This window comes from Sminthopsis crassicaudata, chromosome 5 (assembly GCF_048593235.1).
Source record: "Sminthopsis crassicaudata isolate SCR6 chromosome 5, ASM4859323v1, whole genome shotgun sequence".
NCBI lineage: Eukaryota > Metazoa > Chordata > Mammalia > Dasyuromorphia > Dasyuridae > Sminthopsis > Sminthopsis crassicaudata.
This window is the reverse complement of record NC_133621.1, coordinates 280645202-280717290: the sequence shown is the minus strand read 5'-3', so window position 1 is coordinate 280717290 and position 72089 is coordinate 280645202. Positions and strand designations below refer to the sequence as shown.

The 72089-nt window shown below is 36.2% G+C and overlaps 1 protein-coding gene across 1 annotated transcript; it reads left to right on the top strand.

Annotated features, from left to right (window-relative positions):
- Positions 1-32466: 32466 nt before the first annotated feature.
- On the top strand, positions 32467-51775 carry NDUFA12 (NADH:ubiquinone oxidoreductase subunit A12). Its single transcript, XM_074271237.1, has 4 exons — positions 32467-32625; positions 39281-39363; positions 40161-40248; positions 51483-51775. Exons 1-4 carry the CDS (start codon positions 32540-32542, stop codon positions 51661-51663), a joined length of 438 nt encoding a protein of 145 aa, XP_074127338.1. The 5' UTR covers positions 32467-32539; the 3' UTR covers positions 51664-51775.
- The last annotated feature ends 20314 nt before the right edge of the window (positions 51776-72089 follow it).

Sequence of the window (72089 nt, the reverse complement as noted above, 5' to 3'; positions counted from 1 at the left end):
CACACATATACATACACATAGAGCAATCCACTGTGATTTTCAGTCTGTAGGTAATTTTTTTTTTTTTTTACTGTAAGAGGACTTTTCTCATAAAATGAATATTGTACATTTTTTGCCACCTCGGGTTGATATTTCACTTGGATGACAGAAATTTGCACAGGAAAGGAATATGATGGCCATTTTCCGGTCAGATCATAACATCATAAGTTAAATCTGGAAAGGATCTCAGAGATTTGTTAGTCCATCTCCTTATTTTATAGACCAGAAAATGGAGCTCCAGAATGGTTAAACATTTCGTCCAAGACAAGTTTCACAGAATCAGTATTAAAACCCAGGACATCAGACTCCAATCTCATCACCCTTTTCATTCCCCAGAAGCTAGTATGTAGAAGTGAGATAAGCCCATGTAGAAGTGAGATAAGCCCTGTTTTTTGCCTTGGTCTCAGAAAGCAGAGCTAAGACAATAGAATCCTATTTCTGTTTGGTGTAGAAAAACCTTTACAATCTAAAAGTTAAATGGACCTCCTGAGAAGGGAGTAGGCTTCTCTCACTCTGCTTAAAGGTCTTCAAAAAAAAAAGTCCAGATTACTTTTTTATCAGCTGTGTGAATTCTTGCACAGATATAAATGGACTGGATAGCTCCTGGCATCTTAAGTCCGCCTTGGGACTTGGAACCTCATCTCTAACATAAAGAGTGATAGGACTTTTAAGAAGACGCTTAACCTCATCTGTAAAATGGATATTAAAATACTAATACTTAACTACCTCACAAGTTATTGTTGAAGAAACACTTTTTAAAATGTCAGCTATATTACAACTTAAGATTCTGTGATGATTTCTGTGTTTCTGGTCCATTGAGATGACTTATGTGCAAGAACTTCTAAAACTTTGGGACTGTTATTTTTCATTTAGAATTTGCTTTCCTTAACTTACTTATGTTTCTCTACATTTCAGAAGCTACATTTGTATATTTCAGAGCATGAAATTCATGAATGCTAGAAAGAGGAGATTACTAATACATATTTTTCCTTTTGATTTTTTTGAAGGCTTAATCATGTCAGGGAGATTGAAGTACCTTGGCCTGGGGGGGGGAGTAACATCATTAGCAAATCTTGGCAAAACAAAGGACATTTCACAAACTAGTCCTGAGCTCTCAATGACTGAAAACTTAAGTAATGGAGACACATCATTATCAGATATTCAGTATGAGATGCAGAGCAGCAACAATATGACAAGGTAATGCTTCTTATGGACTGTTTAGGGAGAAATATCACTGTTTCATGTATTTTCAGCAAGAATCATATTAATAAGTATCATTTTATAAATTGTACAAAACAAACATGTAACAATATAGTCTTCAGAAAGGTCTGACACATCTGATATGTGAGGAACATCGAGTATTTAAAGAAAAATTTCATGTTGTACAGTATTGTCAAATATAACAAATTTTTTCACTAGATTATGACAGTAAAGTATATATGTGGGAAACATTGGAAAAACCTTGAGTTGTTTTGCTTTTCCCAGGGTGATAATCAAGTTCTAGACTTTTAGAACATTTGATTAACAATATTATTTTGCCTATATGTATATGTCAAAAGGAAAGTAATCTTAATATTTAGACCTGGAAGGGACCTCAGAGGCCATCAAGTCTAACCCTCTTATTTTACGGAAGAGAAAATTGAGATTCAGTTGTGAAGGACTAACCTAAGGTGACAGACTCAGAATTTAAACCAAAGTCTCAGTTCCTAAGGCTGGTTTTCTTTTCTGTCGTGTCTAGAAATGTTTAATGGCTCTTGACATTGTAAAGTGTTTTTCCATGAAGTTTTCATTAATTATCTTTTTTTGGAAGAAAAGACTACTTTAAAAACCAATGTTTTTCCAGATTGTGGATAACACTATAAAATCCTTGAAATTTCTTTTCCATCTATTTTTGAAAATTAATTTTTAAAAAATCTGCCACTAAAATCCAATTTTTTACTTAAAAGTTCAATGTTGGTAAATAAGGTTTTAGAGAGCTAATTGGACTTTTAATATCTCTCTTTGTATCATTCAAAAAATTGAGAAAACCATGCCTTAAGGTGCTTAATACAAATGTGGCTGAATGAATTTCCTATTCCTAAAATGTCTGAAAGATCCCGTATCCTAAAAAAACAATCTGGGCAATTGCATGTCTGAAGAAAGGAAGACTTAGAAAAAGATGATAGCTTTCTTCAAAGGCAATAGTTTAGTTCTTTGAAGTCAGTTGTGTGAAATAGTGATGAGCTGTATTTCATAGGGCATCATGGGCTAAAAATATGACCATTAAATCAATTTAGTAAGACAAATTGAAGCTCAATGAAAAGGAAAGTGAACTTTCTTAAAAATTAGAGATGTTAAAATAGTAGTAGTAGTAGTAGTAGTAGTAGTAGTAGTAGTAGTAGTAGTAGTAGTAGTAGTAGTATAGGGATAGAAAATATTTCATCTAGTGTGAATTTTCTTTTTTTGATATTTTTGTGCTAATAGTTTTTTTATTTTTCAAAATGCATGCAAAAGTAGCTTTTAACATTCACCCTTGCAATACCTTGTGTTTCAATTTTTTTCCCTTTCTTCCTTTCCCCTAGACAGCAAGTAATCCAATGTAGGTTAAATATGTACAGTTCTTTTAAACATATTTCCATATTAATCATTAATCGCTGCATAAGAAAAATCAGGTGATCAGCTTTCTTAATTGATGTTTTTGAAATTAAAGTTTAAGTTTCTTTTAAAATCATTCAGTACTAGTTCTAGCTGCCAACTGTCTCACTGCTTCTGTCTAATATGTCTAGTTTAGATTAACCCTAACTCTACTCTGGTCAGAAGGAATTAATACTTCCTCACTTAATTTGTTTTTTAATTATTTAATTATGGGATTTTCTAAAGGGGTCTTTAGAGTTTTTGGTCTCACAATTTAAAAAAAAAAAAAAAAAAAAAAAAAAAAAGCATTGGCCTCCAAACTCAACAGCTCTTGCAAATGGTCAAGTGTAGGATTGTTCTACTTGGAGGCTAATGTTGTCACAATCAGAATAGATACTTGGCTTGGATATGTGTGTCTCCCTTAAATATTAGTTTAAAGCAATTCTAATCCAGAATTTCTTAGATAAAACAATTGCTAATCCAGGAGACATGATAGGCTATGGTCTTCCTGTCTTTATCTCAGTTGAAATATATGTAATATCCTTGTTCTACCATTTAGATAAAAGATTTACTATTCGGAAACTTTTATTAATTTTGCTTTTCATTCTAAAATCTTGTTGAAACAGACAAATTCTCTATCTTTGTCAAAACAGTTTTAAGGCTTGATTGACCTGGTCTGACCTAATTTCTTTTCTGCCTAAAACTCTAAACTGAAGAACCTTCAGCTTTAGGAAACCTACCATCTTCTCTTTGCTTTTCTCCTTTCTCCATCACTGACACAGGAGCCACTTCCATGTTCTCTACTTATCTTTCTTTTTTTTTTTTTTTTTTTTGCAAAAAAATTTAATTTATGGAGTAAAACAACCCTAATACAAGAAAGAAGATGTGTACATGAAACTGCAAATTTGTTACACAGAACTTACTCTACTTCCAAATATGCAATAAAATTATTGTGTAATTTTTTTTTTCTTTTCTTCCCTTCCACATCTCCCCCACCCCAGATGATTCCCATTAGGCATAAATTTATTCTGTACATTTTTCTGTTTATCAACTGTTTGTCTGAATGCAGATAGTCTTTCTTCATTTGTGCTCTGTAAATTAGTTTGGGTATGTATAATAGATAAAATTATTATTAATATTAATTACACTAATTAATATTAATTATAAAATTATTATTATTAACTCAAAGTTGCTCTTAAAAAATATTGCTGTTACCATGTATAGCATTCTCTTGGTTCTGTTCATTTCCCTCTTAATTTTTTTCATGCAAGTCTCTCCATATTTTTCTAAAATCATAGAGTTTACCATTTCTAATATAGTAGTATTCCATCATTATCATAATATTCCAGAACTTGTTCAACTGTTCCCCAGTTGATGGACATTGCTGCAATTTCCACTTCTTTGCCACCACAAAAAGAGTTGCTGCAAATATTTTTAGAACAAAGAAGTTCTTTTCCTTTTACTTTAATTATCTTTGGAAACAAACCAAAGAGTAATATTGCTGGGGCAGAAGATATAGATAGTTTAAGGCAACCTATTTATCTTTCTTGTACTTTAAATGTATGTTTCTGTTTCTAAGATTCACATATGTTCTTAGGCATATAATAAACAAGATGCTTATTTCTTGTAGTTCCCTATTGAATTCTTCTAACTCCACACTTAAGAGTAATACTTTGTAGTTTTAGATCCCATCAGGTTTCCTTGTCTTCATTAACTACATCCTGATATTAGATATTCCACGCCATTTGAAAATCTACCTTTATTTTTCCACCTAGTCCTCCAAGTGATTGAAGATATTTATTAAGAATATTTGTTGTGTGGGTTTTTTTTTTTAATTAGTAATGAAACATTTTATCTCCATAGGAGAAAGAGGCAACATAGTAGAGTGAAGAGGGCACTGAACTTGGAGTCAGAAAAAAATGGTGGAAAACCCCACCTCAGACACTAGCTATGTGACACTGGGTGAGTCTTTTATAGTTTCTGTGTTTCTCTTCCTTGTCTGTAAAATCAGGGGGTTGGACTTGACCTCCTCCAAAAAGTCCCTTACAGTTAGAGACTGTTACCCCATCCCATGGTGTCATGATCTTTAGGGCCTACAGAGAGCAGATGATTAAAATCTAAGGCCTGCAATTCTAAAATTGTAGCTTCAGGCAAAAGTTGGAGAGCAGAATGTTCAGAAAAGAAACATTTTTTTTTCGCTATCAATTTTCTTTAATATAGCCTTCCATACTTTTCCATTCCTTTTTCAAACATTCTCATTTGGTCCTTACTGCAACTTTGTGAGGTTGGATAGTTTGTTGTTCACAATTTCAGAGAAGTAATTGGAGACACAGGATGATCATATTATACAAGGCTGGCTTTCAGTAGCATTTTTATCCTTGTTCTTGTCTTTAAAGAGATTTGGAAGGTTGTAGAAACAAATGGGAACATCTGTAAATTAGAAATAAAACTTTATGGTTTGGGGTAAAAAAAAAAATCTCCTGTTAAAAGGATTAATGCAAACAGATGGACTTTGATTGCCTAGTTTTTGTCATTCATTTATGAAAAATTTAAACCAAGATTATTTTTTTCCTTTTTCAATTTGGAAAACTTTCATTTAAACATTAATTTAGGGCCGTAAACCTGAAGATAGGAAAACAGATTTGAACATCTGAAGGACTTGGCATCTTTTCTCCATGAAAGACATGTCCCATGGCTTATTTCATCTCCAGCCAAAACCATTTTGCTCACTTGAAAGATACAGATGTCACACTTTAAGCAAACCTAGCTTATAAAACTGGTTAGTTAGTGGGTAAGTATTTATGTAAGAAAAATGGAGTCCTTTTAAATTTCTGGAATGCATCTGACATAAAAAGTTTTACAAAACTAGGTTATAGTCTGTATAAAACAAGAAAGATGTCATAACTGCATTGTTGCACTTGGTCATCTCTCATGGCTTAGCTCCTCAACTTCCAAGACTTGACAAAATTTTCATTGTGATTCCTGCTGGCTAGATATAGGTGTGTTATGCAAAATAGTTGTTTCCTATCTTCACTTTGAGGAGATAAAATATCTCATAGACAAGGAGGGAATTATTGCTTAAACTCACATAAGCAAATGGTGGCATTATTACACGTGAGGTATTTGCTTTCACATATGTTATATACAAGCTCTAGTCAAATAATTTTGACATGTTGCAAATGCTTTGGATTTGTTAAAAAATAAATTGACCTAGATACCAATCACAGGATTTTCTGGTTAAAACTAGTGATCTTTGGTAATTCCCCTATTTTTTCCCACTCACCTGTGGCAAGTTCTGAAAAGGTATGATGGTTCCCAATTTGTTATTCATATGTTTGCTGCTATTCTTTTTAAAACTTGTCTCAAATAAATGAATTTCAGTATTTTTCCCCAATATTTCTCTAGTGTTAACATTGGAGAAGTTTTGGATATATGTATTGTTGAGCTCATTTGACCTTTTGGGTCATTGTTTTGTTTTGATGGGTAAAAAAGCCATGGCTAATATTGAACAAAGGCAGTTGGATTTCAACTTTCATACTCATTTTTAGCTTCATAATATCTGTTGAATCTCTTAACTAAGAGCTCTTGTACAGAGTAGCAAAGATAAGAATAATACACTAAAGACACTCCACTGTAAATTGAAAAGTGGATAAGTAAAAGTTTAATGGGATGTGAAATTTTCTATATTGTATCTAAACTTCATTTTAGTTGAAATACAGAAAGGGCTTATTGTATTATGACCTGCATAAAGCAAATAAGTATTCATTATGTAATGATTTCAAAAATGAAAACAAAAATGAGAGAAGAGATATGGGATGATAGAAGGAATGGATTGAACAAGTGAAGATTCTTTAGGGGTTTTTAAAAATTTGAATTGGAAGGTCAGATATAATTTTTTTTCTTTTTCTTTTTTTTATTGTAGCTTTTTATTTACAAGATATATGCATGGGTAATTTTTCAGTATTGACAGCTGCAAACCTTTTGTTTCAACTTTTTCCCTCCTTTCCCCACCCCCTCCTCCAGATGACAGGTTGACCAATACATGTTAAATATGTTAAAGTATAAATTAAATACAATATATGTATACATGTCCAAACAGTTGTTTTGCTGTATAAAAAGAATTGGACTTTGAAATAGTGTACAATTAGCCTGTGAAGGAAATCAAAAATGCAAGCAGACAAAAATAGAGGGATTGGGAATTCTATGTAGTGGTTCATAGTCATCTCCCAGAGTTCTTTTGCTGGGTGTAGCTGGTTCAATTCATCACTGCTCTATTGGAACTGATTTGGTTCATCTCATTGTTGAAGATGGCCACATCCATCAGAATTGATCATCATATAGTATAGTTGTTGAAGTGTATAATGATCTCCTGGTTCTGCTCATTTCACTCAGCATCAGTTCATGTAAGTCTCTCCAGGCCTTTCTGAACTCATCCTGTTGGCCATTTCTTACAGAACAATAATATTCCATAATATTCATATGCCACAATTTATTCAGCCATTCTCCAGTTGATGGGCATCCACTCAATTGCCAGTTTCTGGCCACCACAAAGAGGGCTGCCACAAACATTCTTACACATACAGGTCCCTTTCCCTTCTTTAAGATTTCTTTGGGATATAAGCCCAGTAGTAACATTGCTGGATCAAGGGTATATGCACAGTTTGATAACTTTTTGAGTATAGTTCCAAATCAATCTCCAGAATGGTTGGATGTATTCCACAATTCCACCAACAGTGTATCAGTGTTAGGGGAACAATTCTTGACCAGTATAGTCTTAGAAAGCCTTCATCTTGGGGATTCTGGGGGGCCTGAGAGACCATAGTAGCCTGAATGGTTCAAGAGGCAAAACCTGAACTCTGGCTGTTTTGGACCCTTTTCAACTGTTTATAATGCTTAGAAAATGTCTCTAGTTAAGACGACTGCATTCAGAATCGGGAAGAAAGGAGTTAGGAATCTACCCTTGACATTCATTGTCATCTCCATGGACAAGTCATTTCACCTTCATTTTTCTCATCCCTGAGGACAAAAACTGAAGCTCTGGTTTTATCAATACAGGAAATTCTGGATGGGCTCTGCCACTAACAGTCCCGAGAAGAATTGTTCTTGGTCCTCCAGCCAGGATGTGCCCCGAGCTTCCTCTTTGTCCCTCCTTGCCATCTCTGCCCCTCAGAAGTCTTTCTCCCTGGCTTCCCTGCTCTTTGCCAAGGCCAGCCTCAGTGTACAAGGACCTTCTCTGGCTTCTCTGTGCCTCTCTCCCCCAGCTATTGTCTCTGGCAGCAGACTCCCTGAGACCGCTGGGTCACTCCGTGCCCCCTTTCCTCTAGCTCTCTCACTGGCCTTCTGCCCTCCTGGTCTCTCAGTCACAGTGAGGCCGTAGGATGCCCTAACCCTCATCTCATGTTCAGTGCTGCTGCTTTCTCTGGCTCTCTCTCCAATTCCTTCTCCACCTCCCACCAGCCTGCCCTGAGCCCTATTCTTTTCTCCTACCACTTTTGTGAGGGGATTTCATCAGCTCCCGGGACTCAGACATCCCTCTGGTCAGCTTTGTCCAGTCTCTGTTCTCACCTTGCTAATGGCCTTTGGGCCCACTCTGGGTGACCTGTCTATAGTGCCCAAACCTGTTGTTTTCTCTGCAGCCTCTTCTGTGCACAATGCCCTGAGCCAAGTACTCTGGGAATTAGGGGCTCTGGTGGTCTCGACAGATGAGGAAACAGAGGCAGGTCCGGGCTCACACTGCCCAGTCTTAGTCCTGATCATCTTCAAGGCATCCTCCCCTTCCCTCTGCCTAGTGGTTTGGTGAGACTTGATGCTTCAGAGTAGATTCATGGAATGATACTTTTTTAATTAATTTTATAATTATAACATTTTTTGATAGTACATATGCCTAGGAAATTTTTTTACACCATTATCCCTTGTACTCCCTTCTGTTCCGAATTTTTCCCTTCCTTCCCTCCACCCCCTCCCCTAGATGACAGGCATTCCCATATATATTAAATATGTTATAGTATATCCTAGATACAATATATATGTGCAGAACCGAATTTTGTTGTTGTTGTTGCAAAGGAAGAATTGGATTTGGAAGGTAAAAATAACCTGTGGAGAAAAACAAAAAATGCTAACAGTTTACACTCATTTCCCAGTGTTTGTTCTCTGGGTGTAGCTGATTCTGTCCATCATTGATCAATTGGAATTGGATTAGCTCTTCTCTATGTTGAAGATATCCACTCCCATCAGAATACATCCTCGTACAGTATCATTGTTGAAGTGCATAATGATCTCCTAGTTCTGCTCATTTCACTCAGCATCAGTTGATGTAAGTCTCTCCAAGCCTCTCTGTATTCCTCTTGTTGGTCATTTCTTATAGAATAATATTCCATAACATTCATATACCATAATTTACTCAACCATTCTCCAAGTGATGGACATCCATTCATTTTTCAGTTTCTAGCCACTACAAAAAGGGCTGCCACAAACATTTTGGCACACACAGGTCCCTTTCCCTTCTTGGAATATGAGCCCAGTAATAGCACTGCTGGATCAAAGGGTATGCACAGTTTGATAACTTTTTGGGCATAATTCCAGATTGCTCTCCAGAATAGTTGGATTCTTTCACAACTCCACCAACAATGCATCAGTGTCCCAGTTTTCCCACAGCCCTCCAACATTCATCATTATTTGTTCCTGTCATCTTAGCAAATCTGATAGGTGTATAGTGGTATCTCAGAGTTGTCTTAATTTGCATTTCTCGGATCAATAGTGATTTGGAACACTCTTTCATATGAGTGAAAATAGTTTCGATTTCATCATCTGAAAATTGTTTGTTCATATCCTTTGACCATTTGTCAATTGGAGAATGGCTTGATTTCTTATAAATTAGAGTCAATTCTCTGTTTATTTTAGAGAGGAGGCCTTTATCAGAACCTTTAACTGTAAAAAGGTTTTCTCAATTTGTTACTTCCCTTTTAATCTTGTTTGCATTGGTTTTGTTTGTGCAGAAACTTTTTAATTTGGTGTAATAAAAATTTTCTATTTTGTGATCAATAATGATCTCTATTCTCCTTTGGACACATATTCCTTCCTCCTCAAGTCTGAGAGATAAACTATCCTATGTTCCTCCAATTTATTTAGATCTTGTTCTTTATGCCTAAATCTTGGACCCATTTTGATCTTATCTTAGTATGTGGTGTTAAATGTGGGTCCATGCCTAGTTTCTACCATACTAATTTCCAGTTTTCCCAGCAGTTTTTGTCAAATAATGAATTCTTATCCCCAAAGTTGGGATCTTTGGGTTTGTCAAACACTAGATTGCTATTTTTATTCACTATCTTGTCCTGTGAACCTAACCTATGCCACTGATCAACTAGTCTATTTCTTAGCCAATACTTTTTTTTTTTTTTTTTTTTGTGACTGCTGCTTTATAATATATTTCTAGATCAGGTACAGCTAGACCACCTTCATTTGATTTTTTTTTCATTACTTCCCTTGAAATTCTCAACCTTTTGTTGTTCCATATGAATTCTGTTGTTATTTTTTCTAGGTCATTAAAATAGTTTCTTGGGAGTCTGATTGGTATAGCACTAAATAAATAGATTAGTTTAGGGAGTATTGTCATCTTGATTATATTCGCTCGGCCTATCAATGTCTTTCCAATTATTTAAATCTGACTTTATTTTTGTGGCAAGTGTTTTATAATTTTGCTTATATAATTCCTGACTCTCCTTTGGTAGATATATTCCCAAATATTTTATACTATCGACAGTTATTTTGAATGGAATTTCTCTTTGTATGTTCTCTTTGCTGTTGGATTGTGTTGGTCATGTATAAAAATGCTGAGGATTTATGTGGATTTATTTTGTATCCTGCAACTTTGCTAAAATTATGAATTATTTCTAATAGCTTTTTAGCAGAGTCTTTGGGGTTCTCTAAGTATACCATCATATCATCTGCAAAGAGTGATAGTTTGATTTCATGGAATAATACTTACTGAAAGGCAAGTAAACCAAAGCCCAGAGAAGTGGGACTCGGCCGAGGTCAAGCAGGCTATGACAGAGCTGGGCTTTGGTTTCAAGGCCTCTTTGCCCTGAACTGTGCAATTTCCCCTCAGAGTCTTTGAAGTCTGCTCCCTCTCTCTTTCCTTGTGTCCTGTGTGGAGAGGGTTCAGGGCGCTGCAGGGCCGTCTACTCCCTCCATGTTGGCTATGTTGGCTCCCATGGCCTACCAGGCCCTGCAGGAGGCTCTTTGTCTGCTCCTCTGATGCTCGGGCTGCAGTAACTGTGTTCTGTGTTTAAGGTCCTGCCTCTCCTTCTTGGGGAGGGCAGACAGGGCTGTTGGACACAGGAAAAGACTTCCCTCAAACCCAGCTTCTCACATGGCTTCCTGTTCCTGTTCTCCTGACTTTTCTCTCCCACAGGTAGCTAATATTAACTCACAGTGGGTGGATCGGCTTCAGTGTTTTCCAAACTTGCATCAGTCAGACCTGTTTTTTAAGGGGGGGTTTACTTCATTTCTTTTCAAGCTTAAAAGCAAAATGTAAACAGTCATTTTTAAAGTGGTCTCATGCTTTCTTGATGAATCAAATAGAAATGTCTGCTATATGCGAATCACTGGCCTGGATATCTTAGCCAGTCCCTGTCTTCAGGAAGCTTGAAGTCTACTAAGTGTGTCTAGACAAATAATTATGATAACAAAGTAGAAGGGGATAAGTACCACAGAAATACAAAGACCTTTGGAACTTTGGCAAAGAGCATCCTGGGTAGTTCCTCTAAGGCTGCATTTTCTACCTTTTGTAAAGTGCAAGTAAACAGTCCTGCCTTGCCAGCTTCTTCATAGGAGTGAATGTACAAATGCAGACTCAACAAGAGCAAAATGGCTTTACTGGTGGGTAGAGTTCATAGGAACCCAATATATTCTAGGCCCTTTCTTTTCTTTTCTCTCATCATGATGCAACCTTTTCACTGCTTCCTCTGCTAAGGCACACACTCCTCTGTCTTAGCTCCTAGTTAGGAAATAGACTGTTATTTGATTAGTTTCAGACAAAATAAGCTTTCCAGTTTCTTCTGATGAGTAGAGGTGAAGAGGAAACCCCAATCTCTGAAAAATCTCTAAAGGAGAAAACCTCCTTTGACTCTGCCTCAGGAAGGGAACTCCACCTCAAGCACAAACAGTTTCATCTTTGTTATCTGGGTGAGGGCTCAGTCTCAAAACCCATGGAATTCAATTCAAATTCTAATCCTGGCTGAAATCTAGCCAGGAGCTAACATAGGACTCCACCTACAAGCCCCCTTCAGCTTGTAGCCAAAGACCCCTATTATAAAAGAGCCAGACTGGAGCCCTTTCTTTGAAGAGGTCCCAAACATGGCAGCCTTATGCCTAGCACCAAGGATCTCTACCCACTGGAACATTCCAGTGCCTTCTTATCTCTACCTTCAACTTTACTAACTAGACTTTAACTTTACTTCCAAATCCCATAATAAACCTCTTTTATCAATCTAGGTTTTCAGGTCTGCAAATTCCTTTACAGGGGACTCTGCGCCACCACTAGACCTCATTTAACTCTGTATCCTTGCACCGAATCCAAAAAGGTTGCAGGGGAGCTCTATTTGACTCCCTGTACCCCGAACCTGCCTCTAGACCTCAAATGAACCCTAATTTCATTTAGGTACCCCAATTCTAGACCTCATCAGAGGGACTTCTTTATTCCTACTTCTTCTTGTCCATTGTCTTCCAAAGCAATATCTTTAATCTAACTTCCTTCTGATTTGTTCATTCCTGTACTTAAATTTATCTGCAGTTTCTCCATCTCTCAATATTTAGAGACAGAACATTTTATCTAAACTTTTAATGAGGATATAGGTTGGATTATAGATAGGGGCCAATAGCTAAATTGTTGTTTAGAGTGCTGTGACAGAAGTCATTAAACTCCTAACCACAGATCCAGCAGTTCCATTACAAATCATAAACCTCACAGAAATCAAAGGCAGAACATTTTCACATAGAACAAAATATTTGTGGCAGCAAAAAAAACCAAACCAAACAAACAAACAAAAAATCTTTGAAAACAAATGTGCGTCCTTTGATGTGAGAATGGCTGAACAGTTATCCTGTTTAGATATAATGTAATATTTTTGAGCTTTAAAATGCAACAAATAAGAGGACTTCAGGGAAATGATGTAGAGAAGGAAACAAAATCACCACTTATACACCATTTCAGTAAATTAAAATCATATAATAAAAGGCAGTTAGACTGATTGTGGGAAACAGGCTTGGTTGGGAAAAACATTTAATGATATACATTTTCCTCCACTGCATTACAGTTGCAGAATATTACATTTATGGGTCCATATTGCTTAATGGTTTTCTTTCTTAATAGAGAGGTACCTGTGGGAATGGAGAAGATACATAGGGAAATAAGAAGTCATCAGTAAAAGTCATTATTCTTCCCCTCAAATTTATCATTGCTGTTACTTGAATTGGGATGTTATATTTTTCATGGGCCAGTGATTTCATTTTTAGTATCTAACCATGTGCTAATTGTTCTTATTCAGAGTTCCCCACTCTAATTTTCTTTATCTTGTTCTTAGTAAAATGCCCTTAAAATCTTTCTACTCAGGGGGTGGGGGGGGGAAGAAAGGGGGAGGGAGAGGGACTACAGTTGTATAATGTTACAGATGCTATTAGTTTTTCTTAAGCTATTTTATTTGTTATGAGGGAAGGTTCTGAGTTGTGTTTGTTGCAGGACATGATTGTGTCAGACAGGATCCAAAATGAAATAACAATGGTGTTGCTGAAAGGGATCAATAAAACTGAATAAAAAAATAGATAAAAATAATCCTATAATAAAATATAACTCACAACCCATAATTTATAATGTTTAAGAAGATCAAATGATTCCTTTCCCAGGAAATTCCTTTAAAGACTATAAGTAATCTTTTAAGTAATTTTAGTAGGCCTCAAAAAAAATTTACAAACTTTGAAGGTAGAAGACAAATAAGACTTCTTATCTTTAACTGATTTATTTCATGGAAATGTTCACTTTATCAAGTTCATTTATATACTTGGATTTTTAAGAGACTTTTATATTTTTCTTCATTTTCCTTTACATTTGTTACATGGATCACTTACAGTTGTTGTCACTGAGAAATATGAAATGAAACTCCAAATTTGCATAGCTTACATACATTTTTACAAGAATGAATGTCTGAGATGAGTAGACTGAATTTAATTCAAGTTGGTTGAAATAGTTACTCATTTATCTCATTAATTATCAACTCTTTAAATCATAGAATTTGCCACTCTATAGTCTTCTCAGTCATTTTAGCTTAACTACATTTTACTTTTTAAATAAATATGCTTATTACATCCTGTTGATGGATAGTAGTTAAATAAACTGAATTTTGCATTGCATTGCCTTTTTTCTCTTTACAATCAAGAAAACTGCATCTCATTAGTGAAACCTATTGGAATGAACTCTTTACCCTCTATCTTGCCCAGGGCTCCCAAATAATGAATGGGGCCATGAGATTAGCAGCATTTGTTAATAGTCTTCACAGTAGCCTTCAGCAAATTAAAAAATGCAGCCTTTTCTTTTATTCTTTTCTTTTTTTTTTTTAATTAATTATAGTTCTTATTTACCAGATATATGCATGGGTAATTTTACAACATTGATAATTGCCAAACCTTTTGTTCCAATTTTTCCCCTCCTTCCCGCCCCCCCCTCCATTGCAGGTTGACCAATACATGTTAAATATGTTAAAATATAAATTAAATGCAATATATGTATACATGTCCAAACAGTTGTTTTGCTGTACAAAAAGAATCAGACTTTGAAATGGTGCACAATTAGCCTGTGAAGAAAATAAAAAATGCAGGCAGACAAAAATAGAGGGATTGGGAATTCTGTGTAGTGGTCCATCATCAACTCCTAGAGTTCTTTCACTGGGCATAACTGGTTCAGTTCATTATTGCTCTATTTGAATTGATTTGGTTCATCTCATTGTTGAAGAGGGCCACATCCATCAGAACTGATCATCATATAGTATTGTTGTTGAAGTATATAATGATCCTGCTCATTTCACTCAGCATCAGTTCATGTAAGTCTCTCCAGGCCTTTCTGAACTCATCCTGTTGGCCATTTCTTACAGAACGATAATATTCCATAATATTCATATTCCACATATTCATATACCACAAAATAAATTACAAAGAGGACTGCCACAAACATTCTTACACATACAGGTCCCTTTCTCTTCTTTAAGATCTCTTTGGGATATAAGCTCAGTAGTAGTGATGAGAATTAGATAAGGGACACCTAAATGAAATTAGGTTTAATTGAGTCTAGTGGCAAGTTTGGGGTACAGGGAGTCAAATAAAGCTCCCCTGCAACCCCTTTGGATTCGGCGCAAGGATACAGAGTTAAATGAGGTCTAGAAGCGGTGCAAGAGTACCATGTAAAGGAATTTACAGACCCTAAAACCTAAATTGATAAAAGAGGCTTATTATGGGGTTTGGAAGCAAAGTCTAGTTAGTAAAGTTGAGGATAGAGATAAAAGGACACCAGAGCCCTGAGCTGCAGTGGGCAGAAATCCTTGACATGGCCAGCATTAGGATGCCATGTTTGGGACCTCTGCAAAGAGTGGACTCAAGTTTGGCTCTTTTTATAATAGGGGGGCTTTGGACAATCTGAAGGGGCCTGTGGGTGAAGTCCCAGGTTGGCTTCCTGCTTGAGTTTCAGCCAGGGTTAGAATTTGAATAGAATTCAATGGGTTTTTAGATAAGGAGGAAACTGTTTGTGCTTGGGGTGGGGGTCCCTTCCCTGAGGCAGAATCCAAGGAGATTTTAAGAGTTTTGGGGTTTCCTCATCAGTAACACTGCTGGGGTCAAAGGTTATGCACAGTTTGATAACTTTTTGAGCATAATCCCAAGTTAAAAATGCTTCCTTTTCTTTTTCAGGATAGAGGAGAATGTTTTGCAGAATTTTTTTAGGGGAATATTTAAAAACTTGATGTTCAAAAGTTTCTACATATATCTTATGTATCAAGAACCTCTTTTCCTCTTTTACATTCATTAACTGTCAGAAAATTTGTTTTTGTTTTTTTTTTTTTTTTATGAAAGAGTTCAGAAAAAATAACACCCATATGTTGCAGTAACAGGTATTATTATGGGTGTTACAATAATGCCTTCCAAACTCACTCACAGTTGAATTGCCCAAAATGTAAATTTGTTAACTTCTGGGGTATAATGACTAGATACTCACACTATCTGGTTAGCCTACCTGGCATTGAAGTACTAGCAAACTGGATTCATTATCACCAGGTTTTCTGGTAAATGTAGAATCAGGCTAAAGGGAATGGCTGCCCTCAAGGGATATCTTTATTAGATAGTGGTGATTTCAATGCAGATAGCTGTATTAGTTGTTCTTTTTTTAAGGCAGTTATTTAGGTTCAGAAATTTTTGATTTGCATCCACAGTTTATAGTTTAACTGTGTGCCTTAATTTCATCAATAAGAAGGCACATGTTAGTACTGTCATGTATGCAGAGGAATAGCTAGTAAGGTCTGAGCAGCATTTATAATGTCTTTTGTCAGTTTCAAAAGATGGCTGACATAAATATTTCATCCTTTTTAAGTGTCTTTTGCTTCAGTCACTTCTTATCTTTGAACCTGAATAAATTTTACTTTTAGGTCTCTAGGCCTTGGTTCTATCCAGATAATTGTCATGCCAGACTTTATAACTTGAAATGTTATTTGTAACTTTTTTAAAATTCTGGAAGTTTGTATTTCTGCTTTCTTCTCTCCTATCCTCAAAGAAATATAAATATGAGTAAATTCTGTTCCCAGAATTTTAAATCTTTGGAGTGTTTTAATTATTCTTGCTTTTAACAGCTTGTAGCTTTTTTAGTGTGTTCTTTTGGATTCAAACTTCTAAATGTTAGATTTGTGACATTTTATGAAGGAGAAATAATTGCCTTTAGTACTTTTGTGCATGTTTTTGTATGCTGAAGAGATTCCCTTTTTGTTCTGCTTGATTATTTCATTTTCATGCCCTCTTCAGAGGTTCTTAGGTTTAGTAAGATTATAAGATTTGTCAGATTGGTTAAACAACATGTAAAAAGTAAAATGTCACTTTTCCATAATTGCATAATGCCAGGATTTTTTTTCTATGATTCCAGATAAACTGTAAAGAAAGAGAGGAAAAGTCATGATAGAAGCACATCTTTAAACTCTAGGAGTTCTGTAACAGTATGGTCAGACTCTGCCTTGATGGGTATGAACATGCCTATCTAAAAGCCATAGTGCTTCCAGGTGAGTAACCTTGAGCTTATCCTGAAATTATAGACAAGTATACAGTCTGCCCAGAAACTTGTTGCCAGACTACTTGTGGGTCACACCTGTATCATGCCTTGTGGGGCAAGGTATGACTTCCTTGTGACTTTTAACTTTACCTCATGAGGCTAAGCACAGGTCTCTTCTCTACCACAAGAGCAGTTCACATATTGAGATATTGGATTCTGATATTAGCAGTGTTTCACTTCTTAGGTATATCTTTCTTAGGTATTTGATGGCCTAGATCTAGGAAACAAAGGTTTTTGTCTTTACAAAAATAAAATTCCAGAAACCTAATACAATTATTTTTTCTCTCAACATTTTTATTTCATTATCAATATCTGTTACATATAAAATAATTAACATTTGTTTTTAAAAATTGAGTTCCAAATTCTTTTTCTTCATCCTTTTCTTCCCACCCCCCTTGTTGAGATGGCAAGCAAAAGTTGCTATAGATTATACTTGTGAAATCATGCAAAATATATTTCTATATTAGCTATGTTGCAAAAGAAAACACAGCAACCCCCCCAACACATACATACACATAAGAAAAATAAAATTTTAAAAATGTTTTGGTCTTCATTCAGACTCCATTAGTTCTTTCTCTGGAGGTAGAGAGCATTTTTCATCATACTTTCTTAAGAATTGTCTTCAGTGTATCTCTTAGAACATTTAAGTCATTGTTGATCATTGTTTAGTATTTTTGTTGCCAGGTACAATGTTCTCTGGGTTCTGATCACTTCATTCTGAATCATTTCTTATAAATCTTTTCAGATTTTTCTGAAACCCTCCTACTTATCACTTCTTTTAGCACAATGACATTTCATTACATCTTGTTTAGCCATTCTTCAGTTGATAGACATCCCATCAATTTCCAGTTCCACCACAAATATTTGCTATAAATAGTTTTGTATAAATTGATTCTTTCCCTTTTTTTAATCTCTTTGGGATACAGACCTAGTTGTGGTATTGCTGAATCAACAGATAAGCAGGTTCATAGCTCTTCTTTGGAGCTAGTTCCAAATTGTTCTCCATAATGGTTGGGCCAGTTCAAAACTCTACAATGTATTAATAGTGTCCCGGGTTTTCCACATCACCTCTAACATTTGTCATTTTTCTTTTTTGTCATATTAGCCAATCTGATAGGGATGAGATGGTACCTTAGAATAAATGTATTAATTTGCATTTCTCTAGTCAGCAGTGTTTTAGAACATTTTCTCATGTGACTATAAATACCTTTGATTTTTTTTCCCCTGAAAACTACTTATCCATATCCTTTTATTATTTGTCAATTGGGGAATGATTCCTATTCTTATAAATTCAATTCACTTCTATATTAGAGAAAAGAGGTCTTTATCAGAAACATTTGTTATAAATCTCCCCTCAATTTCCTGCTTTCCCCCTCATCACAATTTCTAAAAGAAAATATTCCACTTTGATTTTCAACACTGTTATTTCTCTGCTACTTTTCTAACATTAATTCTAGAAAAACAAATAAAAATTGGATTATCAGCTACTGAATATTGCAAAATTGGCTCAGCTCATATATTTTTCACATTTGTATTTTGGATTGACTTGCAAAGACACCACAGAATAATGTGGACTGTAAGAAAAATCTGCTGGTCTTGAATGACATGGACAAAATTTAAAAAGCTTTTTTAAATTGTTACTGTTTCTAATGTTCCACATTAGCTAATCATGTCTACACATTCTCTGTCTTAACCAGTTTGCCAGCTTTGTTACTCTATTCCCCAGGCTCACAGACACAGCCTAACAGTAACATTTTTTTTTTCAAATTGACATACAATTTAGCTTCATTAAATTAAATAGTTCCAAATCCTTTTAATTCTTATTTTTTATTCTATTTTAGTCACTAGAGAATTCTTACTATTTTTTAACCTTTGTCTTCATTTTAAGTATTAATTGATAATTATTTTTTCATTGGTGTCTTTTTGTGCATGTGCTATTATAGCTATACATACAGTCATGTTAAACATATTTCCATATTAGTCATGTTGTGAAAGAAGAATCAGAACAAAAGGGAAAAACCATGAGGAAGAAAAACATGCTTCAATATGAATTCAGAATATGAATGTAGTTCTTTCTCTGCATGTGGATAGCATTTTCCATCATGGGTCTTTTGGAATTCTCTTTTATCATTGCATTGCTGAGAATAGCTAAGTCTATCATTTGATAAAGTTTAATCACTACTGCATTAGTGAAGTCTTCTCCAGTTCCTTTATGTAACTTTCAAAGTCCATGATTCCATGTAACACATTGTGGTCTCAGATTTTTTTTTTTTTTGATTGCCCAGAGATGCTCCATGTGTGCATTAGTCTTGTTGTTCTCACTCTGTTATTTGTTTTGGATAACTTTGGTCTTCTCCACAGTAATGCCATCAAAAAGAATCCTGGTACTGGAATGAGGGCACAGTAAAGATTTGATTGGTAAGGAGATTGTGGAATAAAGACCACTACTGTTTAGAATTTATTTAAGGCCAGTAGTCAATGTTTTTTTTATCATGAATTTATTATTTAGTCATTTTCAATTGTGTCTGACTGGATTTTTTGAATTTTCTTGGCAGAGAAACTGGAGTGGTTTTCCATTTCCTTCTTTAGCTAATTTGACAGGTGAGGAAACTGAGACAAACAGCCTTGCCCAGGTCACATAGCTAGTAGGTGCCTGAGGCCAGATTTGAATTCAGGTCTTCCTGACTCCAAGACCTAGGGCTCTACCCACTGCACCACCTAGCTACCATCATTCTGAACTTAATAAACCCCAAATAAAATATGCCTTTCAAGGACATTACTTTTAAAAAAAAAAATAGCTATTCCTAGCATTTTTAAATCACTCAAGTGAAATTCTAATAACTTATCTGTTAGCTCTTGCCACATTCCCTACCCTAACTCCTGCTCAAACACTAGGTCACTTCAACACCCTTTTCTGGACCTTTTCCGTGCCAGTACTGAGCTTAACAGGGGATATGTTCTTCAAGTGCCCTCAACTTCCCACTTCCTCAATTTACTCATTTCCATGACCTCCTCTTCCATCCCATGTCTGCTCCAGATGGAGATAGTCACACCCATGATCTTGCCACAAATGTTCTCTTCCATTTCATTAACTTTGAGATCCCTTTATCTGATAATAATCACTCATCATTCCAACTTTCCTTGTCTTATTACTTCTATTCTTATATCTAGACATTTTATTTTTAATATCTGACTGAAATCCAAAGTGGTTTTCTTTTTCACATGACTTTCAATAATTTCTAAGTGACAACTAAGCATGTGCCAGGAATAAGGATTATCTTCTTTACTAGGCTCATATTTAAGTGGATGAGGAGTCTTCAGAATTCAGTCTTGGCAAAGAGCCATCAGGAGCACCACAGACCTGTGTGAATTAATATGTCTGTGCACATTTCATGTTGGAAAAATAATAATAAATTCATTTACCTTTCAGAGTGTTGTTCTAATGACCAGCAGGATGAATACAGAGAGGTTTGGAGAGACTTACATGAACTGATGCTGAGTGAAATGAACAGAACCAGAACACTTTAATAACAATACTCTATGAAGATGTATTCTGATGGAAGTGGATATCTTCAACATAAAGAAGATCCAACTCACTTCATTGATCAACTGATCAATGATGGACAGAAAAAAACTATACCCAGAGAAGGAACTCTGGGAAGTGAATGTAAATTGTTAGCACTCCTGTCTATCTACCCAGGTTACTTACACCTTCGGAATCTAATACTTAACGTGCAACAAGAAAATTGGATTTACACACATATATTGTATCTAGGTTATACTGTAACTCATATAAAATGTATGGGATTGCCTGTCATCTGGGGGAAGGAGTAGAGGGAGGGAGGGGAAAATTTGGAAAAATGAATACAAGGAATAATGTTATTAAAAAAATACTCATGCATATATACTGCCAAAAAATTTATAATTATAAAATTTAAAAAAAATAAATTAAAAAAACAAAACAAAAGAGTGTTATTCTATTTATGTTTAATCTAATAATAAACCAGTATGAAAACTCAGTGGTCTGAAATCCCTAAAGAGCCCAAGAATTGCCTTCAATTTTCACATTTATGTTATAGAACTCACTTTTGTTTCAATTAATATGTGAAAAAGAAATAGGTTTTTTGTTTAATGGTGTGATGATGCCATTAAAACTGCAGGGAAATCAAAGTATAATTAAAAAAAAAACTTTTGTAAATACCATGGCATGTCCTAGTACATCATTCCTATTGCTGACAAATCTGGAAGTTTAGAGTTAATATTTTAGCGTTGTGTACTAGTAGGTAATGCTTATTTTTATTTATTTATTCAGTAGAAAATTGTTTTATGAGTAAAGTATTGACTGAGATACTTTATTCTGTGTTCTCCATTTTTAGTTATCCATTGTATTTTAAGAGAATCACACTGACTGAGCCCAGAGTTGTGTTTTGTTTTTTTGGTTTGGTTTTGGTTTGGTTTACATTGTTTTTTAATACTAGCTGGTATAAATTGCTCTTACTTTCTTTAAAGAGCAATCTGACCACATGATTTTCATTTCCCACATTTTTGAGCACATTGACCCAAGTAGATCCTAATTCTAGCTTTTAAAAAAAGCATATGTGAGGAGAATAAATATGTCAATTTTAAATAACTCTTTTAATAACAAAGTTAAGTTTTCAGAGTAACTGTGCTTGATTTTTTTTAATCTACAATAATTTTCTTTTAGCCACAGATCTCTTAATTGCTGTCAAATGAAGAAATATGCAAGGATCCTTACTATAGTTTGATGATAGTAGGTACTTAAACTTCCATTATTTCTATTTCAAAAACATCTTGAGTTATTGGTTATAGTGTCTTCCATAATACATATTTTTCAGAATTAATTTTATGGTAATTTTAAAACATTTCTTTTCTTTCTTCCCCCTATGAATTGTTTAGCAATTAAATTCACTGATTTGTAAAAAAAACCAACCTGGAAATTTCATTACAGGTAGCAAAAATGAATTTTTGCCAAAATCTTTTGTAACAAAAGAGGAGGTGGATTTTTTTTGTTGTGTTCACTAGTGATTACTATCTAGGAAATCAGAAATTAAAATGTTTTAGCCTATGGTCTTCTGCTTATTAAGGTGGTATTTTTTGCCAGTTAAAAAATGAGATTTTTTTTGTCAATGGGTTTATAATTTTAAACTGAGAGGAACAATACATTTAGTATAAAATCTTCAAGAAAAAAATTTATACTTTATAAAATCTAATGTATCAAGACAAGAGTGCAGGAAAATAATCCTTTAAAGTAATGTACGTGCAGTTAAGAAATATGTGTCTTTTAGGCATTTTCCTGATTAAACTTGTTGGAAGTTGTTTTGGAAGTGTTTTAAAGGACTGTATTAAAGCATCATTTGCATTACAAATTTCTGTTCTTCTGTCTTCAGTCTCATTAGAATTCCTGGCTTTACTTATTCCATTGTGTTCTCTTTAGGCCATATTTGTCTTGTCAGTAGGACCCTTTGCCATTTGGAAAAGGATGAGTTATTATTGCTCATGCAACAAATTGTTTTTAAGTCCAAGATGTGGTGGGGTGAAAAGATTCTCTCCTCCCCACCCCTGACCCCCCCTCCAAGGACCAGGATTCAAATTCTGGCTCTTTTAACCTATCTGTGTGACTTGCCAAACATTATTTTTTTTGTAAAATGGAGATAGTAATTTACAGTCTACTTTACAATGTAACTGTGAGGCCAGTGCTTTGTAAGCCATAAGAATCAAAAAATAAATAAAAAATATGAATATATAAACACAACATTTACATATAAAAATTAGATTAAAAATTATTTTTATAAAGTAACTAGTAGTTTTGCTTTAAGTGTGTACTTGGGGAAGTTTCATGAGCCTCAGTTTGCTTCCTCATTCAGAAAGAGAGAAGATTGAAGTAACAACTAATTTTATATAGCAATTTAAAGTTTACAACTTTTTCTCATAGTAAGTAAACTCTATGAAAAAGATAGTGCAAAAATTGTTCCTATATCACAGATAAAAAAATAAGCACAGAGAGCTGAAGTAGTCTCAGGATCAATCCATGTGTGTCAGATCGGGGATTTGACTTTGGACTTTCTCTCCAAGACCATTGCTTTTCCACTGTATGCCATGCTGTTTAATAATTAGATAATCCCTTTTCATAGGATTCTTTTTTGTTCTAATTTAATTTTGATCTAATTTAAGATCCATTTTCCTTGATTTGGAAGTCAAGGGAGGAAGGAAAGTAGGTCAGAAAATGAAGTCAAACCACAAAATAAATAAGAAAAAAGTTGAAGAGGTAAATAGAATTTTAGAAAAGTTAGGTATGATAGACCTTTGGAGAAAATTGAATGGAGACAGAAAGGAATATACATTTTTCTCAGCAGTACATGGAACTTACACAACAATTGACCATGTATTAGGACATAAAAACCTTAAAATCAAATGCAGAAAGCCAGAAGGAGTAAATGCATCTTTTTCAGATCATGATGCAATAAAAGTTACATGTAATGAAGGTCCAGGGAAAAATAGACCAAAAATTAATTGGAAACTAAATAATCTAATCCTAAAGAATGAGTAGACAAAATGACAAATCATAAACACAATAATTTCATCCAAAAGAATAACAATAATGAGACAACATACCAAAATTTATGGGATTCAGCCAAAGTAGTTCTTAGGAGAAACTTTATATCTCTAGATGCTTAGTTGCATAAAACAGAGAAAGAGAAGATCAATGAATTGGGTGTGCAATTAAGAAAACTAGAAAAGGGACAAATTAAAAAACCCCAATTAAATACCAGATTTGAAATTCTGAAAATAAAAGGGAAGGTTAGTAAAACAGAAAGTAAGAAAACTATTGAACTAATAAGTAAAAATAAAAAATAAAACATGTTTTATGAAAAAACCAACAAAATAGATAAACCTTTAGTTAATTTGATTAAAAAAAGAAAGAAGAAAATCAAATTGTTAGTTTCACAAATGAAAAGGGTGAGCTTTCCACCAATGAAAAGGAAATTAAAGCAATAATTAGAAGATATTTTGTCCAACTATATGCCAATAAATATGATAATTTAAGTGAAATGGATGAATACTCACAAAACTATAGATTGCCCAGATTAACAAAGGAAATAAATTACTTAAATAGTCCCATTTTAGAAAAAGAAATTGAACAAGCTATTAATCAGCTCCTTAAGAAAAACTCTCCAGAGTCAGATGGATTTACATGGAAATTCTACCAAACATTGAAAGAACAATTAATTCCAATGCTTTGCAGACTATTTGGAAAAATAAAGGAGTCCTACCCAATTCCTTTTGTGACACAGATATGATGCTGATAACTTAACCAGGTATGGTCAAAACAGAGAAAAAAATTATATAACAATTTCCCTAATGAATGTTGATGCAAAATCTTAAATAAAATATTACCAAAGAAATTACAGCAAGTTATCCTCAGGATAATATACATGACAAAATAGGATCTATAGCAGGAATACAGGACTGGTTCAATATTAGGAAAACTATTACCATTATTGACTATATCAATAACTAAAACAATAAAAATCATATGAAGAATAAGCTGTATCTTGAGCATGATGAGATCAAAGTATAGATAGATAGAATTTCCCTATAGGCACTGTAATGTTCTGTTTCTCTAAGTTATGATCGTACTCTGGGAGCAGGATTCTTGGGAAGCTTCTGGAGTCAGCCTTCCTTTCAGTTCCATTCAATAATCCCAAAATGCAGCTAGGAGTTAAAATCCTTTACTGTCTCTTTCCAAATCTTATCTCCAGATCCTTTATTTTCTCCTTCAAGTCTTGTCTCTTTCACTTGGGACTCAGCTAGCTTTCTTAGAGGCCTCTCTCTCTCTTTAGTTCCCAAGAGCTCTTGTCTGAGTGTTTCCAGCCAGGATGAACTGGAAGTTGGAATGAAATCTTGACTCCTCCTCCCAGAGAGTGGGCTTTTATGTGCTCTCTTAAGGTGTGAGTCTAATGTGTGGACCAATGAGTGAATTCCTTTAAAGCTGTAAACTCCTTTAAAGGTGTGAACCAAATATATTACCTTGTCTCAAGTTCTGGCCCATAATATCTCCTTGTAGGATCAGATCAACCATGCTAAATCAGATAATTATTGTCTCTTATCCATTCTAGTGACTTAGCACCTTGTAAGAATCCTAACAAGGCACTTAGAAATGTTAGCCTGGAACTCCCCATTTGCCTTCAAACAATATGTTTTACTGAGAGTTGATCTCTTGTTGTTCTGTGTGATCTCTCACACCCAGAATTGAATCTTTCCTCACTTCTGCCTTTGGGAATTCTTGCATCTTTGAAGGCTCACTTCATGGGCTATCTTCCATAAGGAAGCCTTTTCTGATCCCCTAGTTTCTGCTCCAGCCTCAAATAATCATATATACAGTGTGCTCAAATGCTGAGTGTAGATTTAAGTTTTGACATATATATGTGGGGGCAGCTAGGTGGCGCAGTGGATAGAACACCAGCCTTGAATTCAGGAGGACCAGAGTTCAAATCTGGTCTCAGACACTTAACACTTCCTAGCTGTGTGACCCTAGGCAAGTCACTTAACCCCAGCCTCAGGAAAAAACAAAAACAAAAACAAAAACATATATATGTGTGTGTATATATACATATATACAGAGTATAGATGTGTTTGGGAAAATATTGTGTGTGTATGTGTATACATATATGTGTGTGTGTGTATATATATATGTATATACACATATACATATATATATACACACATATATACATCCCACTTATGTGTGTATATATTTATGGATCATAACCATATATCTACACGTGTATATGTTTATGCACACATATGTATATATACAAGATGCATATATTCAAATATATAGTATGCTATATATTCAAAGGTGGGAGTATATATGTATATGTATACATATACATACATATAATTATACTATATGCATCAACACTTTATTATTGTTCAGTCATTTCAGTCATGTTTTGTAAAGGGCTGAAACTCTTAAAAGGTATACTTGAATCAGACAACTGGGAACTTAAGGCTAATTACCTATTCTACAATGACTATTAGTATATGTTTGGGAAAATGGCTCTTTTCACTGTTGGGTGCTGGCTCAATGTGGGGTGAGACAACTGAGACTCACTTTGTGGCAGGATGTGGAGGAAAGAAGTTGGTGGTGAGCCTCATGGCAGTTTGTCTGTCTCCTTCACTTCTCCCCCTAAAGACCAAGGACTTTTACTTATCCTGCCTCTGGCTGATCCCAAGGTGTCCAGGGAACTAGCCCAGAATTTACAATGTTTTATTCTGTAATTCTTTTTAGGGTTTTCTCAGCAGAGACGTGGAAGTAGTGTGCCATGGGAAGTGGAATGCCAGGATTAAGTGACTTGTTCAAGGTCATGCAGCTAATGTCCGAGGCTGAACTGGAACTCAAGAAAATGAATCTTCCTGATTTCAAGCCTAGGATTTTCTTTCTTTTTCCATTTTTCTCTTGTAGCAAAAGGAAGGAAGGAATGAAGGAAGGGAAGAAGGAAGGAAGGAAGGAAAAGAAAAAAGAAGGAAGGAAAGAAAGAAGTAAGGAAGGAAGGAAGAAAAAGAAAGGAGAAAGGGAGAGAGAGGAAGGTAAGGAAATAGGGAAGGAGAGAAGGAAGGAAGGAAAAAGGAAAGGAGGGAGGGAGAAAGAGAAAGAGAGGGAGGAAAGAAAAGAAAATGAAAAGGGAAAGAAAAATATATATGTATATTTCATATATATATATTTTAGATGATATGTATATACATATAATGTGTGCATGTATACTATATATATATACACATATACCTGTATGGGCATATGCGTGTATATATTACATATATACTTAAACTTTATATATTGGATATCACAAGTGGAATGTAAGCTCCCTGAAGGCAAGTGCTATTTTTCTTTTTGTCTTTTTCTACCCCAATCCCTTCATCCTGCCATGCCTTGTACGTATGTGTATTGTAAATGCTTTTTGGATTGGAGGTTAAGAGTTAATTTGAAAATCATCTGCACAGAAGTAAATGATAGTTGAAATTGTGGGAGTCAATGAGACCACGAAGAGAATAACAGGAAAGTCAAAGACAAAAGCCTCTACTCTAAGGTGTTAGGAAGAAGAGATTGTGATAATAGAAGCCAAAAGAGAAGAGAGAATCCCAAAGTAGGAGAATCCAGCAGCACCAAATGCTACCAAAGTCAAAGAGAAGAAGGAATAAAAGCAGGTTATTGCTTCTGGCCTTTAGAAGGTCAATGGTGGCTTTTGAGAAAGAAATTTCAATAGAGTGGCTGAGGAAAGGATGGATAGTACAGAAGTGGAAATGATAGATGGAACTTTTAAAAGAAGTTTGGCTTTTTTAGATTTAGGGAGACCAGAGCATGTTTGTAGGCAAGTAGGATGGAGCTCATAGCAAAGGAAATACTAAAGATACATAAGAGAGATGAGATCCTTTCTGGTTCTAAAATTCTACATTTTAGTTTTAAATCTCTTTTTGTACATAGATCTTAGTACAATGTTGGATCCATAATCAATAAATATTGATTAATTTCCTCTCCTCCTTATACTCATTGCCCAATGCAGTGCTGTGCCTGAGAAAGGGCTAGACTTAAGAATAACATAAGAATAGTAAGAATAGATTGAAAAAAAATTCTACCCCAAAATAACTTAGAAAATTAAGAGGAAAAGTCTGTTGCATTATGGTGAGAATGGAGTACATGTCATGCCAGCAAAGAATGTATCCCAGAAAATCAGGCTTTGGAGGACCACTCAATGAGAGATGGTGGTCTCCAGCCATCTCAGCTCATAGCTTTGAGGCAAGCTTCAGCATCTTCCTGTGTCATTTTGGGATGCTAGTGTAGATAGATAGATAGATAGATAGATAGATAGATAGATAGATAGATAGATAGATAGATAGATAGACAGACAGAAAGACAGACAGACAGATAGACAGATATCTTGAAGCATCCTTCTATGTGATTTATCATTGTATTATTTTACTCGATGTTAGCTCTGAATTAATGGAAACTTGCTGTCTGTGGCTGAGCAAGACTCATTTTATTTCTTTGCTCAGTTCTGTCACTAGAGGGCAGTCTGAGCATAGAAATGTCCATTATCTCTCTCTTTTTTTTTTTTTAGATTAAATATGTGTAATTCTTTTAAACATATTTTCATATTTGGCATGTTGTACAAGAAAGAAATCAAATCAAAAGGGAAAAAAGAAAAAAGAAAAAACAAGCAAACAAACAGCAACATCAGCCAAAAGGTGAAAATACTGTGCTTCATAGTTCTCCATAGTTGTCTTTCTGGATATAGATGACATTTTTCATCCCATGTCTATTGGAATTGCCTTAAAGCAGTTAATTGCCTTAAATTACCACATTGTTGAGAAGTGCCAAGTCCATCACAGTTGATTATCACATAATCTTGTCATTGTGTACATTGTTCTCTTGGTTCTGCTCATTTTACTGAATATCATTTCATGTAAGTCTTTCCAGGCTTTTATGAACTTCCACCATTTTTAAGGGCTACTGGGCACAAGCCAGTAGGGACCAATGCAGAATTTCAGAGTCCGACAGGATCTCCCAGGCCATTTAGCTCAACCCATTCCTGACCAAGAATCCATTTTATAACATAATCAATGCATAATCATCTAGGCTTACTTGAAGACTTCCAGGATCCACAAAATTCAACATATTTATTAAAGTTCAGAAAGGTATTAAGAACAGACAAAAGAAGCCTTTTCAAAAGATATGGAAAGCATCTGCTTTGATAAGAGAGACTAGGATTGAATTTCCTTCCAGATGACATAAGAAAATATCTATGAACAAAAAAATCCCCTAAAATACACACACACACACACACACACACACACACACACACACACACACACACATACACACAAATCCAGTAAAGGCTAGCATTTATTTAACACTGTAAGTTTTGCAAAATGCTTTCTATTTCATCCTCATAACAACTGAGAATAGCTACTTTTATAATCCCCATTTTACAGATGAGTAAACTGAGAAAGTGGGTGATTGATACAGAATCATACAAGTGTTTGAAGCAGGATTCAGACTAGGATTTTCTTGACTTCAGGTCCAGTACTCTATCTATTGGGGAGCCTAGTTGCTTAATTATTGTAGAAAGAGCTCTCACCTCAGCATTGAGGGTTTGAACTCTGATCTCATTTCTGATGCTTTTAATGAGGGTAAGGAAAGGGGAACCCCATTTCTTGGTGCATAGATAATCCCATGAGGCGCAGTGTCCCCTGTAAAATGAATTTACAGGCCCAAAAACCTAGATTGATAAATAAAAAGTTTATTGTAGAAATTTGGAAGTAAAGCTCAGTTAGAAAGACGCCAGGGCCAAAGGTGGCCGTTGGCAGGCAGGGACCATTACATGGCTGGAAGGATACCATGTGTTGCCTGGGAGGGCTCTTGCAAAGAGGGCGTTCCAGCTTATTTCTTTTATACCTAAAAGATGATGGGTGGTACCCAGTTCTGGCGGGCTTTTCAGTTAACCCAGATCAGGTAAGGGTTGGGGGAAGCTGAGCTGAGAGTGGGGGGCTGGGCCCAGATATTCAAAGGGTGCCTTTGACCAGGATTTGTGAATCAAGGTCAGTCATGGGTTGGGTAATTAGGAATCTTAAAGGGACCCCAACCCTCATCACTTTTACCTATATAATTTTGGGCAAAGTTCTTATCCTGGGAGGCTTTTCCTCACTTGCAAAATGATAGAACTCTATCATATGATCCCAATGTCTGTGACTCATGAATCCATGAAGCTTGTTAGGTTGCCTCTTCTTAGGAAAACATAATAGTTAAGAAAATAGAGGTAGTGGGTCCTTTAAAAACAAAAAAAAAAGTCTTCAGCTTTAACTGAAATTTAGCATTTTTCCCAATTCTTTAAAAATATGATTCTGAGAAATAGGTCTATAGGTTTCACCAAACATTTTTTCCCCAAGTCTTTAGAAACATGATTCTTGGTGAACACAGCTCAGCTTCCTGAGCTTGCCATTGACAATGAAAAACATAAAAGTGATCTCTATGATTGTATATGTCATAGATTCATCACATACATAGGAAGTGTCTCATTAGAGCAAAATTTTTTTTATATTGAGCCAAATTTTTATTTCTAAACAGCAAACAATAAACACAGTTGGATTTTGCATTCTTAATACCTCTCAGTCAACTATATGACAGCGAAGACATCTGTTATAGAAAATAATCTACAAATGTCATCCCATTCCATTCTTAAAGATGTGCATATATATCATTCTCGTAACGATTTCAAAAAAGTAAAAAATGTGCATTGGTAGATGTGTAGTATATGTCAGTGGCTGTAATCTTACTGGTTGAGTACTCTGTTCACTGAAATGAATCAGAACACAGCAAGGCCTTATACAAATGCTCCCTAGATAAACGAACATGTTTCTAATAAACTATGGAGACTTTCTTCTAGATTAATGTTATTATTATTATTTTACCGCTCTTGGTGTAATTTTCTGTCCCTGTCTCTCTACACAAGCAGTCTAATTCTTTTCTAATCAAACATGATTAATGATCATTATAATGCTACTTCTTGCATTCAATTCATTGTTAGTGTTCTGCTTTAGTCTATGCACATCCATTATGTATATTTCTATTACTATTTGTGTCACATGGAATTATAACTCATGGTATTATAGCGATCCATGATTTGAAACTTCTTAGTCACTAGAAGAACATTAGTGTTGAGAAATGGATTTTGGTAGCAGGCATCAGCTTAGAGAATATAGGTGCCATATAATTTTCTCCAAAGTGATCCAGACTTCTCTTCAGTTTTGAACCCAGACCTTCTCTTCCCCCAAAGCTCAAGAAAGCCTTGAGAAGTTCAACCTTTGTGTCTAAGCCAGAAGAGAATGGACCTGAAGTTAGTGGGCTAACATCACTAGCCTCATAATAACCATAGAGACTTGGCCAGTAGGTGACAGTGAGACCAGGGAGAGAGACAGACACACTCAGGACAAAGACAGACCCAGAGAGATGTATAAGGATCTCCAGGAAGCTTTTCAAATTTCTCTTTAATTTAATGTTTTCCTTCTTAGACTGCTCCCATTTATTTTGTATAAATCCCCTCTATAGCTATTTTTATGTTGTCACTTTCATTAGACTGTGAGTCCCTTCAGAGTAGACACTGTTTTAGGGTTTGTTTTTTTTTTTGTTTCTCTAGGGCATCACATGTGCATGGCTCATAGTGGGCATTTAATAAATACTAGTTGATTGAGATATCTTTCTTAAGATATCTCAATCTTGGGGCCCAAGGGAAAAATAACCTAAAAAGGAGCTTTCTACTACAACAGAACTCTGGTTATGAACTTGAGAATGGTCTTTCAATAATCAGGGACTGGGTCTGTTAGGATGAAGCCCACTCTCCCCAACAACCTCTTATATTCAAGAGGAGAGAATGCCCTCATTTGGGAGGGGATGTTGTAGACTAAGTGTTCTTATTGATAAATACTTTTTGTAAAAATAAATTAAATGTTGCTGTTCATCAATAGGGAGCATGCCCGATGGGGGCACATGAGCAATCTTATTAGAAACAGCCCCTGAAAGGAGAAGTAATCGACTGCCTCTTGGGCTCCCAACCTGACAATGCTAGCAGAAGTTCTAGAAATAGCTCTCAAGGGGTATATTCTAATATGTAAATGTCAGCTATTATTACTATTAATAAAAGTAATTGCCCATGAGTAATAATATTGCCCATGTTCACTAGCAAATAAATCTAAGATTTAAAAGCTCCTGGAGAATCTCTGCATTGCAACAAAGTTACTGCACATTTATCTGTGCACATGTACTCATTTGCTATAATGTAAACTACATCGCTACACACTTAGAAAGTGAGAAGCCTGGAGAAGCCAGGCTCAAATTTTGTTTGTGTTACAAATGTAACTTCTCTGAAATTCAATTTCCTGATGGGCAAAACATCCAGGTCCAGCTCAATCTTCTCTACCGTGTTTTCTAGCTCTTATGACTCCAAAGGATGACTTTCTACCTGGGTGATACCTATTCTGGGGATCTCAGTTTGCTTTTCGTTAAAATGAGGGAGTTAGATGACGTCCCTTTTCCTTCTAAACCTCGGGTCCAAAATTCTATCTATTATGAATTTGAACTTCCTCAGTTTCCTCATCTGGAAAACAAGAGAAATGGATTCTGAGGTCCCTTTCCCTTCAAGGTGTAAACAAGCAGCTATCCAGCGGAGGGGGGGTCTAAAGCCAGGGGAGGAGCCTCGAGGAGAGGGGTGGGGCCTATGCCCTGGCTCGCGCCTACTTGTGAATCTGGAGGCGGGGCAGGGAGAATCTGGAGGCGGGGCGGGGAGAATCTGGAGGCGGGGCGGGGAGAATCTGGAGGCGGGGCAGGGAGAATCTGGAGGCGGGGCAGGGAAACTCTCCGGGCGGAACCGTAGGGACTAGAGCGGCGGTTTCCGGCCGGGATTCCCCTCCCCCCCAGTGCACCGGGACTTCCGGTGAGGCGGCTCTGCGGCGGTGAGGGGCTGGATGGAGTACCTGCGGGTTTTGGGCCGGGGGTTTGGCCAGCTCAGAGGCCATGGAGGCGTCTTTGGCTACCTGCGCCAGCTCTTCAGGTGAGAGCGGGGCTGTGCCGGTGCCCGGGGCCAGAGGGGGCCAGAGTCACCTTGGGGCGTCCCCGAAGTCAAGGGCATGGCTGGAGGACGGGAGAGGACCACCTCCCTCAATCATACAGAGGGAGAAACTGAGGCCTAGGGTGGTCCTAGGTGCTCAGAGTTAGAGCTGGGAGGAACCTCAGGGCCATTTACTTTTTGCTCATTATACAGCTAGGGAAACTGAGGCACGAAGGAGACTGTGACTTGTGAACGTGAACGGAAGGAGGAGGGAGTGAACCGTAAGCTGGTAGGACCTCGGCGCCTCATTCGTTCCTCACAACTATGCCCTTTTTACAGATGAGGAAACTGAGGTCAGGAGAGATTGAGTAACTTTCCCAAAGTTACACAAGTAGTGAGAGCAGCTAAGTGGCTTAGTGGATACAGGGCTGGCCTGGAGTTTGGAAGACCTGAATTCAAATCCAGTTTCAGACACTTCTAGCCGGGTAACCCTGGGCTAAAACACTGTTTGCCTCAGTTTCCTCATCAATCAAATGAGCTGGAGAAGGAAATGGCAACCACCACTCTAGTATCCAGCATAGAAAACCCCAAATGGGGTTAGGGAGAACTGGATAGGACTGAATGGACACATAAGTAGTAACAGCACAGAATCCTTGAATTATGTCTTAAAGGAACCTCAGAAGCCATCTAATACTGCCCATTTATATAGGTGAGGAAACTGAGGCCCAGAAACTTCCTCAGATAGTGTAAGAACCAGTATTTAAATGCTATGTCCAGACATAGGGCTTATCATTTCCTTGATAATTTAATTTATTTTTGATAATTTAATTATTTAATATTTCCCCCAGTTACATTCAAAACTATTTTTTTTTACATTTGTCTTTAAAATTTTTGAGTTCTAAATTCTCTCCCTTATCTCCACCCGCAAAGAAACCACTTGTGAAGTTATGTAAAACATTTCCATAAAAGTGAAATTGTGAGAGAAACATAGCTCTCCTCCCCTGATGAAAATAAAAACCTTCAAGAAAATTTAAGTTAAAAAGAGAATGCTTCCATCCGTATTCAGATATAATCAGTTCCTTCTCTGGGTATGGATAGGATTTTTCATCAGAGTAGTTGTGGATGATTGTACTACTGAGAATATTAAAGTCATTCACAGCTGATCATCCCAGAATGTTGCTATTACTTTGTATACAGTAATTTCACTTTGCTTGAGTTCATGGAGGACTTTCCAGGTTTGTGATTTTTTTTTTTCTGAGAACAATCCTGCTCATCATTTCCCATAGAATAATAATTCCATCACAAACACATACCCCAGTTTATTGAACCATTCCCCAATTGATGTTCATCCTCTCGATTTCCAATTTTTTTTTTCCTTGCGAAGAAAGCTGCTATGAATATTTTTGTACATAATAGGTCATTATCCTTTTTTTAATATCTCTGCCTAGTGATGTTGTTAGATCAAAGGAATTTATAGCCCTTTGGGAATGCATCATGTTTTTTGATCATTTATCAATTGGGAAATGGCTCCTATTTTTTTTTTTTAAATTTGACTCAATTCCTTCTATGTTTGAGAAATGAGGCCTTGTCAAAGAAACTTGTTTCAAAATTCTTTTTACAATTACTATTGCTAATTCAGATAATTCTCCCCACGTTTATTCTCTTCTTTCACCCTGTCCCTCCTCAAGTATTTTGGTACTGATCACTCCCTCCTCCAATATGTCTTCTATTCCCCCTCTTCTCATATTTTCCCATTTCTTTCCTATTTTCCTGCAGGGTAAGATAGATTTCTATACCCCTATTGAGCATGTATTATCATTTCTTGAAAAACGGTATAATATATATGATCTAAGTTAAAATGCTGATTTTCTACATGGATGACATATATACACATACACAGAAGCATACATTTAGAGAGAATTATATAATTATATTTGCAGCATTATACATGTTGTATCTTACATAATACATTAGTAAAAGTGACTGACATTTTTCTAGTGCTTTTAGTTTTATAAAACACTTAACAGATATTATTCTGAATATTAAATATAGAACTAGAAGTCAGTAAGACTCAGGTTCCGAAAATCCAGCTTTAGACGTGTATTAGTTGTGTGACTTTAAGCAAGTCATTAAACCTCTTTTAGCCTTTTAGTTTTTAAAAAATAGCATTTGTTTTATAGGATGACTTTCTGGAAGGGAGAATGAGAGAGAGATCCTGGGGAAAACTTTGAGAATGTAAAGCATGAAAGACATCAACATAAACGTTTATTGTAAATAAATCTGAAACAGTACCTATCTCATAGAGTTGTTGGGAGAAAACAAATGAGATAATGTATGTCTAGTGCATTGCACACCTTAAAGCCCTAAGGAAATGGAGGTACCATCGTCTTTTTTAATATTATATTTTGTTTGTATTTCATCATAGCCTATGGGATAGTTGTTAGTATATCTGAAATTTTGGTTCTAACTATTGTGCTTACAAAGTGATGAGGCAAATGGTTTCAGAAGAAACTAGGAAGACTTAGATGAATTGTTATGAAGTGAAAAGAGCAGAACCAGATCATTATACACAATAACAGCAATGTTATAATGATGATTATATAATTATAGTAATTATAATTACTCTCATCAAGACATTTCTAAAGAATGCATGATAAAAAGTTCTGTCCACCTCCAGAGAAAGAGAGAAGTGATAGGTCCTGAATGCTAATTAAAAATATAATTTTTTTTAAAAACATATTTCTTTTGCCTTTTTTTGGCTCCATGCCTAATATAGAAATATATTTTGCGTGACTTTATATCTATAATTGATACATTTCTTGCTTTCCCAATGCTGGGAAGAGACTAGATAAAGGGAGATGATTTGGAACTCAAAATTTTTAAAAAGAATGTTAAAGTTTAAATTTTTTTTTAATTTTTGCATTCCAGTCACTCCTTTGATTAAAAAAAAAAAAAAGTTGTATTGATTCTTGTTTTTCATATCTTTATGCATTGCCTCAGCATTTCTCTCCCCTCTCCCTCTAAGAGTTATACACAGGCGAGTGGGGAGGGGGGGAGGGGAGAGAGTCTAAAAACAAAAAGAAGTCTGAAATGTAATACTTCACTTCTCTCATAGAAAAGGGTTGGATTTGGGTTGTCCATTTAAAATCTCCTTTTGAGATCTGCTTTGTCTTTATGAATTTTACTATATTCACCTGATTTTCATTTACATTGTTGCACACATTGTGGATCTTGTTTTCTTGACTATGCTTTTCACTCTACATCAGTTCATGTAGAGCATTTCATACTTCTCGTAGTCATTTCATTCATCATGTCTCATTGATCAGTAATAAGCCATAATTATATTTATTTGCCACCTATTGATTAGCTGTGTCCCGCTTGAAGGGCATCTACATTTCTTCCAATTCTTTTTTGTTTCTGTACAATGAACAGGGTGAGTTAATAGGTGTACTTTAACATTATTATTATTTGATTTAATACTTTGTCAAGAGAGCAACAGATAAGAGCATTTATCTTCAAGTGACTGCTTTGTAAGCACAGTTGATGTAATTATACCATTGGCTTATCTCTAAAGTTTCTTTCAGCTCTGAATATTAACATCCCTCTCAATGATTCTTTTAGGCTACAACTCTCTGCCCCCAACCCCCTCACTCTTGTCTCATGCCAGGAGTATAACTAGATGGCCACTGAGTCAGAGCACTATGTGTGAAACTGATCTCTGCTGTTTCCTTCCACCAGGCTTTGGCCTTTCATTTTCTTCTTTGTAAAATGTGGGTTTTAGATTCAGTGGTTTCTTCAAGTCCTGAAGCCGGTGTGCCAAAACTTGCCATAGACTTAAGGTCAAATGGTCTTTGGAAATGCTGTGTCATTTAGGAATGGTGAGAGTGACATATCCTTACAATCAGTGCCATGAGCAGCTATGATATCTTAGAAAAAACCCAGGGTTTGAATGTCACGTGGCACTGTGAGACAGTCACTTTCTTTTGCCAGCATTGTTTATTCATATGCATGAGAGGTGGCATCCAAAAGTCATGAATATTTAGTGATACTAAAACATTTCCTTGGAATTTATCTATTAGGTCTTCTGTATGTTCATTTCATCTCTGAACAAGAGCACCATGAATTTAGAGATTGTATCTTATCCCTCTCTCCTGCTGCATAATATTCTGCATTTTTTTTTCTCTAATTAGAACATAAGCTCCTTGAGGGCAAGGATTTCTTCTTTTTCTCTTGGATCTCCAGAACTTGATGCAAAACCTGTACATAAGCTTTTAATAAACACTTGATGAGTTTAATTGATTTGTTGAATTACTGAATTCATCTATGTAGTGACTATCTCCACTAACACTGAAGCCATTCCCCCTTTGACATAAGGTGACCATCCCTGAAAATTGGTGGTGAAAATATTCACTTAACCTGGAAACAACACGATTTTCTCTCTCTAGTCATAAGGTTTGGTTTTTGAATCACAGAAATCAAGTCCTGTTCATCTTTGGCACTTAATATTGGTTGTATCTCTGAGGTTCTTGCTCTTGGAGAGATAATGATGTTTGCATAAAACACAAAGTGCTATATCATATATTACCACATTAATTAGTAACCAAATATTCAAATTGACATTTTGTTTCAGTACCTTCATTTATTAACAGAGGAGGAAAATGAGATCCAAAGATGTGTGGTAATGTGCACCTAAGTTAGCATGGGTAATAATAATTATAGGAACTAGCCTACTGTGTTTGTTGGGCCCTCTGCTAAGTGCTTTACAGACCTTACCTTTACTCTCACAAAAACTCTGAGAAGCACATTTTACAGAGGAAAAAAATTAGCAAAGGCAGAGGTTGTGTCTAACTCAGGGTCCCTTAACCAGTAAGTGTCTGGGGCCTGAACAAAGGAATAAACTAAATAGAAGTCAGAAAATGAGAAGGAACCAGGTAATGGATCTTTGAAGAAAGAAATTGGCTTAGTGTTCACTTGGGTGAAAGACTCACCTTCCACTCAATAGATGAGGAGAATGTAGGTGGGAAGCTGTGTTGTATTTGGGGGGCCAGCGGTGTTGGTTTTTTATTGGGCAGTTCAACATTCAATTGTAGTTTAGATTTGTTCCATTTGGCTTCTGAGGGCAAAACTAGGGAGTAGTAAGTTTAAATTATGAAAATTAAGCTGGATTTAAAGAATATTCACTGGCAATTAGGGCTGTCCCAAAGCAGAATGATCTGCCTTGGGGAAGATAGTGGTTCTCCCCTCACCAGAGGACTTCAAATAAAGATCACTTGCTGGCTGTATTAGAGAGATAATTCCCATTTGTGTGTATTTTGTGGCCTCTGAGGTCTCTTCCACTCTTTCTGAATGTATTTAGGCCTGCATCCTTAACGTGGGCCCCATCTTTTTCAGTGTAGTTCTCTGCTGCCTATCATTTTAATGTGTGTGTATATATATAATGCTGTCAGCCTAGTGAGCAGGGACTTACTGCTCTGAAGTTTCGATGCTTAATATGGATATATATTAGCCTTGCATGAGTATGAATGGGGCACTAAAGGAAGTGGGGATATTAAGGGTCAGAGGAATCCAGCTGCTAGAAAACATTGCCTCCAGCCCTATTCCAGAAACTCTTTGGAGCTAGAAAGGGGCCTCTCTGACTAAGTACAGTAAATGCTGTTATCTTTTTTTTTTTTTTTTTTTTCTGAGGCAGGGGTTAAGTGACTTTCCCAGGGTCACTTCCTCGCTAAGAGGTATTAAGGTCACATTTGAACTCAAGTCTTCCTGAGGGCTGGAGCTGTATCCACTGTGCTACCTAGCTTCCCCTAAATGCTATTATGTTGCTAATGACCTCTTTTTCTGGGGTCTAGGAGAGGTAAATAATTGTCACAGGTAGTTTGAGGCAATTAGGGTTAACCCCAGACCTCCTGCCTCATGGAGCTGGACCTTTTCTACTGTACTGAACAGTTCTACTGAACGCTGTACACAGTAACATCAGTATTGTTCAATGAAGAATTGTGAATGACTTAGCTATTTATTCTCAGCAAAAAATAATTCACCTATACTCCCTCTGCTTTAGTTTTGGATTGTAGCCTTTTCAAGTTGAAGAACTGACCATTAGTGCGGTAGCCTATTTTGATTCCATGTTTGTCCTTATTGAAGGTATTTGACAACATGACTGAAAACATCATGCTAAAAAAAGTATGGGAGCAAACACACAGCCTTGTTTCCACTGTTTATCTCTGGAACCCAGGCAAGCATGCTATTACGCAACTGATGTACTATTCTGATGAATTCTGGGCAACCAAATTTTGATATAATTTTCCATAAGCCTTCCTGACTGACAGTATCTAAGACTATCTCAAAGGACTAATGATGAAGCATACTATTTGCTTTCAGAAAGAACTGATATTGTTTGAATACAGACTGAAGCATGCTATTTTTCACTTTCTTTTACAAAATGACTAATAGAGATATTTTACATGATTGCATATGTATAACCTATATCTGATTACTTGCCGTTTCAAAGAGAAAGGGATAGAATTTGGAACTCAGAACTTTAAAAAGAAAAGTTTAAAATTGTTTTAACATGTAATTGGGGAAGATATTAAGAAAAAATGAAGGGTCAAGTTTGACTTCACTTTGCACATAACTTAAAATATTTCTTTTTGGGAATTTGCAGGGTAAACGACGTGAGGGTTGGAACATTAGTAGGGGAAGACAAATATGGAAATAAATATTATGAAGACAACAAACAGTTTTTTGGTAAGTGAAATATCTAGTAAGGAAACTTAGAAATTAAAATTAGCACAATATGCGGTGTTAGAATTTTTATGGGCCTAGAGTTTTAAAATTTATGTCCAATATGTAAATTTCATATAAGCCAAATAATGCATGATGAAAAGTATGCTTGCTTATCATTGTCCTCTTCTTCATTATCTGTTTTTATTTGTGTGACAATTTCCAGCTTATAGAGGATCTTTACATCGCATTGGTCCTTACAATAACCCAGTAAATTAAAGGTGTTTTTATCTTATTTTACAGATGAGAAAACTGACCCTCAGGGAGTCTAAAAAAACTTGCCTGTAATATAGTTTTATTGTTTATGCTAAAAGGATGCCACCCTGGGAGTCTGATTATCCATTTTAGCATCAGTTCTATAGGAATGTGCGATTTGAATTGGTTTTGGGACTGTTTCCGTTAAATAGACCCAGCAAGGGGTGAGTCCTTTCTGCTCTCTCCTGCTGTGAGCCTGACCAAGGAAACAGACTTTGTCTTCTGCTCTTGACCTTCAGAGGCTAAGGGTGGTAAAGAAGGAAGAAAAGGGGGTGAAGTGTTAGGGGCAGGCTAATGCAGAGGCTCATGATTGAAGTGCTCAGAGTCTGGGGGCCAGTCTTACTAAAACAATAGCTATAGTGTTCCTTAGGAACAGATCTCTTCTAAGACTAGTAAGTATATTTGGCATTACAAGACTTGTTTATCTTTTTTGGTTTCCTAGAAGTATCCTTGTTGTTATTGTCTGCCCTCCGATCTGTCCAATGTTATTGTTTCTTTCCACTCAGGCCGACACCGATGGGTTATCTACACCACTGAAATGAATGGCAAAAATACCTTTTGGGATGTGGATGGAAGCATGGTGCCCCCTGAATGGTAAAGCAGAGACATATTTTATAAATATGTTATGTGTGCATGCTTATTTATTCTGCTGAGATTTATAGTGACTTTATTGACCAAAAGAAGCAATATAGTGAAATGGAAAGAACCATTGCAGCTCTGGGAGCCCATAAGCAGGGATGTCAGCCTGTTGTATACATAGGACAAGGAGATGTAGGAAAGGAGGAGGGGGCTCTCTCCCTGCTCCTGGTCTATGCACACAAGTGATTAATAAGTACTTAGGGACCTAATAGCTATTGGCCACTAATAGGATGTTATGAGTCAGTAGAAGAAGCTAAGAGACTGCCTGAAGGTCCTAAACGGCAGTGACCAGAGCTTGGTTTCCCAGATATTTTTCTACCTTTTGCCACATTCATAAATATTCTTAAATTTTACCTCTTACTCGATTGGCTAGTGGCTGACTTTTTTCTTCTGTGATGTAGATATTTGCAGAACTAAAACATTATTGAATCCCAGATTGTGTTGTTGTTGGGTTTTTTTTTTTGCTTTTTGTTTTTAGCAACTTCTTTATATTGATGATGTTTTTTCAGTATTGCATTGAATAAAATGATCTTATTTTTTCCTTGAAAGTTTATACTCTTTGAAGATTTAAACTCATCTTCCCATTGAATGGAATGCCTAATGTTGGTTGTTAACATCTGAGACCCCCAGTAGTCCCTCCTTCTGTACCTGGATCCGTTCACAGAAGGGCCCAGAGAGATTCATGGTCTCATCTGTCTGTACCTCTTCCTCTTGATTCCTTCCATACTACTCACACAAACTTATTTCTCTGCATCTCTTCAAGACTTCCTGCTCAGCCCAAAGCTAAGCCAGTTATCTGCAACTTCCCCTCCTCTCCCAGGGAGCCCTGCTTTCTGAGTTTTGCTGTTACACTTGGTGGCCTCAGTCTAGACTTGACACTTCAGAGTCCCCTTCAACCCTTCACCTGTTCAATACACTGAGTCCTTTTTTTTTTTTTTTTTTTTTTTAATAGTTTTTATTTACCAGATATATGCATGGGTAATTTTACAACATTGACAATTGCCAAACCTTTTGTTCTAATTTTTCCCCTCCTTCCTCCCTCTCCCAGATGGCAGGTTGATCAATACATGCTTAGTATGTTAAAATATAAATTAAACACAATATATGTATACATGTCCAAACAATTGTTTTGCTGTACAAAAAGAATCGGACTTTGAAATAGTGTACAATTAGCCTGTGAAGGAAATCCAAAATGCATACGGACAAAATTAAAGGGATTGGGAATTCTATGTAGTGGTTCATAGTCATCTCCCAGAATTCTTAGTCATAGTCAGTCATAGTCAGTCTCCCAGAATTCTTTTGCTGGTTCAGTTCATTACTGCTCTATTGGAACTGATTTGGTTCATCTCATTGTTGAAAATGGCCACATCCATCAGAATTGATTATCATATAGTATTGTCAACACACTGAGTTTTCAGACATAACATTCTCTTTCTAGTGTTTATGCCTTGGAAGGGCATTGCATTGTAAACTCTCTGTAAATCACCCCTCTCTCTCTCTTCACTCCTTCTGCTTGTATCACCTCCTCCCTGAGGTCTCCCCACCTCCATTTATTTTTGCTCTTTGTCTGTATCTCATATTGGTTGATAAATCTGGATAGAGTGAGCTTCTTTGTAGCAGGGACTCTTCACCAGTGTCTAACAATTAGTATATTGGCAAAAGAATGTCAATTGATCATTTATCAATTTTTTTAAAGCCATTGATTTAAGTTGTCTTTCAAGCTACAAGACAGGACCCCTTTAGCTTGTGTCATTTGTTAAGTGTCTAAATCAGTTATGTGTGAGACATCACAGTATTTCATAGCAATTTATGTTCTAAATCAGTATTTCTTAACCTGAGATCTGTGAATTTGGATGGAAAGAAAATGACATTTTTATTTTCACTAATCTCCTTTTTTATTATTATTATTATTTATTATTGAAGCTTCTTATTTTCAAAACATATTTATAGGTAATTTTCAACACTAGCCCTTAAAAATTTTTTCCCTCCCTCCCTCCCACCCATCTAACCCAGACAGCAAGTAATCCACTGTAAGTTAAACATGTACAATTCTTCTATACATATTTCCACAATCATCATGCTGCACAAGAAAAATAAGATCAAAAAGGAACAAAATGTAAACAAACAACAACAAAAAGAGATTTTCACTAATCTCTAACTGAAATTTAACACTTCTTTCAATTACTTAAAATCGTGATTCTGAGAAGGGGTCATTCCCCCAGGATCTATGTCACAAAAAAGGGTTCATCTCTGAGCTACATGGAATGTGACAAGATGAAAAACACTGAGAAAAATCAATAAGAAGTCTGTTCTTAGTATTAAATAAATTTAAAGTACTTCATATGTATAATTATATTCGGGCATTTCTACCTATACAAATCTCTCTGTTCCTTAGTAGATTATTTAAGGAATTGATGTGGCCTGATCATTTAACATGTTGTAGCAAGACCAAGCCTTCTAGGCTGGTCTTTGTGTGAACCCAGAGACCAGCTCAGTACCCAGATGTGGCACTTTGGCAGAGCCAGAAATGAGGCTTGAATGGTATGGCATTGAAGAAGTCGTGATCCCTTCTTGACTTAACTGAAACAGTAAAACAAGACTTTTGTGGCCTTAGTTAAGACCACTGATTTATAATTAAGCACATCGAAGCACCACTTTTTGTAATTAGAAGTGCTTGGAACAGCCAAGATCAGGTGATCCCTTAGTTTTTTCCAGTGCAGAGCTTGCTTGTCTCCACATGGTGGCATCTTCTTTTTACTTTCAACTCACTGGTCTCTTCTCTTAAACCTGTAGCCAAGATCTTTTGTTTTTTATCTTTGTGCCATTGGCAGAATTATAGCAATACATAATCTAGGCTGAGGAAAACTTTTAGATTAATATCAAACCTATGTAGGATGTTGAGCATCTTGCTTATCTCCTTTTATAACTGACTTAATATGGCAAGGCAATTCGTCCTACAAGAGTAATCCAATATAAGGGATTATAACATATTCTTAGAACAGCCAGAAATGATTGACTTTTATAGGTAACATGGCAATTAGGAATCCCGGAATTTTACTTCTCCAAAATTACCTTCTGGATATACTCTGGACAGGAGTTCTTACTCTTTTTGTTGCATCGTAGACTGCTTTGGTGCTCTGGTGAAGTCTGTACAGTCCTCCTCACCTTATGAGTGTTCCCATATTCATAGTGGAAGGGTATGCAATATTTGAGTTAGAGAGTAGTGAAAGTAAAGATTCATAGGTCTCCTGCACAAAAAGTCCCAGCAACCCAGATTAAGAATCTCTATTCTAACAGAAGAATGTTTCATAGAACTTATCCATGGAGATTTTTTCCCCTCTCATTTTGTGTTTAATATTTGGCATTTAAAAATAGGTAGGTGCTATTGGCCCCATTCTACAGATAAGGAAATGGAGGGCTCAGAGTTTAATTCCATTGTTCATAATCACACATTTAGCAATGTGTGGCTGGACTGAATCCCAGGCTTCCTTGTTCCTGATCCAGCATACTCCACTAGGTCAGGCTACTTCTCACTAAGAACTCACAAATATGGAAGATGCAAGTCCCTGCCTATTAGAAATTTACTGTGTACATGGAGAAAGATGTAAAGCTAAATATATAGAGAAAATTGCATCATAATATAAAAGGTGTATGTGATTGTAAGATGCACACGTTATAGGTTTATATATAATTATAATTACATAATTAGTGATTAGCCCACATAGTAGATTGTATTCTTTCAAATAGGAGGAAGAGATTAGGGTGACTCAAGATAGTTGGAGAGGTTTCCTGGAGGAAGTTTGAATTTAACTGAGGATGGATGGATGGATGGATGGATGGATGGGATTTTAGGAGACAGAAAGAAGGGAGAAGAGGAAGGTCACTTTAGGTGGTAAATATATAATATAAAAATTTTCAGGATATGTATATGCTTTTTAAAGGAAACATATCATTGGATCATAGGATTTACACCTGAAAGAAGACTCTGATCATTTGATTTAAACACCTCAGATTATAACTGAGGAAACAGGCCAACACAGGTAGTGATGGGCAGGTAGCGATTTGTCAAGCCCTCTCCCTCCAAATCTAGCAGATATTAAGCAGAGATTTCAAAATATTTTTCACTCTGTTGGGCAAAGCTCTTAGAAAAGATATGCTTTAAGTAGAATTTTGAAGCCTTGAATTGTGTTTGTGTGTGTGTCTGTGTGTCTGTAGTCACCTACAGCTAATTTAATTTAAAACTATTACTTATTTGCTTTTGACATTCATTCATTCATCAGTTTCTCTCCAATCTGGCATAAATTCTGGACTGAATTTACCACTAACTTTCTCATTTTTATAATATAACCTGTTCCTCAACATGGCCCCAGTTGCAGATTTCCAAGAAGCTCATTCAGAAATTGTTTGAAATAGTGTGTTGCCAAGTTGGTGTCAAATAGAATTCTCTTGAATTTCTGTTCCAAAGTGTATGAATATTAAGATTTCGTTCAGATGTCTACCAGGCATATTTTGAAGTAGGTTCTCTTGTATTACAAAGTGTTACTCTTGCTAATTTATAATCTATCTTTCATAGAATAATTTCAAAAATAATTTGCAACCAGCTGACAGAGTTGTTATAGTTTTCCCTGCTAAATTATTTTGCTAATTCTTATGCAATGTTTGTTTCTTAGATTTCTTTTTTTTTTTTTTTTTTGTTTTTCAAAAGCATGTCAGTTTACGCTGATGCTTCCAGCTTATGTGATTTAATTATTGGAAAATTCCAAACCTGGACTTTGAAGATAAGTCTGTTTGATAACTGGTGGTGAATGAGGAAGTATGTTTGATTCCACCACTCCGAACTCTTTTTCCTTTTCACAATTTATCAGAGTTGTAGTACATGCTGGGCACAATTACTCATGGAAAAATTTGAAGTCTTCTAGATAAAAACACATTTTGAAACCTTTCTGACAAAACCTTAGTGAATCATACTGTGCAATGGAATGGATGTTGAGAACTTTCCCATGTAGACAGCTCTTTTCTTCCTTTGTGCCTTGCTGCCATTAAAACATCTGATTTTTTTTTTTTTTTTTTTTTTTTTTTAGAAGGAATAATGGTAGGTCTGAGTTTGCCTTTTTGGTGATGGTTTGAGTGGAGTGAAATTGAGTTATAAATAAAGAGAGCCTATTTGTGTCCTCAAAATAAATGACAAATAACTTGGAAGCAGCCTCTGAGGTTGTTTTGCACAATAAGAAGCATTTTAATAAGAGTATTTTTTAAAATTCCATAATATTTTCTTTTCTAGTCCTTCAGAAAGAATTCCTTCCTTTGACTGCTGATTTATCTTTAGTTTCTGTCTTTTGATCTCACCAGTGAGGGTTAAATTCAAATCTTGCAATATAAACTTCATGTGTGGAGGGATGCTGATTGAGACCAATTAAAATAATTTGGCTACTTATGTTTAATAATGTTCAGAAAGGGAAGGATGTTGTCAAGTTCAGTATTTTCTAAGCAGGTGGTATTCTAATTGTGAATCCTTAAATACTTTTATGAGATTTGTTTATATTTCTTTTGTTTCAACAGACCTACTTCAAATTGAGCTATTTGTTCTTTGCTTAAATGCTCATCTCTTATGTCCTTTTTTGGATAAGATTAAACTTTAACTAGTCATGGAAAGAATTCATGGAGTATATTTCTCCAAATTTAGAAAGTGGATATTCTGGGTTGCCCTTTTATTTATTCAGGACAGAAGGTGATGGAGAGGTTTTGCCATCCCAAGTATCACAAAAACAAAGCTCTGATTTCCATCATCATCTTGGATTTGAACTTTGTCTTGATTTTGTTCTTTTGTGCCCCAACTCCCTCTATGATGTTGTTGCATGTGAAAAATTTTAAAATAGATTGTCCTCTTTCCTAAGTCTGTGAGAAAAGTTGGAAAAGGAAAGCTCACTACAGAGACAAGAGATGAAAATTCTTTCTACCCTGTAAAAAGCTTCTTAAACTTCTGGATATATCATGATCTCGGAATGGGCACTAACCCTGTGATGTCATTGGTCTAGCCTCAGAACTTTGAGTGAGGAAATTCTCTACCAGAGCAAGTTAGCACTGGTTAGCTTACTTTCTTAGAGAGTTATCTAGTGTACCAAGAAATCAGATAAGTTAATTTCTCAGGACCATCCAACTACTAAATGTCAGAAATAGGACTTTATTGCAAACCTTTCTAGCTTTGTAATCAGTTCTTTATCTGCTTTGACAGATACCTACATATGTATGTGTGTGTGTTTATGCATGTATATGTATAGTGATGCACTGCTATCTTAGGTAGCCCATTCAAGTTTGAGATTACTATAATTGTTTGGGTTTTTTTTTTAATTTGTTTTTTCTTTTTAAACACTTTTTTAAATTTTGAGTTCCAAATTCTTTCCCTCCCTACCATCCCATTCCTCACCTATTACAGTGTGACACCCATTATATATGTGAAATCATAATTGCCATAATTGTTAGGAAGTTCACTGTTGTAGATTTCATGGTTCTATCAGGAATCAATAATTTTCCTCTTCTTTTGGGGCATATATGTGATGAGGGGTACCTGGTTTGTTAGACAGATAGATCAGGGAAATATCATGGATCTAATATTCTTAGATTTCAGCAACATTTACTTTTTGACTTAAGTTATCTATTTGTAAAAGATGGAAAAATGCAAGCTATGCTAGGTGATAGATTGGATAATCAGTTCAGTTCAGAACTGTTTGAATAACTAGACCTAAAAGTGAGAGATTGGACAGAGTTTTCTTGTGGATGGCCCCAATAATTTGCCGTTGACGGTTTTGTGATGAATTTTTTCCAAGGGTAAACTTGTTATGCTTAAATTTGCAGAGACAAAAAGCTGGGAGATAACTAACATATCATAGAAGAGTTAGGTTCTGAAAAGAGGATTGATTGCTCTTGACAGGATAGAGTGATAGACTGAATAAAATAAAGTAACACTTAATTCCCATTACATGTAAAGCTCAACTATTGGATTTAAAAAAATCTTCCCACAGTTGCATTATGGCCCTGCATAGTTTTCTTCCCCAGTTAGACCCACCTGTAGGACCAGGAGCCCTAAGAATGATAGCTTTCTCATCCCACTACCCTGCCCCAGCTGCTGTGTCTGCTTCCAGCCTGGCTTTCCCAATGGTTACCTGGGGATATGGCCCCCAAGGAGAAGGAAGTAGCACTCTCTCCCAGCTGCCTCCAGGATGCACAGGCCATCCCAGCTGAAGCTGGAACAACCCCCTTGCCCAGGGGAGACAAAAGAGGCAGCACATGCCAGTTCCCTTTTCCTAGCTCTTCCTGCTTTGATCCACCTAACATACTGGAACAGAACGAAAATATTGATCTCATTTTTATAGATGAGGAAACTGAGGCTGAGAGGTCACTTGACTGAAATTATGGCCTTCAAGATCTTCTGACTCCAAATCTTGCTTCCTTTCCACTTTTCACAGTTGCTTTCTGAAGGAAACAACACTTGAGCTGCCATTTGATCTGTGAAGATCAAATGAGATTGTGCATTTAAAAGCTCTGTAAACTGTACAGACATATACAGGTATTGTTAGTAAACAAATGAAAACCCAACTTATTCTCTTTTTTGCAGCTTTTGTTTTAATAGTGTTTATAATTGAGAGCAATATCTCCTAGTTACAACATAAGACATATTATTTAGAACTTGATCATTTTTTAAAAAATAATCTTTTATCCTTCCACTGACTTTGATCAATTAAATGTATAGTTTAATGCTGAGAAGATCCATGGAATAGTTAAGGGCTCTACATGATGTTGACAGATCACATATTAAAATGTGAATGGAGGTCAATTCCATGGAAATCTCCAGAGTTTTGGACGGTGGTTAACAGCAATAGAACTTTTATTTTTATAGCACAATTTGCTTCTATCAGTAATCCAATCCCATGATACTTTTTTTGCACTGTTTGTCTATGTCTTAGTCATTGTTGTATACAATAGCATATGCATAAATGGACTAGCTCAGTATGAAGAAACTCATCCCATATCTGTGGCTCACAAGGAGACAGGAAATTTAGGCAATTTTCTTTTCAAGAAGAAAAATCAACTATAGCAATGGTTGATTCTGTCAGGAGAAAAAGAAAGTGTGGCAAAATAATCTGGTATTGTTCTCTATGTTAATCACATTCATGAGAATGTTAACCATAGCCTGCTAACCATTGGAAAGCAGATAGTTCATCTGGGAAAAAAAATTTTTTTAAATTATAACTAGATATTCTGAACTCTGAATTTCTTCATTATAATGAAATTCCTGTGTAGTCCATTCTTTCCAGCTGTTAGACAAATTAGGAATAGGTTGCTTCTGGAGGTAGTAGAGACCTTCTAATTAATAAAGGCTTGCTATGGGTGCTGTAGGAGAGGATTCTATCAATACTCGGGGATAAACTCTGTTTGTCTCTGGCAGGCATTGTTCAGTCCTAAGCATAGAAAAGACAAAATAAAAAATAGCCCACTTTTAAGAAGTGGGCTAAGGGATGCTTTTGATTTCTATAGCTTATTATTACTCCAAACTACAAAGGAAGTTTCCAACATCCACATCCCAATTAGGTAGTTGTGCCATAATTTAATTCTTTTTTTTCAAAGTGGTTTTTTTATTGCCTTTTTTTGTTTCATGTTATCTAGATTTCTTCCTGTATCTTTCCCCTTCCCAACTTCCCAAAAAATCATCTCTGATAAGAAGGATTTTTTTTTTAATATGAAGAAAGGTGGGAACCTCAAAACTGGTTACTTCATTGAAAAAAATTATATGCAGTGCTGTATATCTGTGTGCCTTCCATCTTTGCAGAGGAATTGGGAGAGATGCCATCTTATATCTCATTTTAAGGCCAAGCCTATTTTGTATTATTTTGCAGCATTCATTCTTGACTGTTTTGTGGTAGTTGTACTTTTTTATTTATGTAACTATATATATGTAATATATACACACACATATGCGTACATACATATATATGCATATATTATGTACATTTTTTGTTTTTGCTTCCCTTTGTATCAGTTAATGTAAATTATTTTATACTTCTCTCATCACATTCTTTGTTTCTTACAGAACAGTAGTATTCCCTTACATTCCCATTACATTAACATAGTTTGTTAAACTATTCCCCAGGAGTGGGCTTTTCATTACAAAAGAGTGCTGCTATAAATATTTAGGTGTGTATAGAGGCTTTCTTTTTGTCAGTGATCTTTTGCCTAGCAAGATATTTATCTTGCATTGGAATCTCTGGGTCTAAGGGAGGGTAGACATTTTAGCCCTTTATTTGCATGCATGATTTAATTCTTTATGGAAAAAATGCCGCTGTTCATCTTTTTTTATGTAATGACAAATGTTTTAATTCAGAAATTTTAGCCTCAGAAAGGACTGGAGAGTCTACAGTTTTAAGAAGTGTGTCTTGCATTTCTTGTTTAAACAATAAAAATGTTGAAAAACCTGTGGTTTCCTTAAACATTGCACTTACGCAAATATGCATGCTTTTGACCCATACTGTTTGTTTAAACAAAAGAGATGCAAGACATACTTTTTAAAACTGTTGACTCTGGAGTCCTTTCTGAGGCTAAAATTTCTGCAAACACAAATTGCATCTTATGTGGTGCACTATCAAACGATGATCAACCAAATGCTGAGTTCCATGTAATTTTCAGTTTGGCTGCTTCTTTGACTTCTCATTGTAGTTATTAAGCTTTTAATCTCTGGAGTCTTTATGACTGGAAATTTTTGAAGGATACTGTAACTGGATCTTATTTATTTATTAATATGATGAAAACTGGTTTTTTAAAAGTGAAGCCTCAAAGTAGGAGGAAAAGATTCTATTTTGCTCTTAACTTTACGGGCCATGGATGCTGTGGGTGCTCCTGAGCCTGGTGCTGCCTGGCCCTGGCTGGGCTGGAAGGCTCTCTTTTCTGAGAGAGGCCCTTCCTGGGCTCAATATCCAAGTGATGTTCTGCTAAACAGCTTATTGCGGGGTTCTTCACCATCATTAGGTCTCGGGGGCTTGAGTCTTCCTTTCTAACTCCATAACCTTTCTTGCTCCCCATTCCCCTTCTTTCTGCCCCCTCTCCCATCCCCAAGCTCTGCCCCTCGTTGTCTCTGCGTGGATGCTTCTAACAATCCCAGCTCCTGTTCTTTTTGCAGGCTCTCTCTTCCCTTATCCACCTTCTTAGTGTCCAAAAAAACCTTTCTAGAGCCCAGACACATCTGACCACAGGTCATTCTCCTGCTCAGAGACCTTCAGGAAGCCCAGAGTCTTTGGCCTGGAATTTGAGGACTCCAGTCAGCTTCTAGCCAAGCTCTTCACTTTTATTCACATTGTTCCTTTCCATGTATTCGGTGCAGGATGAACTGCTCCCTGACCTTGAATCTGTTTTCCACATTGATATTCCTCTCTGGTTCTTCTCTTATGCTAAGGCACCTTCTTTTCTTACTTCTTATAATCATCACTTTCTTTCTGAGCTCTGAGTGGGTCTGAAGCTGCCAATTGACAAATGCCTGTGTTGTGGAACTTCTGTTGTGGAACATTAGTGGTTTCCCAGCAGGGAACAGCGGTCCAGAGAAGTCTAAAGGACTTCTTAAGCAGCCATGCCACTAATTTCAGACTTAGAACTTTTGTGGCATCTGGGGAGAACTGCTTCCTTGTTGCTGAACCCATCAAGTGATGTCACTTATGCACATATAATTGTAGCAGACCCAGACCCAAAAAGGCAAGAAAGACAAAACTGTCTTAAAACCTCCCAGCCTTTTGGAGATAAGTGAATAGACATATATAAAAATATCTTCAAGGACATAATCTAATCTACCCCTGCAGTAGTGCCGGCTCCCACAAGCAACCTTTTTTTCTCTCTACAGATGTCATGTGTTCTTCTATCCAGTCCCAGCTGAAAAAAACTCCCCTTTTCAAATTTTCCTACAATGCTTAACTTTTTCCCCTTTATCCCTGCTGCCCTTTAGTTTATGTCCATGCCATATCCTGCCAGTAGATTATAGGAATCTTTAGGGCAAGAATTTTGTCATTTTTTTTTTCACATTTGCTTTAGAAGTTTTTAATGCTGAGTGTCAGATCCCTCCCAAAAGACAGATTGATCTCCTTTTTAAAAGGCAGCTTTGACCATGCCTGAGTCCTTCTTGTTTACTGACCGTTGTTCACTCTTAACCTTAGGCATCGTTGGCTCCACTGCATGACTGATGACCCTCCCACAACTGTCCCTCCTGTATCTCGGAAGTTCATCTGGAAGAACCATAAATTCAATGTGAGCGGCACTCCCGAGCAGTATGTTCCCTATTCCACTACACGGAAGAAGATTCAGGAATGGGTCCCACCTGCCACCCCTTACAAATAGACCCTACCAAAAGGAGAAGATCCATCTCTTGTGGACCCACACCTGTGTGGGGTGTCTATATAAATTGTACATTAAAATCCTTTAATAAAGTTGTATTGTGTCTTTAGATCCATATTGACGTTCTCAAAGTTTCTTCTCATGAAGCAAAGCATAGCTACTGAAGTTTTCCAAGGCTGCCTGATGACTGTGCACTTGGTTGTAGCCTTCTCTGTGCCTCGGCTCCAGGTACAAGGATAGTTTGAAATACTATAGCAGCCCTCTTCACAGGTAAGGGCACCCTGTTAACTACTCCTTCTATAAACACCACTTAGAAAAAAGTGCCTCACTGCCCTTGGCGCTGGAGTGAGCTCATCTGGTAAGCAACAGGCTTAATAACCTCACTAAAAGCGCAGCATCTGTCCTATAATAAAACAAAAGCAATACATTTTAAAATTTCATAAAACAAAAGCCCATTGGGAAATAACAGCAGGCATCAGTCATAAAAATGAATAAGTAAAAAACCCAAAGAGAAGCAGTCAGCATCTTTCAAGAGAAAAAATATATTAATTATTTTCAATATTGTACGTTAGTGACTCCAAATAGATTGATGGGTATTTCTGGTGTTTATAATTGTATGTGTGGTGAGGTTGTGAGTTCTGACAAATTTATATCATTGCTCTGAATGCTTCTCCTTAGGAGAAATGCTGTATTTTTAGTGAAAAATATATGGAATATCACGAGGTGCCATTGTCCCAAAATATACAGTAAGTCCATCCACATTTGTGGCAGCTATAATCCTAGAAAATTATATAGAAGTGTTTGTGTTTGCAAATAAAATGAGGTCACCATGTTCTTTCATTCAGCATTCATTAAATACCTGCTGTTTTCAGTGCCTAGCACTTAATAGGTTCTTAATAAATGCTTGTTGGCTGACTGTACTGTGCTAGGTCTTGGGGCTATAAAATCAAAAGTAAAAACAACTTTTATTCTCAAGGAAGAAATTTTATTAAGGGAGATAATACATTCATGTAGAAAATAGATATATAGCTAGCTTGATAGAAAGACATGTATAAGTAAAGGAACCACTGGAGTTCATTGAGTAGGATGGGATGTAACATGGTCAGATAATTAGTTTAGGACAATAATTTTTTTTTATTTTTTGATAACTTTTTATTTACTGTACATATGCATGGGTAATTTTTTACAACATTATCCCTTGCACTCACTTCTGTTCCGACTTTTCCTTTCCCTCCCTCCATCCCCTCCCCTAGATGGCAGGCAGTCTTATGTTGCGTGCTGTCGTCTCTAGAAGCTGCTGGATCGCTCTCTGGGAAGAGATCTGCTGTGTCTACTCAAATCTCTCCGTCAGATTCTTCTTCCTGTAGTGAACCGTTGTCTCCAGGCAGTTGCTGTTAACTCTTGTCCTTAGAAGTGACTTCCCTTCCTGCAGAGAGCTCCGTCAGGCCTGATGTAATGCAGAGAGTCTTCTTCTATCTCTGAGAGTCCTCTTTTATTCTCCCAGAGAATGGGCGTGGGATAATGCAAGGGCTTCTGGGAAGAACCACCCCAGCCAATGAGCTTTCCCCCTCTATCAAGTCAACCTGAGTTCTCACCTTGTAATTGTCCAGAAAACCTCAGTTCTCACTTAGTAATCCTAACAGTCTTATACATGTTAATTATAGTATATCCTAGATACAATATATGTGTGCAGAACCGAATTTCTTGTTACACAGGAAGAATTGGATTCAGAAGGTAAAAATAACCTGGGAAGAAAAACAAAAATGCAGGTAGTTTACACTTACTTCCTAGTGTTCCTTCTCTGAGTGTAGCTGATTCTGTCCAGACTTGATCAATTGGAACTGAATTAGATTTTCTCTTTGTGGAGAATATCCAATTTCATCAGAATACATAGGACAGTCATTTGGTGCTTGTATGGAGGGTGGCTGGGAGAGGGGAAGAGTGGAGGCAGAGGGATCAACTGAGAGGCTATTGGCATAGAAACAGCAAGGTTTAATAAGAGGCTACATGACCCTGGGATTGTGGGATGAGGATTGTGCTGGGTCAGTAGAGGATGTCTTCTCTTTTTATGTCATTTTTTTCCCCAGAGAGCCATCCCACATGACAAATAGTATTTTTAGAGATGTTTATAAAAAGGACAAAAATCGGTACAACCAATCATTGCATTAGAAATGTCTGAAAACATGCAAGGTATTACACCTGTGAATCTCTTGCCTCTATGCAGGGGTAGGGCTGTCTTCTCATATCTCATCATTTATTATTTTGCTACATTTACTTGATTTGGAGAAGTGGTTCTTTCCATTTGCATTGTTGGGGCCATTGCATGTATTCTTTTCCTGTCTTTACTGACTCTCTTTGCATTAGTTCATGTAGATCTTTCCATATTTCTCTGTATACACCAAATTTATCATTTTTTACAGTATGGAAATATTCCATTGCATTCATTTGCCACACTTTGTTTAGCTATTCCCTAATCAATCAATGGACATCAACTTTGTTTCCAATTCTCTGCTGTTTCAAAAAATGCTGCTAAAAGTATTTTTGTATATATAAGGACTTTGATTTTATCATTGGCTTCCTTGGGGTATAAGTTCAAATAATATAGATATTTTAGCCACTTTACTTACACAATTACATTTCCAAAATAATAATGCAATTTCCAAAATGATTGTATCATTTCACAATTCCATTAACAATGTATTAGTATGCTTATCATCCCATTAGCTCTCCAATATTGTAATATTGCCTTTTTTTGTCATCCTAAGTGTTTTATTTTCAAAACTCAAAGTTTAATCTTGGGGCAAACCTGTGTTTTGAAGTCTGCATGCAAATATGGTTCTGTTTGCATTTGATGGCCCAATTTATCCATTTATCTGCCTTGTAGAGAATTCTGTGACTTTCCAGTAAAGATAGTGTTTATAGCTTTGACTACAAATTTAGAATTGGGCATAGGCTGAAGCTACAACCAGGAATTTTGAAATTTATTCCCATGAATACTAAAGATAGCTATAAAATTTTACATGACTAAGAAATAGTGAACATAAAAACTGTAAACACAAGGAATTAATTGGCCAATATTTTCAAAGTAATAGAAACAAAATGGCAGATTCATACTGTCTAATTCATAAAAGCTGTGCCCTAAATCTAAAAATTTAAATATAGAAAATTAACACCATTACCTAGGAGTGTATGTGTGTGTGATTCCATTTTTGAAAATTTGCTGGTTTGCAGATAAACGTTGATCTTCCAGGACACTGCCTACATTTAGAAAGTATTTTAGAGCTATTCAAAACCTTAGAGGCATCAGCTTTGATGAGTTAAGTAGAATGAACACATCCCGACACAGAGGAATGAAAGCATTTGCTAAGCACTGAGCTAGGTGTTAGGATACAGAAACAAAATCAAAATAGATCCTGTCCTCAAGGAATTTAGATCCAAATGGAGAAAGCACATAGAGGGAGTAGGGAAGCATGGTTTAGAAAGTCCCAAAGATGATGAATGGGAACCAGTCTAGATTACCATATGAAGCCATTTCAACGAAACCTGTGTATCTCACAAGTTACTTTAATGGATTCATTGTTTTTGTCATGCTATTTAGCTCAAGTGACAAATGATGTGATATTTATTATGTTGATCAAAATATATTGATGTTATTGGGATTTGGGTAAATACACTTGGACATGGCCCATCTAGGAATTTTAACCTATTGCAAATGAGAACACTGTGTATTACAGAAAATATTAGCATAGGCTTTCCTGAAATTTCTTGGTATAAAAGTTCACTTATAAATTTGCTTATGCTTTGTCATTCCAGAATAATCAAATGTTGCTTATTCTACTTATTTATTGTTATTTTAAAATTTTAAAGTAAAATCAAAAGAAGAAAAGGAAAGTTAAAAAAAAATCATCATGTGCCCAGCAAAACATCAGAGAGGATTCAAAATATGTAACAATAAATTTCAATTCGAGATAGCATATATAATAATAAGAGATTATATATTCATGATTGTCCATATTTTCTTTGTTTCCTTTTAAGTTATTCTTTTGTTCTCTTCTGTGTACTTTTTGCTTTATTCTTTTTCCCTTTTTCATCCTTCCCACATCCCCCAGGTAGGCTACAATTAAACAAAAAGGATATTCACTCTACACACATAAAAATAGCTATATACATAGATATATGCCTACATACATACATATATGTATATACATTTACACATGTAGGCATGCATCTAAAACAATATTAATATGACAGTTATATAGCCTCTTGATTGAATCTTTAAGTTTGACTTTGAGATCAATAATTACTAGCCCTACTTTTTTTCTAATGAATTCTAACCCTGCTCCTTGTTATAGTATTTGTGTATATCTCTTATTTCCATCAAGAAACATTTATTAAATACCTGTTGCATACACTAGGCATTCTGGTTAGAAGGTTAAATTTTGATTATAGTTTCTTATGTATATTTTATACATACATATATGCATATATATGGGTATCCATTAAAGATCCCTAAATAGGAAGTTGGCTTGATAATGTGCATTAAATGGTGACAGTGTGACTCAAGTGCTGTTCAGTCAAAATCCAGCCTGATTCCAAAGAACTTCTAATACATCCCTGATAAGTCCTCCTCCAGATATTACTCAAAGGGCTCTAGGGAAGGAGAATCCACTTCCATCCAGAGACCATCTATTGCATTTTTTAATAGTTCTGAATATTAAGAAACATACTTCCATCCATCCATTTCACCAAGTTCAACCATGCTATCAATAAGCTTTGGTGTATGCCAAAAGCTTTACAGGACTCTTTTGAGGAAAATGCTTTATGTACTTTAAAGTGCTTTATAAATGAATCTTTCTGTTGTTTGCTATTCTATAGTAACAAATGCTAAATGCTACAATAATAACTTTACCCCTAAATTTCAAACATCCTATGCAGTTTTGTTTTCCCTATTATTCCTTCATCCCTCATTATTTCCCCATCATTTCCCCCCCATCATCACTCATCAGCTTGACATCACATCATATTGTCCACAACACCATTGGGATTATCTGGCTATAGAGATTTGAGCCACCAGAGCAAAATGTATTCAGAATAATACATTTTCATTTCCTGAAATTCAAGAAAAAAAAGAAATACTATCTTAAGAGTTGAAGCCCTTATCACTTGAATAGAATGCTGCCTCTGTTCCTCCCTCTTATATCATCAGAAAAATTCAGATTGCTATCTTTGAGAAGCTCAAATGTCACATTCTATTTTCTTCCATACCAATAATTTAGTTTCTCCTAGAGAGCTATTTCTCCTATTTTATACTAGTATAAATTGCCTTAATAGCCAGAAAGTGAAGAAATGTTAATATTAGAGTCATTGTATAGAGTGCTCTAAAAAGAAAAGAGATATGGAGGCTAGTGGTGGTAGGGTGATTTAGGCTAAATATATTTTGAATCAATAGATCTGAATAAGATGGAAATAAGGAAAGTGGGATACAATGAAATAGTTGAAGGCTCTACAGCTCCAACTGGAAGTTGTGGGATTTAAGTAATTCAAAGCGAGTATTTTATTAAATTCCAACTATGTGCCAGATACTGCTTAGTACTAAGAATACAAGGGAAGACAAGAGACAAGGTCTCTCTCAAAGAATTCATAGTTTATTGGGTAAACAACTGTGTACAAAAAAAAAAAAAAAAAAAAAAAAGATATAGAAGAATAAATTGGAAAAAATTAACAGAGGAAAAGCATTTGAATTAAGGGAGATTGAGAAATTGCTCAGGATTTAAGGAAGACAAGAGAAGCTAAAAAATGGAGATGAGAAGAGAATATTCCAGATTTAGAGGCAGCCAGCAAAAATGTGAGGAGTCAGGAGATGGAGTATCTCAGAACTTTGAGGATACCATTGTTACTGGATTGCAGAGTATGTGGAAGGGAATTAGGTATAAGAAATCTGGAAAGACAAGGGATGGGGCAGGTCATTAAGGACTTTAAAAGCAAACCAGAGGATTTTATACTTGGTCCTGAGATAATAAGTAGCCACTGGAGTTTATTGATTTGGGTCAGATTTGTGCCTTAAAGAAGATAAATCTCATAGCTGAGTGAAGGATGGACAAGAATGGGAAAAGAAGATCAGGAAGAACTTTGTTGCAGAAGTCCAGGTATTGTTATTGTGATGGTGGTGTTTAATCATCCTTTGTGGTTGAGGAAGACCAATGGCATCATAATTTAATTGGATTTAAGTGAGGCAGAGTTGTGCAAAATCATCAGCCTCACTCTCTCTTCCAGAGTCTTTGAGTCCTGATGTGAGTTAATAGGGACCTGTTTCTTGGAGATCTGAATTCTACAAACTGTGTCAATGATTCCAACAATTGCAGGATCTTGGAGATGGAAGAGACATCAGGGGCCATTGAATCCCACTTTAACTAAGGAAAACTCCTCTTCAGGATCTCTGACAAGTATTATCCAGCTTCTGCTTGAAGAGTCAATTTTTATTTATTTTATATTTTTCATAATAGCTTTTTATTTTCAAAATATATGCAAATAGTTTTCAACATTCACCTTTGCAAAATCTTGTGTTCCAAATTTTTCTCCCTTCCAACCATCCTCTACCCCCAGACAGCAACTAATTCTATATATGTTAAACATGTGCAGTTCTTCTATACATATTTCCACATTTATCATGCTGCACAAGAAAAATCAGATCAAAAAAGGAAAAAAAATGAGAAAGAAAAAAAACCCAAGCAAACAACAACAAAAAAGGTGAAAATACTATGTTGTGATCCACAGTCAATCCCCCTAGTCCTCTCTGGATGCAGATGGCATTCTTCATCATAAGTCTATTAGAATTGGCCTGAATCATATCATGTAGAAAAGACTCATTTTTTTTTATTTAAAGCAGCTCTCTTCACAGGGCAAAGAATTGGAAATTGGGGGGATGCCCATGAGTTGAGGAATGGCTGGATAAATTGTGTATGTGATTATGAGGAAATATTATTGTTCTATGGGAAATGATGAATAGAATACTCTCAGAAAAATCTGGAAAGTCCTCCATGAACTGAAGCAAAATGAAATGTACTGTATACAAAGTAATAGCAATAGTAATGGAATGATCAGCTGTAAATGACTTTGCTGTTCTCAGCAATACAATGATCCATGACTACCTAAAGGATTTATGGTGAAAAATGCTATCCCTGCCCAGAGAAAAAACTGATTGAGTCTGAATATAGATTGAAGCATACTTTTTTAATATTTTATTTTTCTTGAGGGTTTTTTTAAGGTGGTTAGGAATCTAGATTTTCTTTCACAACATGACTTTAATAGAAATTTTTTTGTATAACTTCACATGTGCTTTATTAAGGGAAAGTGGGGGGTGAGGAGAAAGGGAGAGAATCTGGAACTCAAAGTTTTAAAAATAAATGTAAAACTTGTTTTACATGTAATTAGAGAAAATAAAAATATATTTAAAATTCTTGTTTTATTATTTTGAACTTGATTACTATGAACTTTTCTTATACAAAGACCAGACAATGGGGCCAGCACATAAATCCATGAATCTCTATCACCCTTAGCTTGTTTTTTTTTTAAATTCATATTTAACATGATCATTCTAACATTGCATTTCATGTCTTGAACTTCCTTTTGCTCTTTTCTCTTTTGTTTTAGATGCTTTGCTGACACTTCTTTCTTTTTCTTATTTTTTTTTAAAGATAATGCTTCTCACTCTTCTTACTTCTGCTCCCCCATGAAAGTCTTCCTTTAAAAATAAGTATACTCAGGCAAAGTATTTACACAATTGCTATATCAGACAATGGATATCTCATTTTGTGCTTATTGTCCATCTCTGCCAAGAAGTCTAAAGCATGACTGGTCATTGTTGATCAGGCAATATTCATTGCATTGATGAGAATTCTTTTTAAAAATTATTTATTTAGTAATTTATTTTCCCCACTTGTAGCAAAAACAATCTTTAACATTCATTTTTAAAACTTTGAGTTCCAAATTCTCTCCCTCTCTCTCCCCCTGCAATGAAAAGACAAGCAATTTGATATAGTTTATACATATGTAGTCATGCAAAACATTTCCATAGTAGTCATGTTGTGAAAGAAAGCATAGACCAAAAAACTCAAGAAAAATTAAGAAACCAAAACCAAAAAAAAAAAAGAAAAAGAAAAAAAAAAAGAAATCAAAACCAATACACTTCAATTTATATTCAGATTCCTTTAGTTCTTTCTCTAGGGATGGATGGTATTTTTCTTAATAAGAATCCTTAAATCTTTCACACTTGATGTTGGTGTCATACAAATCATTCTTTTGTTCTATTCACCTTATTCTGTACTAGTTCACATAAGATAGACCTCAAGTTTCTCTTGGGCAGCTAGGTGGCTTAGTTAATAGAGTGCAGAATATGGAGTCAGAAAGACCTGAGTTCAGATTCAGCCTCAGACATTTACTAATTGTGTTACCTGGGCAAATCACTTTCCCCATCTGGCAAATGAGATGGAAAAGGAAATGGCAAACCATTTCAGCATCTTTGCCAAATGGATCATGAAGAGTTAGATGCAACTGAAAACAATTGCATAACAATTTTAAAAAACAAACATCAAATTTTCATCAGATATATTTGCTGGAAAGTTTCTCCTCAATAGTTTCTCTCTTGGGTAAGATTTCTGCAGGAAGAAGGGATGTGGGGGAGGGGATATTAAAACAAGCAAAATCATGGAGGTGGGAAAGTATGAAACATATTTAGATAATTGTAAGCAGTCCATGTTGCCTGTAATGTAGGACTCAGAAAAAGGAGCAATAAAAAATTGGGAAACATAGTGGATATTAGATTGTAGAAGGCTGTGGATTTCAATCTAAGTAGTGAGTAGAAAGGAATGCTGTTTCTTCTGAGTAGCATTTGCTTGCCCACTTGAGAGATGGAGAATATGTCTCAGTAAGCCTGACAGATATTTTAGAACCATTCTTTTTCTGCATTTCTTTATTTAAAAGTTAAATACAAAATAGAAAAAAAAATAAAAATATAAAGAAAAAGGAGAAAATTGTCATTTGCACAGCAGAATAGAAGACAGGATTCTAAATATGAAACAAATTTCCATTTCAAGAAAATCTATATAATAAAAACTGCACATTGTGTTCAGAGACGTCCAACTTTGCTTTCTTGTAAGTTTTCTTTTATTCTCTGTTGTGCATTTTTACTTTATTCTTTTTTTTTCAACCATTCTTATTCAGAATATTTCTTATTTTGAGTTAAAAAAAAAAAGAAAGAAAAGAAAATTCCAGTGTTCAATTATGAAGTAGGATGTTGATTTTTTTTTAAATGTTGAAAATGAAGGTTGGCAGAAGAAATTCATAAAGTTAATTTCAAATTAAAAAAAAATAATAGTGTTGTATGTTGGCTTATAGCCCCCAATGGAATAATTACTTCCTACACCAACAAAAGAAACAACTTTTAGTGACTAGATTTGCATAAATAGTAATGACTTATTAAATCTCACATTGTTTAAAGAGCAGGTTAATAAAACATCCCCAGTGAAAGAAGGAAAGTAATTTGTGGCATAATATAGCCATGCATTATTAGAAATAGAATGAGATTTGGGGTGATTTATCCTACAACTGATTTTCTATGTGTGTATGTCAGTTTGCTTTAGAAACAGCACTTTTGCAAGTGAAATGGCTATGCATACTAGGCAGCATCAGCTTTTATCCCTGCCTTCCTTCATTGGGAGCATGGGATTTAGTATTTGAGCAGATGTTAAATCTGTTACTCTGCTTCCTAGAGTATTATCTAATGACTAATATCTAATGACCAATAGAAGAATATCAAACTGAACCCATGGACCAGTCAGGTAGCTCCTGTATTTCACAAAGTCACATGGCCTTCTGATGGTCTTATAGCTTTGAAGTGAATTTTATCACTTAAAACAAACTAATGATACCATTCTTGAATATTCCCCATAGAGAATAAGTCCAATCTGATATTCTTCACTCCTTGTTCAATTATCTCAGCTCCCACAGATTGTGTCCAGTCTGTCTTTAACTCCCAGTTGTGAAAGGCTGATAACAAAAGGAAATCATTTATCTGATTTCTTGTGGTAACTATCTAGTTCTTGACTTTTCCTTTATTGCTTCATGAGGTTAAAAATAAATAATATCAAAGACTTTGACAGTCTTCTTTGATCTTCATTTATCTCCAGAGAAACTAATCTTCTACTGGTTATAGATTCCGTGGCTCTAAACTTTAGCTGAGCCATTCCATGGCCTTGAGTTGAGGTTTCATTTCTTAGATTGGGGATAGCATCTCCATACCAAGACAGACATGGTAAAGAAAGTTCTGAGAATCCACCAGTAACCAGACATAATTCCTTGGATAATTTCTGTGCAAATCACAGTGACTGCTTACAGCCATCAGTTAGGTTCTCCATTGTCAGTAATCCACCATATTGCTTCCAGTTGTGTCATTGGGTTTTGCCAATGCTTCTACAGATTTTGTTAATTATCTAATTTTGATTCCTTTAAAGCAGTAATGTAAATACACTGTCCATCTTTATAGCCACAGACTACTAGATCTTAGTCCCAGCTTTTGCTATATTGTAAAGTAGGGATTAGAGGTAATATAGCAAATCATTTACTCAGGTGATAATTAGGCAGCTAAGAGGCATAATGGATGGAGCACTGGACCTAGAGTCAGAAAGACCCAAGTTCAATTGTGGCCTCCAGCATTTACTAGCTGTGTGACCGTGAGCAAATGAGTCATTTAACTTCAGTTTCCTCAATTGTAAAAATGGGAGTAATATCAGTACTCAACTTGAAGGGTTGTTGTAAATATCAAACGAAATATTTATAAAGCACTAAAACGTAGTGGTATATACAGAGTAAGTGCTATATAAATGCTAGCTATTATTATTAGTCCAAGGGCTTCATTTTAAATGACTATTACATTTTAATTATTATTATTAATGTTATTATTAGTTCAAGAACTTCTTTTTGTGTTTGGAACTCCTTTGGCTTTTGCCACATATGAACCTTTTTTCAGAATCATATTTTTAAATGCTTAATATAAACTACACAGTAGATCATAAAAGAAACCAATGGTTACCAAAATGTTCAAACAGTTTATGGATCTCCTCTTTCTCCCTCTCTCCTGAAATAAGTCTTCATGATCTGTGAACTCTAGGTTCAAAATGTCTGATCTACTCCAACCCCCTCAGTTTTCAGATGAAGATATGGAAGTTTTTCATGCATGGTGTATCAAAGGTGAGATTTAAACCAAGGTTCTTAGGCTCCAGAGCCAGAAGGAACTCTCTTTCCAGCTCTCCACTGGGATACCCAACAGACCATAGATTTAGGTACATGGCTCTCACACGTTTAATCCACTCCTAGCTTCTGATCTTTTGGTTGGGTCCCCCCCCCCAATCCATTCTAAGACAATGGATCAACTGGCATATCACCTCTGTATAACTGAGTCTCCTTGGTTTAGAGTTGATTTAATCCACACCAATGGACCATAATGGCAAATCTGTTTGACTATTCTTTGTTGAGTAGGAGAGAACCAGTGCATGTAATATATAGGTTTGTTATATTTTCCAGCTGCTACCTCTAACATTATTCATTGCACCTTAGTTCCACAACTCAGAAAATTCTCTTATGCAAGAACAGACAACATGACATACAGAATGTTAATGTGGCCTACAACTTCTATATAGAATGAGGAACTGAAGTAGAAAGTTAATGGAACATTGACCTACTCCATGGGATGAGTTTCCTCTGGGCCTTCATAAAATGATGGGCAGAGTCTAATGTGACTGAATCTCTAGGTGGTGAGGGATTTGATTTGTGCTTGCATCATGACCAGGGACCATTAAAAAGGCATATTCACAGTTCACAACTCTTCACTTTATCTTTCTTCTTGGGAGCCCAGATGCCAGCATTCTGAATATAACATAGACGGGCAATATAGACAATTTCTTCCAAGTCATCTTTTTTTCCTTGGAGGGGTGCAAATCATGAGAGCAGTTTCTGCCATTTTTCATCATTCAGGCACCAAGTTCGTGACCTCAGAACCAGAAAGCCATGGTTTCAAATCCTCCCTCTGGCTGTGTGATCCTAGGCAAATCACTTAATCTCTCAATACCCACAGGGCAACTTTTAAGGTTGTAGCTTGTATATTGGATTATTTGCTGGCTAGGAGAGGAGGGTGGGGGAGAGGAAGAAAAATTTGGAACACAAGGTTTTGCAAGGATGAATGTTGAAAATTACCTTTGCGTGTATTTTTAAAATAGAAAGCTATTATTAAAAAAAAAAAAAAAAGACTGTAGATTGCAGAAAACATACATTGGTAGAAGAGATTGGCTCATTTGGGAATTCCTTCTGTCAATAAAATCATGAGTCTAGTCTCTTTCTGTAATTCAGCTAAGTACATTTGTAACGTGCTCTCCTGGCAGTTACAATTACTAGTCTGTCCTAGACCCACCAGAGTACCTTTGACCACTGTCCTTTGCAGTGTGAACTCTACCCGGCTCACCTCCTCTGAGGCCTTCTAAGGTCTCTGGCCACAATCTCTTGAATCTATAGCTTAATAACCGGTAGCGCACTCAAGAACAGCCACGTGTAATCTTAAAAGCCTTTATTATACCTACTCACATAATGCCCTAACTGATGCCCTGACTTGTTGGTTCCCTGGTGAACACCTGGTCAGAAGACCCATGTGTTCACTACCAAAACCCTTACCTCTTTTGGCTACCCATCTTGGCTTGGCCACCCAGGCTAGGGAGCCAGGGTGAAGAACGCCAGGTTAAAGTTTGTTTCTCCTGTTGGAGGACCACAGGTGATCTCATTGCTTTCTACACTTAACATCCTGGGTGAAAGTCCCATAGCTCCACATTAGTTATGGTTCTGCAAAATAAAAGATTTTCATAGCTTTTGCTTCCCATAAATTCCATCTTCTTATTCCCAGCCTCCCCTCATTCTCCTCCTGCCTTCAACTAATGCATTTTTCATCCTCTTTGTTAGAATGCATTTGCTCAGACTTAATTCATTATTCCTCCTGAGAAGTCAGTAAAGTCTTGGGAACTTTTGATTTTGGTATCCATTATGACTTGTCCGCTTTTGTGGCTTGTCTCCCCCCTCCTACTCCTTCCCTTTTTAAATGGGAAAAAATATTTTTAAAATTTTTTTTTGAGTATGTTGTCTACTATAATATTCTAGATGGTGGTACATTTTTCCAGTCTGAAAAAATGAGTCATGCGTTCTGTGACTTTCATTCCAATAGATTAGGCTCCTCTTGTGAGCCTGAGTAGAGTAACTCCCCACTCCAATGACCAGTGTATATTATCTTGTCAATTCTTGTTTACATATTGATTGTTTAAAGGGTAGTTGGTGGTACAGTGGATAGATCACAGAGCACAGAGTCTGTGACCCTGGCCAAGTCTGCTTCAGGAATAATTTCAGTCCTACCTTACAAGGTTGTCATGAGATCAAATGAGAAAATATTTATTAAAAATGCTTAGCACTATGCCTAGCTTGTAGAAGTCACTTAATAAATCCTTATTCCCCTCCCCTTTCTTTATCTTTTCTTCTTCCTTAAAGGAAGGAGCCAAGTTTTTTCCTCCTTTCTTTGTATCCTCTGTGCTCAGCAGAATTGAACATAGTAAAGCACTCAATAAATGCTTGCTGGCTTGACTTGACTTGAGTAGGATACCCAGCTTCTCCCTTTGATTCTGAAGTCTTGGTGGTTGAGAGAGACACAGATCTCCCTCATTGAGTGGGAGAATCTTAGTTACAGCACTGAGTCTGAAATCTGGCAGACTCCCTAACAGCCAGGACCCACTTGAGTACCCAGAAGTGCTGGAGAAAGGGAGATGAGACTCAGTGTCTCTCTGCCTAAACCATTATTTCTCTCCCTACAAAAATTGTATTTCTTTATTTTTAAATTTTCAATGGTATTTTATTTTTCTAAATACATGTAAAGATAGTCTTCAGCATTCATTTTTGTAAGACTTTTGTGTTTCAAAATTTTCTCCCTCCTTTATCTCCTCCCTCCCCAAGACAGCAAGCAATCTGATATGGGTTAAATATTGCAATTCCTTTAAACATATTTCTATATTTCTCATGTTGTGAAAAAAAATCAAGTGAAAAGGGAAAAAAAACCACAAGAAAAAAAAGGTGAAAATGCTAAACTTCAATCCACATTTAGTTTTCATAATTCTCTCTCTGGATGTGGATGGCACTTTCCATCCCAAGTCTATTGAAATTGCCTTGAATCACTGCATTATTGAAAAGAGCCAATTCCATCACAGTTGATCATCACATAATTTTCTTGCTGTGTACAATGTTCTTTTGGTTTGCCTTACTTCACTCAGTTCATGTAAATCTTCCTAGCAGAGATACTGGAATGATTTACCATTTCCTTTTCCAGCTCATTTGACAGATGGGGAAACTGAGGCAAATAGGGTAAAAGTGCCCAGAGAGTCATACAGCTGGTAAATGTCTGAGGTCAGATTTGAACTCACTAAGATGAGTCTTCTAGACTCCAAGCTTGGTACTCTATCCACTATGGTACCACCTAGCTTCAGTTGGAAGAATTTGATTTGTGACTTCCACAAGGATAAGGACAAGGAGTCAGGAAGAACTGAGTTCAAATTTGATCTCAGACACTTATCTTGGGTAAGTCACTTAACCTTTATCAGTCTTACTTTCCTTATTTGTTTAATGAGGATAATAATAATCAGGCTTGTGGGAATCAAATGAGATAATTTGTAAAACACATCACAAGCTTTAAATTAAATTACAAAATTATAAAGAAATGCCAACTAATAATAATGAGGAGTGTCAATATAATTTATAATAAATACTATCAATTATCAGTGTTAAATTTTATAATAATTATTTCTATTGTTTATAATAATTGTTATTCTTATCATTGCCTTCATACTGTCAATGAGCTCGCATCTTGCTGGGAAGAAAAGCCTTGCCTCCATCCCAGGATTAACCATAACCAAGCCTTTTAATAGTCTCTGACTTCTGGTATCCTGCCAGTCCACTCCTTGGGAAGAGAGGCCTCATGTGAGTAATAGTTTCTTCAAAGTGAAAAATTAAATCAAATAGAATATTAAATATTAAATTTAATAAGAGATTAAATGAAAATATTTATTAAAACACCAATGGTATACAGTCATAATTTTGGTATAAAAGTAGATTTAAATTTCCCCTGTTATTTTTTAAAATTTCTCTGGCTCTTACCTCCCATCTTCATGCTGGAAACATCTCAGGCCTCCAGAAATATATTCCCATTTTTGTTTACTAGCCTGACACTACTCCTATCTTTGTTATGCTTCTTCTCTATCATACTTTATTATTACAAAATGACAGTCATTTATCTGATATACTAGCCTCTACCTCCAATCTCTCTATGCCAGTCTCTAACTTTTTTCTTTTTTGGTCTGGACCTATGTTTTTTTTCACTGGTATAAGGAGCCTCCACTAAGAACACTCTCTATACACTCTAGTATTGTGGATCAGTGTTGCCAAACTCAAATGGAAAGGATTCCTGCTGGTTTAGAGAACTACAAATTAATATCTGTGTTGTATTGCATTTTTATTTATTTTGTTAAACATGCCCCAATTACATCTTAACATAGATCAGGAGCATGGAAGTTTAACAGTGCAAGGAGGGCAATGTTTCATTGTTGGTTTTTTATCTCTCCTGCCTAAAGAGGAATAATAGGCCTTGAAAGCTGGATGGCCTCAGTTTAAGTCTCATCTTTTGAAATATACTACCTATGTGACTCTAGACAAATAACTTAACTTTTAAATGTTTCAGGCAACATTCACTAATACAAGGAGTTTTCTCCTGTTGGGAATTCATTTTCTATGCCAAAAAAATCATAAGTCCAGTTCTTATCTCTGTCTCCAAAGGCTAGTATAGTGTCTATAGCCCTTAATAAATATGTGCTGTTAGTGGAATCTGCAAATTTATAGTCTGAGAGAATTGTCTGGGCTACCAGGAGTTTGAATGATCTCCCCAGGGTCATTTAACTAGTATGTGGCAGAAGTAGGATTTAACCACTATACCATACTGCCTTTTTACTAACCGGCATCCCTAAAAATCCCCTGGGGAGATGTCAGTGCAATCAACCACCACCCTCACCAGCTGCTCTTCCTGAGGTAAGAACTGCTGAGGGTGAAGGGTACCAGGTCGCACTTCTCTGTCATTTCTCCAATATGTAACAATGCCATATGGTGAGCCAAAGCTTTTACTTTTCTTATGAAAGCACAGATAATCTGGCTTTTTTTTTCTCCCTAAATCCAGAGTCTATAGAGTCCAAAATGACCTTGCATCCTTGAAAAGAGACAGATCAGAAAAATATGTGAAGGGATAATTTGATCTTCTAGTAGAGAGTCAACAGATAGAGATCTGCTTTTTCTCTGACAAAGAGAAAAACATTTAAGTTTCATAAGAATAATATTTCTTATTGGATCTGGGAACTAAGTGTCATATATTAGAAATTCAAACTTTTTTTTTCCTTGCAACTTTTCTGGTGACAGGCTCTTTTCAAGGCTAGAATCTTTGTGTCTATTTCACATTTTTTTTGCAAAATAAGTGACAATAAGTTGGGTTAAGTATTGAGGGACCTGTTTGATGTTGTATTTGATAAGTAAATGATTAAGTTCAGACCTCATTTTCTTTATGTAAATATTTGATTTAGAGAGAGGAGAAGAGAGAAATAGAGTGATACACAGAGAGAGACAGACAGAGACACAGAAAGAGACAGAGACAGAGAGAAAGAGAAAGGGAGGGAGGAGGAGGAGGAGGAAAGATGACAGAGATATAGAGACTCACAGAGATATACACATAGAAACAAAGACAGAGAGAGAGGGAAGGAAAGAAAGGGAGAGGAAAAGAGAGGGAGGAAAAAAGAAGAAGGAAAGGGAGAGAGACAAAGGGAGAGACAGAGAGAGAGGGAGAAAGAAAGAAAGGCAACAAAGAGAGAGACAGACACATAAAGAGATAAACAGACACACAGAGAGAAAAAGAGGGAGAGCAAAGGAACGGGAGGGAGAGGAAGAAAGAGAGGGAAAGGGTAAGAGACATAGAGAAAAAGAGAGAGGGAGAGACAGGCACACATACCCAGAAAGAAAGAAAAACAGACATACACAGAGACAGATGGAAAGAGACACACAGAGAGACAAAGACAGAGACAAAAAGACATGGAGAGACAGGGATAGAGACAGAGACAGATACACAGAGATAGACAGAAACAGAGAAACAGAGAGACAGACAGACAGAGACAGAGGCAGAGACAGATACAGAGAACATTAAGTGCTTACTATGTGACAGATATTGTGGTTTATGGATAAAAATACTAGTAAGCAAGGATAATCCCTGTTCTCAGGCTGCTGTGGGAAAGACAACACTTAAAAAGCTAACAGAAAGGGAGTGGTGAGTGTTAGGGTGTAGAGCTATTTCAGAAGGATGTCTGTGAGCATTCAAGAATGTAAGGTAGTTGGGTTTTTTGGTGGGGGTGGATTTTAGTTCTAAGATAGATTCCGTTTTAATGCTTTATCCCACAGTAGATAGAACGCTGGACTGGAATAAGGAAGATTCATCTTCCTGAGTTCAAATGTGGCCTCAGATATTCCTAGCTGTTGACCCTGGGCATTTTACTTAACTCTGTTTGTCTCAGTTTCTTCTAACAGTAACTCTCCCTGGTATGAAGAGGTGAGATATTCCTTTTCATCTCATCTTGAAATTTCAGTTCAGATGTCACGTCCTTCTTGAAGAAGCTTTCTCTGTCCTCCTGGCCAATTCAATATTCAATCTTGTTCAATGATCTGCTTGCTGTATTTAGAGCTTCTTAGCATATTGGTTGGTATGGGAATCATGTGGTATTGGCCCAAGATTTCTGTATAGGGCACTCCTTAATATTTTAAAACACTTTGTCCTTGAGGTCCACAACTCATTATCAGATATCTGACAGAACAGGCTCAGCACTTCTGGAGCCTCTCCATCATTGGCTGTGTTTCCATTCCTGGCTTGTTCTGGGGTGGCAGCCGGCCCCAACACAGCTGAGTGATCACCAGTCCTGCTCCTATTTATCTCTTCCATTATCACTGGCTGCCCTCATGACTACCGGATGACAAACAAAGTATAATGAGGGTATAATTCACTCATTTGAAATAGCATGCTGCTCCCTGGTTTACCTTGAAGTGATACAACCCTATTCTCTAGAGTCAGAACAAGCTGTCCATAGAGATAATCTCATTTCCAACAAATTGCATTGTTGGTTCTGGTAGCTTGCTTCCTTACCCCAGTCTCCCCTCCCTCAATACCAAGACCAGATCAAACCACAAATAATATAAATCACTACTTGTGGAAATAATACTTTGATCTAGCATATTCAGTATGAAACAACCTAAAAGTTAGATATTATTCACTAACCCTCCCTTTTGACCCCATGCCTCTACCAAGGGCAAGAGTTTTAAGAAGCACTACAAAGGAAGTAACAATTGCTTTCCCTTCCCACCAAAACCAGTCCAAGATATGGGAGACAGGGGTATCCTGGGAAAAGCACTCGCCTTATAACTGGAAGAAATTGGATTTTTGTAGTACAATAACAATTAATAATAAGTGCCTATTGTGTAGCAGGTACTATACTCAATGCTGGAAATACAAAAATAAAAATAAAACTGTTTCTGCCCTCAGGAAGTTTACAATCTTTGAGGGGAGGTAATATATACATATTTAATATAGAGTGGCTGATGGAGGAATAATTGAATAAATCAATCATTTATCCTCACTCTACTTAAAGGTCTCTATACCTTGACATTCTACTGAGTCAACCAATCAAAGGTATTAAACTAATCAGGAAAGTCTTGAATCAATTTAGAAGAAACAAAATGCTTCTAGTCATTGGGAGGGAATAAAATGATGTCATACAAAAAGTCTATTGGGATTGGTGGAAGAGTGGGGTCATACCCCTGAGGATTGGTTGAAAGAAATCCAACTTGCCAGCTTCAGTGCGGTTTGGGGAAGTGAGCCCCAAAGCCTGTGCCAAATGGGTATCTCCAAAATCAATTAAAGGTAACTTGACTTGGTGAGGAGCTCACTGGAAGTAGCAGGCAGGGATGGAGAAACTTTATACTGAAAGTGAAGCTGAAGGAAATTCAGGCTTCTATGAAATAGAAGTGAGAATGTACCCCAAATGGTTGCATTCTAGACTACCAGCTTAGGTTCTAAGAAGCAGAGATGCATCCTAGGATGCATTCTAGGTATGGGAAACAGCCTATGAAAAAGTATGGAGACTGGAGGTGACATTCCTTGTAAATTATCTGTTCTTGGACAAATAATTTAAATTTCTGCCTCCCAGCTTCTTTCTTGGTAAAATAAGAAAAGTTACACGCATGCCATCTACCCCACAAGATTATTATGAGGCCCAAGCTCCATTTTGAATGCTGTATTCAATTGTGGGTGCCGTGTCTTAGAGGGCATACAATGATTGGTCACTGGAATGTTGAAGGGCCTCCAATTTTTCCCATTTGAGGACCAATTGAAGGAAATGGGGGTATTTCATCTGGAGAACAAAATCCTTAAAGGAGACAGGGGATGTGAGAGTATTTGAAGGATTTCAGGGTAGAAAAGGGATTAGATATTCCAGAAAGTAGTGGATAGAATCGACAAAGAGAACAATTTAGAACTAAGAAATAAATGATAACTAAGAAAAACTGTTGCGGCCATCTTTTAAGACCTCAAAGTATATGAGCATTTTGATCTCAGAGGCGAGATGAATGTGGGAGACTCATAGAGTGGTGGAAAGTGTTCCAGTTTACTATGCCATACAGCCTTGTTGATTTACATCTTTGCAAGCATGATCAGTCGTGAATGGTAGACAATCCCCAGTCACCATTCAGAGAAGCAGCTCATGGGCTTTGTGTATGCATGGCATCTGCCAATGGGAGGAGAGCCAATCCAGCAATTTAGCAACTTGTTCACAGGTGAGAGCCACTGAGGTGAGAGTCACTGGGCCCTGACCCTCCAGTTTACCTATTCCCCGTGATCACAAATCATTACTCCTTGCTCAACAGGAACGTTTCTGCAATGTGGCTGAAAACTTATTGTACACTAGAGGTCAAGGTGGTCTCAGTACTCCCTCTCAGCAGAATCCCATCACCTAGCAAAAGACTTCTTAAAATGGAGAGCTATCCAAAGTGAAATGAGTTGTTTTGGGAGGCAGTGGGTTCCTCTTCAGTCTGGGTCGTTAAATTAATCACAGACTGATCAAACCATATGCTAGATAACTTTTTGCTAAAAGGTCCCTTTTTTTTTTTTCCAAGGTTAGACTAGGTGACTATTGGAGTCCCAACCAACCCCAAGATTCTGGGTGATTTTGTAAAATGAAATAATAGATGCAAAATGCTTCATAAACACCAGCTTCTATTATGAA

Bases quoted from the DNA above. Each gene is read 5' to 3' on its own strand.
- NDUFA12 (XM_074271237.1), top strand. From the start codon at position 32,540: ATGGAGTACCTGCGGGTTTTGGGCCGGGGGTTTGGCCAGCTCAGAGGC. The intron at 32,626-39,280 runs GTGAGAGCGGGG...GGGAATTTGCAG, and splicing joins TACCTGCGCCAGCTCTTCAG to GGTAAACGACGTGAGGGTTG. The intron at 39,364-40,160 runs GTAAGTGAAATA...CTTTCCACTCAG, and splicing joins AGACAACAAACAGTTTTTTG to GCCGACACCGATGGGTTATC.